The sequence below is a fragment of the Hippoglossus stenolepis genome, chromosome 2 (assembly GCF_022539355.2).
Source record: "Hippoglossus stenolepis isolate QCI-W04-F060 chromosome 2, HSTE1.2, whole genome shotgun sequence".
Taxonomy (NCBI): domain Eukaryota; kingdom Metazoa; phylum Chordata; class Actinopteri; order Pleuronectiformes; family Pleuronectidae; genus Hippoglossus; species Hippoglossus stenolepis.
In genome coordinates this window covers 6,281,929-6,354,017 of record NC_061484.1, presented here as the reverse complement: position 1 = coordinate 6,354,017, position 72,089 = coordinate 6,281,929, and the positions used below count along the sequence as shown (strand labels likewise).

The 72,089-nt window shown below is 43.0% G+C and overlaps 1 protein-coding gene across 3 annotated transcripts; it reads left to right on the top strand.

The window, feature by feature from the left end:
* Nucleotides 1–42,956: 42,956 nt before the first annotated feature.
* Nucleotides 42,957–65,511, top strand: pcdh10a (protocadherin 10a). 3 transcript variants are annotated; one of them, XM_035180913.2, is made up of 5 exons: nt 42,957–46,208; nt 47,529–47,587; nt 48,211–48,317; nt 58,463–58,623; nt 60,892–65,511. In XM_035180913.2, exons 1-5 carry the CDS (start codon nt 43,662–43,664, stop codon nt 60,943–60,945), a joined length of 2,928 nt encoding a protein of 975 aa, XP_035036804.1. In that variant the 5' UTR covers nt 42,957–43,661; the 3' UTR covers nt 60,946–65,511. The 3 variants fall into 3 exon arrangements, with proteins under 3 accessions (XP_035036804.1, XP_035036789.1, XP_035036797.1); XM_035180906.2 differs by having other exon boundaries at nt 42,960–46,208; nt 58,463–58,846; XM_035180898.2 differs by lacking the exon at nt 60,892–65,511 and having other exon boundaries at nt 42,958–46,208; nt 58,463–59,224.
* Nucleotides 65,512–72,089: the final 6,578 nt, after the last annotated feature.

Below are 72,089 nucleotides of genomic sequence, written 5' to 3'. Positions count from 1 at the left end.
CATTTGATTTCAATTGCTATCTTACTTGGATCGTGCTGCTTAATAGTAATTAGTGCTGTGAAACCCTGTCAGCAGTTTTCCTCACCCCCTTCCCCTCTAATATATCACTCCCCTCTGCCTCATCTGTCTCCATCTCTCCTGGCGACTCAGCTGCTCTCTCTCTCTCTCTCTTTAATTTTCTCACTTCTTTCTCACCTCTCCTCCACTTCTTGATGAATCCCCACCCCCCCCACTGTACTCTCCTCTTTTCTTCTCTCACCGAAATTCTCATTTGCTCCCTTCCCTCTCATCTTTTCCCCGTTCCGTCATGACTCAGCCTCTCGTCCCTTCCCTTTACCTTCCTCACTCTCTTTTTTGACTTTTCTTCGCAGGCATGAAGTCGCCGAGATCAAAGGGAGGAGGAGATGGAAAGAGGCAAAGCTCAGCTCACCCCACGCATATATCTCTCCCTGCACTTTCTTTTCATTCACACTTCAGCTGCTAAATCTGAGAGTCTGCCTCGCTCTAAACATCTCTTCGACATTTTCATTCCAGGTCTTCCTTTCCTCATCTTCCTCTTTCCACCCGACCATCTCGTTGTTTGTACTTGTCTTCCTCACGCTGCACCACATCTCTCTTTCACCCTCTTTTCTCCTCATTTCAAACTCCTCTGATCTGAATATATGTTGTTACAGCTGACGTCAGTCCTGGGAATCATTCAAACGCAGATGAGGAACACGCGCCGGATGAACCGGCTTCTTCTCAAAGATTCACTAGATGGAAGGTGAAAGCGAGAAGAAAGGAAAGAATAGAGACAAGCCCCCACATATGTGGAGATGCTCAGCCCCTGGAGTTGCCGTGGGGGCCACACATCTCTGTTCTCTTCACAGCCCTATTAGTGCCGGTGTCTTTGTTTTTATTGCCTTTTTTTGGGGTTTCTAACCATGAAGCAGGGGAATTAGCTGTTAGCACATACACATGTTCACACAATACAGGCATATATGTGCAAAGATATTTACCCACACGCAAAGAGGCACACACAGCTCCACACCACGCACCTATATACACTCAAAACTCTTTATATGTTAATAAAGTCCCTCTAGACTTTCTTTGTTCTCCAAGCCGCTTCATCCATCCTTTTCTATTTCCCCTAGAGTGTTGTATAGTCTCCAAACATACACAGATGCGTACATACAAGGCATGATCAAGAGCATGAAATATACGTGCGTGTGTGTGTGTTTATGTGTACGTGCTTCTTGCGTTGTCCATTTAATGTGTTCATGGGGCCACGCATACACACATTGTTTGCACAACTTCACAAAAAAATATTAGCACTACAGCAACATGATGAAATTTCCAACACAACGCTGTAAATCTCTCCAGTGAGCTAGAGGGGGTTCGCACATGAGAACTTGCTCAAATAAGTACAATCCCCCCCCCCCCCGAAGTCCACCCTGGGACGCATCATCAGAGCGTTTAGAGCGAGCTTTGTTAATTTATTTAGTCCTTCTACCTCTGCAAGGCATGCCGCTGGGATTCTCCTGTTAGCCGCCCTGAGTGGGGGATCTGCAGGATATTACTCGCCTCGTGTCGGCTTTGATGCCACTTAAAGAGCCCCGGCAGTCTTGCAGGTGGACCGAAGTAACGCGCAGCTCAAAGTCAAGGTTGAGCGAACTTAAAATTGAGTCACAAAGACGTGCGATGAAAATGGATTCTGAGCGATTTGGAGATTTGAGGAGATACGGCTTTTTAATGGAAGCAGGATTGGGACACGCAGCGAAAGAGTCATACACACACGCTCACACATTCTGTGGCCCCGCTAGTGTTTCAAACGATCCAGCGTGACACTGTGCAGCTCTGCTTTACCTGCTGCTGTTGTCAGCCCACAGTTGTTAGCAGAGTCAAAGAGAACAAAAACTCCAAGAGGTAAAATAAATGGGGGGGAAAAAAAAGAAAGAGAGAAATAATACTGGCCAACAGTTTTATTTACCAATCTTCCCCTGCCCTCTCCTTTTCCTCCTCTCATTTTTTTCTCCCTTTCCAATCAAAGTTTCAGTGCACAACAATAAGACTGCTTACTCTCTCAAAAGCTGTTTAAGTGAATTTCACTGGCTCACCGGGGAATCGCCCCACTGAGGCTTTTGAAGGCATTGAGGCAGGGAGAGAAAGTAATTACTTTTTTCCCTAAACAGAAGTGGGGCGCGGCACGGTGTGCATGTGTGTATGGGTTTGTGAGGGAGTGTGTGTGTGTGTGTGTGAGAGACAGAATTAGTTTGCGTGTGTTTACGTTGGTCATGTGTTTGTATACGTGTAGATGTGCCACCTTGTGTGTGTGCGTGTGAGTCTGGGAGGCAGCAAACCAGACAGGAACGGAGCAACAAGGTTGTCAAGTGAAGAACAAAGCCCGGCAAGCTTGCAGTATGGTCATGAGGTAGTGATAAGTGTGTGTGTGTGTGTGTGTGTGTGTGTGTGTGTGTGTGTGTGTGTGTGTGTACTTGTCAGATATCTTTGTGAGGACCATTTGGAGCCCACAACCTTCAGAGAGAGGACATTTTGACTGGTCCTCACTTTCGGACCCACTTTTGATTGGCTGTTTTAGGGTTAAGACTTGGTTTAAGGGGTTTAGAATAAGGTTTAGCTAAGAGTTAGGCTTGGGCATTTACTGTAGTTTTGATGGTTAAGCTGAGGGCAAGGGACTAGGGAATGCATTATGTCAATGAGGGTTCTCACTAAGACAGAAGTACAAACGTGTGTGTGTATGTTTTACATGCTTCCCTTGCATTTCACACCTGTGTGAGAGAGATCTGTCAGAAAGTTTATTTTGCCTTTTATACATGATGTACAGTAGCCTATGTATGTGTATGTGTGTTTTGATATGCCAAAGATATGTCAATACTGGCTCAGGGGAAAAGTATCATTCATGAGTGAAGAACAAGTCCCATGGAAAGAAGCTGGATGAGGTCCCACAAAGTTTCTGCAGCACTCCCAGGACAAAGCATGTTGCCCAATCAATTGTGCACCAGGGGCCGTATTCACAAACATTCTGAGAGTAATATCGTAGGTATAGCAGGTCGTTCCTTCCTGCAGCAGTAAGACTGTACAACCACATGTGGTTGACACTGTTACACCTGATTGATCAATATTTTACATGTATTTTGACTTTTTGTTCCACATCCTATCTACTAACATGGGGTAGATGGAATTTATGACCTACAGTATACTGTTGCCACTGCAGTGTTAGGGTTGCACTAAACTTTGGCTTCACTTTTGTGTCATTATGTCCATCTCTATATACAGTCTATGGCTATGATACATTATATTAATTTGTCATATCCACACAAATGTGTGAGTTGTTGATTATAAAAAAAACACCTTGGTCATAATGGACATTGAATGGAAATTTAAAAAAAGAGAATAATCATAGAATCAAGTCTTTATGAAGACATGATGTTGAATCTCTGTCAGATAAATAGTAAGATGTACATTATAAGTAGCCTACAAATGGTTTAAAAACACAGGACTTTACATACATTCATTTTGCATGTTGGTAATATAAATAATCTATTTTATATTAATGATGGAAAAATGACAACGCTTTTATAGTGTTCCTTTATGGCCAGTGTGTATAAATATGTAGTTTTATTTTTTTTATTTACCATACACCAGTGATAAGGAAACAGAAACATTAACTTAGTTTACTGTAATTTCCTCCTTTGTTTAAGAAACACTTAAGCCTCTTAAATATTCTCCTCCCTACTGACAGTTTACCACCTGAGGAGCTTTATCTTTACCAGTCTAAACTGTCAGGGGGAATTCTTTAAAAAAATCTTTAAAAAACTTTAAAAGTCATCTCAGAAGCTTTATGAATACAGACCCTGACCTCTGTGTCTGCCCCTCTGGTAGGTGGGCACAGACCATGGCAGTTAAAGTAGATGTAAAAGGCCAAAAAAACAAGATAGTGGATATGTCAAACAACAACCATTGATTTCACCAGGTCTGGACCTTGATATCTTTTCCGAGTTGTATTTGATTCAAGGGAAATAATTGCCAAATAATGACTCTGCCTTGGTGCTGAAAATAATATGCAACGCTAAGGTAGTTAACCTTCTCATCTGCTCAATGGCATCATTGGCTGTAGAGTGAATGATATTGTTGGTAGTATTTGCATATACAGTTGACCCTGTATTTACTTTCCTCATGTATATCAACAAAAATGAAAAGATGGCATCAATCAAAGCGCGGCTTTGCAAAGGTAAGAGAAGGTGAGAGAGTAAGAGCTGGACAGGATTAGATTTGTGTCCCTGTTGTGTTCAACATATGCAGGTCTAATAACTACAGAGATATATGTTCTGTGGTAATGACATCGGAACCAAAAGACACTTCTTCTTCTTCGTGTGGTTTATTGGTGGGTGGTAACCAACATCAAGGTGCATTACTGCCATCTACAGACTCCAGTTAACAAAAATACAAACCTAGCATCATTATAGTGTCAGAATATAGGATTATTCCATAAATACATCATTGTGCTAATGTTTATTTACAGTTATAGACACATTTGTCTCATTCATATCCAAAATGATGCAAACCTAAACAGATACAAAACATACTATAAATGTTCTTTCAATTACAACCTGTCTAGGGTGAATCACCCCCTTGGTGGACACATATAAACACGAGGGAAACCAACAGACACACCCCACAAACCCTTTTTTCCCCCCACCTGAGTATTTCTAAAACCGAGACCATGGATGAAATTTAAAGACAGGGCAAGCAGCTCAGCCAATGCAGGGGTGCACAGACCAGAATTGATGCTCCTTCACATCAAAAGAAGTCAACTGGAGTGGTTCAGTCCTCCCTATAAAGGTTCTCCAAGAAAATCCATTGAAAGTGGGAGGTGTCCCCGGTTGAAAACCCAGTGGATCCTCCAGGGGGAGCTGGAGGGGATTGCTGGAGAGAAAGATGTTTGGATTTCCTTTCTTAACCTACTTCCATCGTGACCTAGACCCACATAAAAGGTTGGAAAATGGGTGGATGGAGGGCAGGATGGATGAATGAGAGGGTTTGGGCAGCATCAGAAAGTCGTCCTTGCAGGTTTAATGCCCAAGTGTGCCTTCACTCTGAGCATATCCACATTGAACGAGACTAAAAATCAGGCCAGTGAATATCTTTTAATATCCCTGAAAGAAGTGAAGGACGTATTAAGGGAGAAGGATATATGGGCTATTTTGATTAGCCTCGAAACACCACAACCTGAACATGAAGATGTGGTATGATTAAAGGATGGGTGCATATAGTAGATATACTATTAATACTGCAGTCCTCCCCGTAGGTACATATTGGATGTTAACTCGTGGGGCTGCATTTGTGTAGAAGCACTTAAGAACCTCTGCGTAGAGAGAAGGTCTCGCGTCATGTCATGCCGTAGCAGCCCTCGCTGAGCCCCTTCAGTAAAGCCGGGTTCTGCTCTTAGATCGCCGTATTTCTTATGTAAATCCATCTGACACCACCACAGTCTCTGACACAGCCCTCATTTCCCCTGCATCTCAAAGCCACAGCTCTTGCACTCAGTCATTTTGTCCAATGTTACTTTATTATTCCCTCTTCACTGTAAGTGGCCATTTACTCAATTTTTGTTTTATTTTCACCTTTAATCTGGTGATGTTGAGCTAGAAAAGCACCTCTTTCACCAGATGAGGTAAGAGAGCAAGTTCCTCATCAACCCGTCAGAGGAGAGAGCAAGAAGTAGAGGACTAGTAAAAACAACACAGGGTGAAGACCGGTGGATGTTCAGCGACTCTGGTTTCAGTTCAGGGTCCTCACCAAGGCAACAAAGTTGGCTTATAGGATGGTTTCACATTTAGCCAGTTATAGTTACACTCTCTGAGATTAAAAGCTGGTGTTAAGTGTGCCAAAGCCTTTTGGACAAACTCCTCCAAAACAAACCTGTGGCGGGCTGCCACTGTAAAATGTATACAGCAACCTTGTGAGTCAGACACTTTAATGTTTTCCCGGGGACAGCTCTCCGACCTGGTGCTATGTGCCCAGCAGCCACTGTCCTTGTATACGCACAGAAAATATACTTTGATTTTGTGTTTCGGGATCACAGTAGTGGTACAAACAAAGGCTCTTTATTCATTCTTACCTTTGGACTGTGGACAGTTTCTAATCTGGAACCAACATGAGGGTTTTTGTCCCTCCTTGTTAAAAAGACCAACCTTGACTGAACATCTGACATCTGGGATGCATTTAGTTTTGTCTGGTGTTTCTGGATATTATGGGCAGTTCTAAGGTTCCCCTGCTTAGATTAAGCGAGTAACCATATACAGGGGAGTAGAGCATTTTTTTTTGCAGTGGCACAACAACAAGAATTTCAGAACATGATTTGGCTGAGGTTTTCTATCATCAAAATTCATGTGGTGGGATCACAAATGAATTATTTCTACAAACTTGATGATTGACTGAATCCACAAATCAAATCAGACTTCGCCTAGTGATGCTAATGTCATCCAGAGGGGACCACTGTGGTAGCACAACAAATTACTAAGGGACTGTATCACTTGTGACAGATATTTGTTAAATACCTGAGAGGACTTTCCAATATTTTACTGACTCCACTAACCTTTAAATAAGATCAAAAGAACATTAATGATTTCCATGGGGGGTAAAAAGGTTGTCAAAGCAGCAACAGCATAGGGAAAGAAAAAGTGAGTATAAGCACACAAATAGAATATAAATTTAGCAACAGCAGAGATAATTTGCATGTTTAAGCACATTTTAGTTGCCCAAGTCAATGAGACAAATAGAGGGGGGGGAAGCAGCCAAGCTGTAGCTGGGACTAGCAAGCAGTCAGTGATTTAGTGTGATTAATTCCACCATCTAGGTTTTCTTTGATTGTCTACGGACTTCAACTGACCACCGTATATGCAGACGCCAAATTGTCAAACCTTTGCGTTTTTCTCAGCCGTCTGGTATCAGCCAGTTCTGCAGGTTCTCCCACCTCCACTAATGAGGGGAAGCTGCTCTTACCACCTTCAAGGTGAAAATGCACTTTACTTTCTTATTTGTCTGTCTTCCATTTTACCTTACTTCATAACCTGACCTTCCTAATCATACCTTTTTAATGTTCTACTCCTCCTCATTCAATCATTTCACTAATCCTCTTTTATATTCGTATTATGTCCTTTCCCTTGCATCCCTCATTTTCCTCAGCTCTGTCTTCTTTTACCTCTTGCAAACCCAAACAAATACACTATTACATACCGTAATTTCCTTTTATAATATTCTGTGGACACAAAAGGAGTATATCAACACAAAATGGACACTGAGCACAGCATAAATTGGCACTATTTCCATCAGTGCTTATTAAGTACCTGAATGAAATGGTAAATGAATTAATTTCCAATTTTTGGAAATCCAATTTGGGAGTTCTATTAAAACCTAATGGTGGACAAAAAGAGGATTGCAGGAAATGGGGAAGTTGAGTGTTGCCGTTTCTTGAAAAGGTGACTGAAAATGAAATTAGATCCATTGTAGCAAAAAGCAGAACAAGATACCAGCTGATAGTTATTGGATCCACATGATTACGGAGGAAATCATTATCCAACTGAATAATGAAACTGGAAATAGCTGTTTATTAGCAAGACCAGTGAATTTGCTTTTACAGATCTCCAAAGCCATTTTCAGACGTGACCTCCCGAGGATCTGCGGAGAATTGGGTCCGGACTTTCTCCACAGTCTGCCTTACACACATGAACAGCGCAGTAGGAGGTTCTCCGCTCAGACACGTTCACAACAGCAACAAATCCTCCAGAGGATTTAGGTGAGGGGAGGTGCAGCAGGCGGAGGCAGGACGTAACATTTCGATTCTGCTGCGGAGATCACATGTTTTTGTTTGCAGCGCATGGAAAGCCCTTACCACTACAAACTCTCTTGACATCTTTGTCTGTGTCTGCTTGGTGTATGGCATCTTTTAAAAAACATTATCATTGTGGAGAAACTCTGGGGGGTCTCCAGAGATCCATGCATGTCTAATAGCAGCTCAACATAGTTCATACAACATTTAGATCATTGTACTGTAAATAATTAATAACTAATTGTATATAAGGTCAGCATAGGTTTCTGATAAAGTGATGTTAATTACAGGCCAACAGTGTCAGATAAGTAGTTGTGAGATAAGCAGAAATAAATCTTAGTGTATGTACATTGAACATGGAGTCCCACATAACAGATATATATAATGTGTGGTGCCGTGGGGCAACTTGTACATAAGCAACATTAAACTGTAGTTAATGGAGTTATGGAATAGAACAGTGGGAATTATACACATGGGGAACATACCAGCAGACTTTTTATTACTACTACTTATTTACTATTTAAATGTAACCATCACAGACTTAAACTGTTTTGAGTATGTGGCCTCAAACTGAAATACTTATACTTACTGAAATACTTATTTTGGGTTGTTTGTATTGGTTGGTTTTTGTTTTTTTTACAGTACAAGATTACCTATAGATAATATCTATAGAGATGAATGGAACTGAGAGAAAATCTATTTCTGTTGTTTATCTAAGGGGCAGCCAAATTACAATTTGTTTTTGCTCCTTTTTGTCTTTAACACAATCATTAAAATGGATTTTGTTTCATGAATCACATCTTGTTCTGGAACTGTAAAGTGAAAGACATAAAACTTGGTTAAACCTTTCTAAAAGGAAACTGTTAATGTATTTTTTTACACTAAGTGTAAGAACATAAATATACACCAGGTAAACTGTATTGTATGTACAAGCTTTTGGCCAGGGACTTTCTTCTGTGCATGAAGGAGAAGCAAGAGAGTGAATAGGGCTCTGACAGAAACATGGCCTCATTGAATCTAAATTTAATTGATCGCCTGAAAAAAAGTCCCTGACCAAAGGCTTTCGTTAATGAATGAATCCTGTACCGACTGCAGCATTTTTTTCTTCTTATTCTTCTCTTACTGTATTTAACACCCGTTCATGAGTTGAAGTTTGAGCACAGGTCAAAGTAGATGAGGGAAAAACTTAGTACCCAGTGGCGTTTGCACCAAAGCATGCGCAGGCTGCTACAACTTTTTGCCAAAATATGAGTTCAAATATCTATTTAATTTTTCCATTTAAGTTTTCCATTCAAGTAATTAAAATGGCTTCTCTCAATTTGTCAGCACTGGCAACACATTTCTTTAATACTGTAATGTAGATTTAAATGTAGAGCTCTTCTTTATGAGTGATTCACAGTCAAGGGCAAATTTAAGTGCCATTTTTTGAAAGGGTAGGTTCATAGCTTTATAATTCGTCAGTTATACTCCCTTGTGGACATGCACACGAACAACTGCGAACACTGAGGATCAATTCTTCTTCTATTTAGTTCACTTAGAGGAGCGCATGCACAGTCGGTGCCCTTTTGACACAACACATTTGAGGGTACAAGGACGTCTCTTGCACTGCTTCTGATGACTAAATTGACATCACATATTGTACCTAGCACACCCTTGCATCCTTGCAGATGCGCAAAGTACTACACTAACTTCAGGTATTCCTGAAGTAGGAGTTGGTAATAGTAGTTTGTGTTAACTTCTGAGCTAACAATGAACAAGGCTGGGCATGAAAGTTCATTCTTGACCTTGGAAATAAAAACTCTACACAGCCCTTGATCAAGGTCGACTGGCCATTTTCTTCCAGTGCTTTCAACCTTTAAAGCTGATATAATCAACTTATTAGTGTTAACATACTTCTCATATTCACGCCGCAATTGTAATTACAGAGCAACATTAGCATTCATTCCTAGTTGTGTTTGGATCAACCTGGTGAATGTACTGTACGTCCAACATTCACTTTCTTTTGGCCCTGGTTTTGGTGACAACCAAATCCTGAGTGAAATACATGGATGTGCTGTTAAATCTACAGGATGTCCCAGAACTCCTGGTGTAACTGGTCCCGGGTCAGTGGCCCATAACTTTCAACACCTTTGGTACCCTATGAGATCAAAACACAAGATGCATTCCATTTCTTTGAGATTTCAGATTCTGTGGAGAATACTTCCCTAATCATAATCATACTTTAACCACTACATTAGCCTATATTGTTGGAGTAACCAGTTAAAAGAATTTGAAACTAAAAATACTATAGTGTCAATTTGATGCAAAACATCATATGACCATAAAATCTGCTGATACTTCTAGGAAAACTATGTCATGTTAAACTTTTAAACAATGTGCGACACAGCAAGGCCCACATATACGTCAACATTATCTTTCGATCCATTGACGGGCTGCACCCATTTTCACTGAATATAGTTCAAAGACGTAACATTCATGTATAGCTCAGATAAAAATGGCTTTAAAAGAAAGACAATTTTTATGACTGCAAACTCTGAGTGTTACATGCTACACTGGGTTTGACTAGTTAAACTCAACTCAAACTGAGTGACACCGAGCCGTTCCCCCTCCACTTAGCCATGCTCCAGCTAAGACCTGCCACTCCCTCTCTCTCCTGCTCTCTCTCTCTCTCTCTACTTGACAATCGCTCGCTTGGCTTCTCTTCTACTCCTCTTTATCCTTTCCCTGGCTACAAAGTGCCACTCTCACATGTTCTGTGCATGACAATATTCACACCCTTATCCCCCTCTGACAGCGATGACCTCTTTCCTCCTCATTTATCCCATCCCTCATTTCCTCCCTGGTTAAGATCTGTCCCATCCCCACAGCATACGGAGAGGCTAATGTTAATACGGCTTGTGAATCCGGAGGGCGAGGAGACAGGCATGGAGACAAAGACGGTGATAGACATGGGCACATGCATATTTATGAATACACACATATGCATAATCTCAGAAAGGAAATTGTATAAATACACACACACACGCACACAAACACTAAGCCACAGCAGGGCAGAAGGTGCACGCACATCTAAGGGAAGGAATAGAGAATGTCATTTGTGTTCTCTGTCAGTCACTATTTCAGCAGAATGGGAAGGAGGAAATGTGCGTTAAGTGTGAGATTTTCTTAGTAAATGCGATTGTGTGTTTCGTCAGAAATGGCGTGCACATCCGTGCGGGTCAATTTATGTTTTTCCATTTCTCTGCATCCTAATGAGCCATCTCATCGGAGGGCAAAGGTGGCATTAACAGCTCTCTGTCCCGAGTTCTTAAACAACTGTGACTCACAGCAGCATAGGTTCTCTTCCCGTGTGACTGGAAGGAGCCGGACAGATTATCTACATGTAGAAAGGAGGTGGTATTTACACAGGGGATGAGCCTCAGGTTTCAACAAAGATGACTCATAAATATATTTAAATACAGTGTGATTGATTGGGATGCTAGCGAGTGAGGTATGTGTTGATTTCCATGATAGCTGGGGGCTGTAAGAGAGAGAAAGAAAGATTGTTTTTACATGTCAATCTCGAACGCAATTAGCTTCTTATACAGTTTATAATGGAACAGTTTACTCTGGACTCATTCGGCATTTGGTAGCTGACGCACAGTGGTACAAAGATGAGGCTAAAATATTCTGGCTACCGGAGTCTCCACTCTCAATCGTGATGTCTCACCCCGTTCAAATTACCAAAATCAAACTTACCAGAAAATTAAACCTCGAACATACATTTATGCATTAAAAACACTCACACCATCAACGTATATATATAAATATATCAACAAGATGAGCATTCTTGCAAACAGTGTCTTTTTACACATTAGAAATGTACTTGGAACTTGGGGTTGTGTTCATGTCCCTGTGACAAATAGAAGTCCAACATTCACTCCCCTAACTCTTCTTCTCTCTTGACCAACAGGGTCGACCAGTTAGCCGCTAACTTTGTCTGTGTCCTTGGTGCCAGGCCGGCGGAGTAGAATCAACATTTAGAGCTTATTTTGTGAACACAGCTACCTGCTGTGGCTGAGAATAACACTGAATCTAAACAGCACTTTTGCCGGTCGTACACACTAAGCTGCAAGGAGATAAATTGCTCTGCCGATGCATAGAGCTGTTCGAGGGCAACAGCAGTGTCAGAAGATAATTTTCTGGGAGTATGTCTCAATGCATTACCCCTCACTCATTACACACAGTTCTTAAACATTTATTCATATACAAATATTGATTAGTGCAGCTTAAGAGAGGGATTTTCCACAATTTCTTTCAAACGACAGTAGAAAATGTCCCCTTTGGCTATTGAATGCTGATTTCTTTTTATTGTACTAAATATCTGTGGTGGTTGAACTGTGAATACAGCGCCACAAATGTAAGCAATGTCACAGGTTTCATTTTTTTGCTGTATTTGATCTGTATCTCTTTGGATTTTAGTCGCTGCATGCTCCACCAGGTTTTGCTCGCCTCACCACTGGGCACACTTTCAGACCCAGGCATCCCCATGTTTCAACATTTTGCACAAATCATTACATTCTTACTGGGTTTGATAGTGAGTGATCTCCAGTGATGAATTCAACTCAGTGTAGTGTGACTGTATCACAGAAGCTCCAGCTACATAGAATGGGCTTGCGGGGGATTTTTTTCACACAGTACCAGTGGGATACGCCGAGCACAAGATGTTTTGATGATATTTGTACATTTCCCACTGTTGTGTCCTTGCATCTGTTTGATTCTCTCTGCCTGGGGGAATGCCAGTGACAGGCATTAAAAATGAATTTCACACTATGTCATTAGGTATTTATACAATCAGGAAACACTGGGTCTGAGCATGATAAAAAGTAAAGTGACAAGTATAAAGAAGCAGAAACATAATGTTAAGCAGGGGAGCTCCTTTTTTTCCCCACCGCTAATGACACATCAGGGCCAGGAACTGGATGTGATATCGCAGTTGTGCTGTGTGGGTGGTAATTTTCATGTGAAAAGACAAGATCGAGGAACAGGTGTGTTACTTCAAACACCTTGTACTTGCAACAGTAGAAACTGAAACTACTGCATGTACAAGCCTCCAGTACCCGTTTAAAACCTGTGAAAAATTAGAACAGCGAAGCAACACTTATTTATTCTTTGTATGCTTGACTTTAGTTGGGTGAGTATTAATGCTCTCTTAGCACCAGCCTGTTTCAAAACAGCACGGCTTCACACATTCGCACCTGCAATCAGTCACCCTGGTTAATCACTGGCTTATACTCCTGCATGTCCCCCCCACTGCTGTTGACCCCCCCCCACCTCCAGAAACTTTGACATTAATTACCATTTAAAGCTCCTTCCCGTCCCTCCTCGGCACTAGCATCATTAAAGCATACCGAAAACTAGTGTGGCACCACTGCTGTGACATATGGCTAGCCCACCTGAGAGAGAAAGACTGACACAGACCACCACCCACATATGTGTTGAGAAGATGTGCGTGAGCATGTGTGTGTTTGTGTGTGGATGTTTGCGTACATGTGTTTGAGGTAGAACCAAGCCAACCTCTAATTACATAGTTACTCATTAGTGCCCAGGTGCCAACTTGCTATTGGCAGAGGCTAACTCCACGCAGGCAGCCAGGGTGACATGCTAATGGTGTAATTGTGCTGACCTGTGTACCCTGATGGTTGATAATTACCCTCTCCATGTATTTATAATGTGAGGGATTAAAAGGAGAAGGGATGCTGAAAAAAAAAGGGGCAGGAAGGGACCTGAGACCCCGTGGAGACCCTCTGGGAGGTGCACAAGCAGCAGTTTAATGGCGACAGCCAAATCAAAGTAGAAAGAGAGAGCCTGGTGTGTGTGGCTGGGGTGGTGCAAGATATGTCAGGGGTGGCAATGCCTTAACAATCAGAAAGCTTGGCCTGCTGGGAGAAAATGCTAATGATGGTTTCACTTTACACGCTATATATAGAAAGAAGAAAAAAACTGTGATTATGATTTTCCTCATCATTTAAAAATAACACATTTCATTATCATAGTTATATGGTTGAGCAGTGGTGATGGGGGAAGCTGTTGGCCTAGCTAATAGTTAATGGTAGTTATTTCCATCCACTGAAATTACACCCTTAATGTTGTGTTGCAGCACATCGTTATATTTCCCAGTAATGTCTACGTCCTAACCAGTTCCATCAGGATGTAGTGGAAACCACATTCCCTGACATTGTTCTGGTTTGCTAAGCAACGATGATTAAGTATTATAATTATTCTTGTATGAACAAAGACAGAGCCCTCTAACTGGGCTTTATGGGTTTTAACTCTCAAGCTCACAGATTTACACACTGAAAATTTGAATAATGCACGCTGAGCCAGTCAACCCATGATAAGCCCACAAATGTGAGCCCCATATAACTAACCACTGTATCCACTGAGGTTCAGATACTGGTGGAATGGGAGGCTTTATGGGATTAGGGGGTAAAATTTGATACCAAAATCCCAAACTGTGTCAGTGTTGGGGAAATGCTAAACCCAACACTAAATATGGTCCGAGTGATCAGATCTCAAATGTGTTGTCAGTGCACCTTGAGTACATTCACACCTGTGCCTACAGCTATCTGCTTGTGATCGGATCACCTGGGACAAATGTGAACGCCAGGTCTGAACGGGGCCTTTGTGCCACATGGCTGAGCACAGCTAATAAGTGTGACTACGGACTTTATAGACAATACCCATGCTGTCACAGTGATGAATGCTGGTCACATAGCTGACCTTGATGAGCAAACAACTGAAATTACAGATTGCTGCAGACACACGGAGGCACTGGTAATATCGCCACCTTGATCCAGGCCACTACACGCTCAGGTCCCATGAGAATGTTATGCATCAACCTGGCTATATTGCAGATGTATAGCCAGGTTGATGCATAGTAAGCATAGTGCCGCCATGTATCCGCCATAGCATGATGTCGCATGCCATCAGAGGCTGTCACAAAGCAAGGGAAGAATCAAATTAAAATCTAAATGCATATTGCAACCTTTCAGAGAAGGGTAACTGAAATCCATCCTGTCTCATGATGGATCACTGTGTGTGGACAGAGAAAATTACAAAGGGCAGTGGACTTAACACTCAGAGGAAGTATATGTTTACTCTCACTGCATCAAGCAATATGGATCAGGTACTACCTGCCGTTGTCAAGTAAAACATGCCTGCGTCAGAGAAGGGGGTGGGAGTGCTTCCCGTTTTGTTGACACTGTTGTAATCTCCAGTTGGCTGATGGGTTAACTATTGGCCATGTATAACCTAAAGCCATCATCAGTCAGAATAAATGAGGCTGTCCAGACAGAGGAGTGCTCTCATTCCCTGATGTCTAAAGAGGTCCAGTGCCAAGTCCACTCTGAGAAAGTGTTGGGTGAGCAGGAATATCTCAATGTTATCCTGTTACATTTGTAGGCTTATCTCTTGAACGCATAACCAAACACAGAGTATGATTGTGTCTCGGTACAATGAAATGTGGAAAGAAGATGTATCCAGTCTATAGATGCAAACTAAGGCCCAGCTGAACTGAAATCTTTCATGGCCACATCAGTTACTAAAATGTGCCATTCAAACAGTGTGACCCCTGAGGGGCCAGGATTGATGAGGCTGTTTGGACAGGACGACCAGTGAATGGTTGTCACATATCTGTGGATTCCTGTCAAGTCAATATATATTTTTCTTAAACTCACAGAGATCGACCTTAGGAAAGCAAACCCTTTCAAGGTGCTGTCTTCAGTTATGGCCCCAATTATTTCACTGTCCTAAGTTGACCTGGTTATTTCATTCCTTCTTTCATGGTTGACAGGCTGTCAAAGCTGCCAAGTAAGACGTCGCTATAATCCAACCTTCTCTGCTGTTGGGCAGCACTGGGCCCAAAGCAAAGATGGGAGTTTCAACACTATGCAACAGCTAAGGATGGGATAATGCCACAGAGTGCACTCAGTAACAGCATCTCTCTAAACAAGTCAACACCCCACACCCAAACCATCTGTCTAAAGCAGTATAGTGGAGGCGAGGCAGTTCTGCTGCAGCACTTATGTCAGGCAGGGGAACACCCGCAGTGTGTTCCCCTTGAAGCCGCTTGGTAGATGGCAATCCCGCCCTGAACCAGAGCCACGAGGCGGGTTGCCAGCTTTGCATGGGTCAAATACAAGACAAGGTGAGAGAGTAATAAAGCAGATATAAGAATAGAAAATAACAGGACAGATATGCTGGTCTGAAAAAAATTAGATGGGAGTGGTGATAATTTAGCTGCACAGAAAAGGGCTGAGGTCTTGCTCAACAGTATGAGCCTGCCTCGGTACATGGTGTATGTGTATATGAGAGAGTTTTATGTGTGTTATTCCTTTGGGCCATGGCTACAGCCACTCCAACAGCACATAGAATCAGGTAGCACCAGGTACTAGCAGGCTTTAACGGCTTTAACACCTCTCCTTCATTTCCAGTTCAGAGTGTAATAGAGAGTAGTGATACAGCTGGCCAGGGGGTAACACCGCTGCCTCGACACTCGTAAAGGAAACAGATGAGGACCATTCACAACTCAGGCACACTCATTTCGGGCCTGAGAAATGGTTGGTGCAATTCTGTTGCCGTTTTTTCCGGGGCCGAAGTCGGAACAGCAGGGATGCACATACAGGCATATGTGGACTGTGTGAGGACGATGGAGTCATGCACACAATGCAAATGTTCTGCAGCTGTTCTATTTGCTTTCCATTTGCATCAATATTTCACAAGTATATCAAAGAGGCAAAAATTATACAAAAAGCTGCTCCAAAGTAAATTCAATCAAATGCCTCCCAACTTTTATGTGCTTTACTTCTAGGGAATTATTTCCCCGTCTACAGCGCAGTTTCTGTCACATGTACAATGTCTCACTCAGTGATAACACTCCTCTCTTGGTTCTTTGGTATACTATGCACATTGCTTTTGACTCATTCAATAAAGCCTATTGTTCCAGCAAATCCCTTCTTTATATTCCTGAATAACCTTGACTGCCTCTGCACTGAATCCACCACTTGGGGATCCAGGGACTCTCTTTGTTATTAGGCGCTGTTACGCAGTAAATCTGGAAACTAGATTGCGGGGCAGTGAGCTGTGGCAGGGTTCAGGAAGGTAGCGGGATTGACAGTATTGGCAGTTAAATCAAACAGACGAGGGAGAAATACAAACATTTGACTGGGATTCAATTGGCTCTTGATCAGGCTGTATTATAGGTGTTATAGGACGGGCCGCGGCCCTTTGTATTACCATAGTGACACACAAATTTCAGGTTATTAGTAGATAATGCAGTGGGTGGTAGAGGAGACAGGGGAGAATGAAGGAGATTATTAAAGCAGAAAATAAAGAGTGAACTGGTATGTAAATGAATATATGCAGATACAGAATACCAGAGGGAATGAGTGCTGTTTTAAGGAGGCAGGAAGACAGAGAATCAAGGTGAATGCTGATTGGATTAGGGGTGGCGTGGGTGACAGTTCTGATGCAGCCTCTAATCAGTTGGTTTTGTTTTGCTCTGACTCCTATTTTGACTGGGAAGAAAGTGATGAAGGGAAATTGCTAACACTTACTTCAAAGATGAGCACGAATAAACCGCAGCACCTAAAGGTGAACCAAATTAGGGGGACAGGGACAAACAATGAGAGCGAGTTTGATTGCTTACTCGCCTCAGATCATGGAGGAGTGGTGATTGATTTAACAGCATGGCAAACATTCATGTGTAAGGTCGGTTTCATTTAATGTGAGCAGCAGAAAAGACGATCTGATAACTCTGCACTTGGAGCAACTCCTTTGCCTCTGAATGGGAATAGTGAGCCCAGGGCCTGCCTCGTCAGGCTATTAATCGCCAACACAAGCCCTTCACCAAAACGGGTGACTGAGTCATTCCACTTTCATATTCTAGGATTTGTTCTTTATTTCAATAAAAACTGAAAAACAATGTGTATCGGAAAAGGGGAAACAAATGTTGGTGATGCTTTTGAGCTAGATGTTTGGCATGTGTACTATCCATTTGTTTAATATTCTACTCCCAACTACTTGTGTAGTCTCTAAATAATAATATTCTAGTTAATAATAGGCATAAAAAAAGTTAGTGAAAAATATGAAATTGTTGAAAGAAAATTATAATGTTCTTGCAAAGGAAACATGAGGATGAGGACAAAGCTCTTTATCGCACACTATCATTTTATAAATCAACAGAATTACCGCACTGTGGTTGTGTGCCTTCACCAGTGCAGTTTCCGTGCACATATTTCTACATATATTTTTGTTTCTAGATTCATAGAAGGTCACTGTGATCTTTGACCTTTGGCAACCAAAATCAAGTGATTTAATTCTTGAGTCCAAGTGAATATTTGTACCAAATTTGAATAAATCCCTTCACGGTGTTCATGAGACATCGCGCCAACGAGAATGGGACGGAACGCGAAAACATGAGGCCTCCGGCCACCGGCTGTCGCTGGCGCGGAGACATAATTATATTGATACAATTATAAATGGTCATAATCTGTTATTTAAAGGACCATCCAAGTATTATTTTTGTCATCGTTTTATTCTTCACATATTAAAATCCAGTTACATTTAGTCTGACAGAATTAATAAATGGTTGAAAGTTTGAATTTGACATCAGGCAGTGTGGAGAATGCTTTGTAACAGCATTTACACCCTAAGAAAATGAAGCTGACATTTTAACTGTTATCTGCACAAATACAAAATAAAAAAGGCATTTATAAAACCATGCCCACAGCCCTGCTCTTAATGTTACATGAATAATAATGGCTACCATTATCCTATTTGTTTTGTTTTGTCATTTTATAAAAAAGTATTGATGGGCATGATGAAAAATCTGTGTTTTTATGATTCATATTCAAATGTGTTGTTGAAGCCAGTCTGACACAGTTTTAAAATGTCTGTTTGTTGACTTGATTCCGAACATTATCTCCTACATGTGACTGGGGCTCATATTGGCAATTCAAATTAGTAACACCTCCTTCACCACAGCTCAGATTGGACGATTAAACCAAGCAAACCTGCTGCTGTGATGTTTGCAGTTGTCTCTGGTTTGTCTAAATAAAACTCTGTCTCTCAGGGAGAGAATCCTCACAGCACTCACAGTCACTGCTGGTATTCCAGTGCAACACAATTAGGTCTAAGTCATGTGATTTCACATCCTAAGCAACACATGATGAGGATATAAGCCCCCACTAACAATCAGTGTATAATTGAGCTCGATGATTGAAAAGATTTGCCCTGAAGAGAGCTAAAAACAAAATGAGAGCGGGTCTGTGTATGATTTAAATTGCAATCACGTTAATGACCGGCTCAGTCCCAATCACGGTGGCTCTATTTCCACATCTGTTCATAATGTGCATTTTCATTAAACATAACTAGCCTTGTTTCTTATAAAGGCACAATGCACGAGTTCAATGTAAACAATAGGGTGAAGGTACTAAGGAAATTCAAATTGGCTGATGCATCTTTAGATTGCAAGACTAAAAAAGACGAGAAATAAATGAAAGTAATGTTTATTGTGCTTAGAGGTCAGTCATCTTTGTTAGCAGAAGAGTAAAACACACAATTGTGCAATTCCTCCCAGCACTTTTAAAAATGTTCAATTGTGATCAGTTGAAAAAGTCTGAAATGCTTGTTTTCCTTGTATCAGTCAAACCACCGTGTGTGAATCAAGGCTGTTTTGTATTTAACAAGTGCTCTGCACTCAAATAGCGTCTTACGTGTTACATCGTTGTATTTGTGGAAGATTATGCAGCTTGGTGGACACTGACACCCCCTATTGACCCATAACGATGAACCATCTTCATTCTACAACTCACTGACTGTATATCATCAACAGATCCCATCACTTTGATGCTCGGTCACACAGCTCTTCACTCTCTCACACACGGCAGTTTCTCAATGTGTCTCAGCAATTAATCCCACAACGTGTGTGGTAGCCAGCGGCTGTTTCCAGGAACACAGATCAGAGGGCCAAGTTAATGTGTTTTTGGTAGGAGTATGAGGCTGTGATATCAAGCTGCCAACAAACCCAGCAAGCAAACAATAATGTGTCTGTGAACCGGCAGACAAACTCTGAGACTGGGTGGCCTCTGTGTCCCATAATGGCCAATTGCATGCACCCATGGTGTTCAAACAGGCGAACAAACGGCTGAAGCATTGAAACTACTGTGTCCATAAGGGGCAAATTTGATTTAAATGTTTTTTTAGCACATTTCCATGGATAAACTATGTACATTTTATATTGTTTGTGCAGCACGAGGGGAAAAAAATCGCCCAAAACCTCAAAGTCACAGTTTCATTACAGTTTACTTGAGGGACAGTTTGTTGACTCAAATGATTGGATGGTGACAAATACAAAGCTGCAATCGTGGATCCTCAGTTATTGTTTTGAGTCTCGCAGCCTTCCACACCTTCTCCTTGACCAAACTGGTGTAACTAGAAAGGATAGCTACATATAATTCAGTCAGGAGCACTTTGTCATGATTTAACCATTTATTGCACAAATGGGAATACAGTTGTGCTTGGCGTGGATTGCTCCATTCTTTGGATGTTCCCTGGATTAGCCACGCAGCATGCTAAGATAAAACAGGGAACATGTGCCAAAACCCCCAGTGGGCTTGGCAGGCAAGATACATTTGTTCAAGATGAAGACCATTTACAACAACCATGTTCGGTTGGGGTGGTGGAGGCAAGTTGCCGGCAGCAGAGCACGAGTGGCAGTGAGGAGGAGGTCGTATGTAAAGGGGCCGCTTTGTTGAGAGAATGTGCCGTGATGGGTGAGTTACTGACGAGCACCCATAAACCTGGTCAGTAGCTGACAGCTTATGACAGCTGAGCACATGACCCCGTGTCCTGCATGAACTAACACGATGCTTCATTAGAATGATTGTCATTCATCAAAAAAGACCTATCCAAATTTGCAGTTGCTGTCCTCCATGAAACATGCATTGTCTCAGAATATATAACGTGTGCATACCTAAAGCCTTAATTACAGACAAGTATACAGACAAATAGCAATAGTAAAATAAATGATAGGCTATATACATGTCAAGAAAAATATAACTGACTTCCATCAGTGTTGAATCACAGAAAACCCACTCCAGTATATTGTTGCTATGTAATCAATGAGCCTCTATCATCCCAATCAAAAGACAGCATGGCCCCTATGCTCCAAATTGGATAATAGGTAGGAGCACACTTTGCATAATTCCATACAGTATGATCATAACAGAGTTTGACCATAATTTATGAGTGCGAGGTGGTTGCTCACAAATGCTGCTGATCAATTTCAGTAATTCCTCTGTTAACTCGATGGAGGGTGAGATTTCAACCTTTCTAATCAGGCAGCACGGCCCACTTCTCCGATCTCCGAGGCAAACTGACCTATATAACAAGCACCACAAGTATGGTATGGTTTAGCATTACGAAAGATAAGATACAGCAGAAGTTGCACTGGAAATGTGGAGGCAGCCTCAAACTAATGTGGATTTGGCATTGTCGAACTTGTTAGCAGAATCACGCAAAAACTGCTGGACGCATTACCACGAAAGTTGGTGGAGGGATGTTGTAAGAACCCATTCAATTTGGGTGAAAATCTGGATCAGGAGCAAATCCAGGATTGGTTTTTTTTCAGGAATCTTGATGAAAAAAAGCATATTTAACAGAATGATATGTGTGAGTATAAGAAATGTGGTGCAGATCCAAATACAAATCTGCATCTAGTGTATTCAAATGTTGGGTCTTGGTAAAAGTTCCCACTCTACTAGTCTTTGATGATGTTGCTGATTTTGTCGACGTAGCATGCAGATATCAGCTTGTTACAATGCTTGCATAGTTGTTTATTTAAAAAAACGTTAACCCGTACTCATATTGGGCCTTGTCTTACTATAATTTTCACGATGAAAAACATGAATGAAACTCAGAACATGAGTTGGGTTTGGTCTAATAGCACAAATCTATCATAAGACAAGCATATTGGATGATTGTGTTAAATCATGAATTATGTTCAGGTTCTAGGTGTACCTGCTCACATGGCATGTGTATGTCAGTACATGTCTGAAAGCAGCTATACACACAATTGAATCACTATGATTTGAACACATTTACTATTTTGCCAGTGTTGTTTTGATTAAAACAAGTTATTTTATTTGCCTGTGATACAAAGGCTGCTTTCAGACATACACTGACAATCCTCCTGAAATGATCTGGAGGGGGCTATATGTGGGAGTGCGAATGTCCAACTCAGTTGCTCATTACAATCCCCGGAGATTTTCCTCCCAGCCCCTTAGCAAAACCTATACCTAATGTCTGAGTTAGCCAACGTGAGAATACAGCAGGATATTATCTGGAGAACTCACAGTGAGCGAGTGGACGTTTCTAACACGGCCGATGCAAAACTGAAAAAAAACCTAACAGAATACAAACATGTCAGGATGACTAAGAGAAGCCCTACACGTAGAAGACAGTGACAACGATATCGGCTGCTGCTGATGTTGATGTGATGTAAACAAAAATGTTGATTTCTGCAGTGGAATTTATTTCTCATGTCCTGCCTCCTGCATGTTCGACCCAGACGCCAACCCACAGCTGAATGCCACGGAAATGTTCCTGTTGCTTTGAATGCATCTGAGCGGAGAATCTCCTTCTGCGTTCTTCATTCGTGAAAGGCGAAGTTCAGATAATGTCTGAAAATGGCTTATGTTACAGAGGAACACACTTTTCATGTGCCTTCCATTTTTAAATCAAAGCTCTATTTTAAGAGACTGCTAGCCCCTCTTTGCAACAGCTTTTTCACAAGTTAATTTATAAGCTAATTTACACCTTTTGCTTGTTTGATTCCAGTGTTTGTCACCCATACTGTGTAGTAACAATGGTGAGAATATCATGCAAATTCCAGACTGCTCCATAAATATTACTTCTTGTATTCTTATAGCTAACAACGCATTGGAGAAAACCAGTCCGGCGTCTCTTCGCTGAGGTGGTTTCTGTAGTTTCTATGTGCGAGCCAACCAAGACTGTCATCTCTAATAGACTCTGTTGAAAAGATAACTGTGTTTTGCTAGTGACGGGCGGTATAAAGTGTGATAATCAACACTGAAAGCGACGGGGAAGGGGCTGATTTAGACCCTTCACAGCCCTGATGAGAGATGCTGTTTATCTGTGGAGTGGACCTCAACATCTGCTCCTGATGAAAGGAGAGATGAGATGAGATGGGGGGGAAAGAAAGGGAAGAGAAGGGGTGCGACGTGGCAACGACACTAATTCATCTTGATGTGCCAGTTAATGCAATGGATCAACATGGCATCGGGCGCTGTTTGCAAGGTTTTTAGATAAAGAATTTCAAATGAAGCCGTACATTTCACACCGGATCATTTTAAAGAATTGTTTATAGGTTTGTTGATAACTGATGTACCTGTGAAGCAGTGTATTCAAATAAAATGCAGATCAAATGGAGGCAACGTGTGCATAGGTAGTGACAGTACTGGATATATCACATCAATACACGTGTTAGACTGGTGTCTTTTATTTCCCTGAGATAGAAAGGGTTTGTTCCTCTTTTTCCTTTTCATTATTAATAGCCGATGTTCATCTCCTTTGATTGTGTTCTCCCGGTCCTCGTGGACTTCAGTGCTGCCTTTCAGCCAGTCTGTCAGGCCACGCTGATTTACAGTTGCAGTGTTGCAGACATTGCGTTGGAATGATATGCTTCTTTTCTCAGCAATAGACTCCGCTCAGCCAAATAACTAACAAACCAATCAAATACAATCAGTCAGAGTGGTCTGATCCGCTGTGCCATGGCGCTAACATGATGCATTTTATCTGTATCACATTTAATTTCTTTGGAAAGCATGAAGTGTTTGATACTTTGATATTTAGCTGGGAGCTGAACGGTGCCCAGTAAAGAGGATACAAAGCCTTGCAGATTAATTGAGGTTAAAGGAACAAAGAGCTGGAACTAAAAGAAATAATAAGGCACTTGTTGCCTCTGACTGTTCCCTGCTTCTTCTCGGTTCGCCAGCTGTAGCCATTGCTTGAACATTGGCTAATTTGAACTCATCATTTTCAATCATTATGATTTGAACACAGTTACTGTCTTGACCAGTGTTGTTTAGATTAAAACACATTATTTGATTTGCCTTTGATACAAAGAAATACAAATCATTACGGCTAAAGAAAAGATCAGTGAAGCATATTCCACTGAGAACCAGTCGGCAGTCCAACTCAAAGCTGGGGCGAGAGCAAGACACGATCAGCACTTAAATCAGTGAAACTTGTGTATTTCAACTACTACTCATTCTTTTTTTTATGGAGTGAGAGCTGGAGCCAATCCCAGCTGACAATGGGTGAGAGGCGTGGCACCCCTTTGACAGGTTGCCAGCAAATCACAGGGTCGACATGCAGAGAAAAACAACCAGTCACCTTCACACCTACATTCAACTTACAGGTAAAATCCGCAGCAGGCAGAGGCAGGAAGTAAAGTATTTGTTTCCCTGCGAAGATCACGTGATCTTGGTTATAATGAGTTACGACACCGTCGTCAGCTTTTATCACTACAAACTGTCTTGACATCTTTGTCGGTGTCTTCTGCTTATACAACACCGCTTTTTCACCAGGAAATAATTGTTTTCTTTTTGCATCTGTCGCATGTTAGAGGTGTCATCAACCCTAAACAGGGAAGGCCACAATGTAGCTTTTTTCAAAGCATGACCATGATCGTTGGCTGACCCTCAGCCAATGGGTACTATTGCAACCATGATGCAGACGGTTATTCAACCTTAACAAAGTAGTTATTTAATCCCAACCTACAACTTCCCCCAAACCCAATGAAGTGATTTTTGCCTAAACCTTTTGCCTAAACCAAACATGGTGTTGTCACATCATCAAAAGTGACTCAGTGGTTTTGGATGGCGCAGACAAATCAAACTTCTGAGAGGTGCGTCAGAAACCACCTCTGTGCCTTTCTAAGGGACGTGAACACATGTCATAGAAACCCTTATCATGGGAAATAAACAAGTTGTTTTTTAGAAAATTGAACAAACAACAAATTGTGTTTCTTTTGTGAAGACAGCCTCCAGTTTTGAGCACCTCTCTTTTCGATCTGGCTCTCTTGTAGTGCGAATTGGCATTTTGTCTAGAGCAGGGTCTCATTGTCTTCAATACTTCTGAGAATAGGAGAAAGTAAAAAAGCCTGTTAAACAATCTCACAGTTGGCACAGCGTGGGGAAAAAAAGATCATAAGTTATCAAAACCATTGAAGTGTGTCTTTAACCAGTGAGAATAAGCTGAAAGCTGAAATTACCTTTGTATAATACCCGATAACTGCAGGTTCTTTCATGTGCCGCTGACCCGTGGACACACTCATCTAACTTTTTGGGGCAGTAGATGATAGCACCGCATTCCAACAGACCTCTCATTTAGTCACTTTCAGTCTTGTGACTGAGAATGTACCCAACCGCTACAGTCTGCTAAGACTGTTGTTGTTGTAATCATGGTCTTTTAGGGTTGACTGCTTATCTGATGGAGACTCTGTCAGTGTTATAATAAGCAGCTTGTCTTTAAGGTTTCAAAATCTCTCTACCTGTAATTCAAGCTGTGTCGGAACTGCGCCGAGGCTTTGCACTCACCAGATCTGAAACCTCCACCGTTTCCCTTCCGCTTCACACAGACCTTTTGATTTTGAGCTCCATCTATTCCGAGCACAAATCACGTCCAAGTCCTATGCCTCCGAGTATAACCACCAGCTTGATATATCCCAAGCCCATCATTCATTCCCCCAGTGTCATTTACTCTCCACCTACAACTTCACCTTTTACGCCACTTTCAGAAGTCATTGCCACCCAGAGAATTACACCCACCTGAGGATGAACCCACGGAAGAATCAAAAGAAGCCCATTGCTTTTGCATCGACCGCCTCGGGGCGTGTTGGGTAACCACAGGGAAAAAAAAGTGATATTGGAATCAGAGTGAAGTGTGTTTCGTTGTGGAAGGTTTAAGCCTCATTTCGTGGAAGCCTAGGGGCTATGTAAAGGGAAGAGGAGAAGGATTGAGGTATTTCTCCAACGCAGGCCTTGAGGGGTTAAAAAATTCACTCCACCGAGGTTGAGATTCAGGTTTGATTCGCCTCAGTGCGCCGGTGTGAGTGTATGACTGGTGATGAGTGTGCGCGCCAGCTTTATGTGTGTGTCTTTGTAGGCAAGAGATGAAGTGTATCTGCGTTTGTGTGTGTGCATATGTGTGTGTTTCTGTCTGCAATAAATAGACAGACACTTGAGCATCGCCCCCCTGGCTCTTCTCGCTTTAGTGCATTTCAGACTAGCTAAGCCCCCCGGAGCCAAACATCTAACTGGATCTGTCAATACTGACACAGACGAAACACACTTTCTCCATACTCGCCGTTACAGAATATAAGCCCTCATGTTCAAAAACTTCATGTTGGAATAAACCGCTTAAATCGACATGCATTCTTATTTCCCAAGAGACAAATTCTAATCCTTGACCAAACCAAAACTGTCCTTCTACAGAAGTACAATAGTCACTTCTGCTGCAATAATAACAATATTAACACACATTTCAATATGGCACCTCACAAAACCGTGACAAAGTGCTGTACGAGACAAAAATTAAGACGTGACAAGAACTTCCTTTGTATGATGAGAATATGAATGATATTATATGAGGTGAACAAAGATAGGTCACACCTAGTCAAGTTAAAAACACTGAGTCATCAGGCGATAACATATCCTCCCCACAGCCACCAAACCTGAGAGAGCAGCCCATGTGGAGCTATCACAGCTTCCTGAGGACATACGTCCTAACCCCAAATATCAAAAGGCACAAGTTCACTACTTGATTAACATAATTGTAAAATTTCATGAGAACATTTCAAATGGGTTTAATTTCTGTTCTGGAAATTATACAGTTAGTGTACAGTCAAACAGATAGGATGGACATACTGAAAACAAATTTATATCCTCTGCATTATTTTCCCGGGGAGAGTAAAATCAGGACGCTTCTTCTTGTAGTTGGAACAGGCGCTGTGAAACAGCTCATTGAAGAAATGAAGGTACCAACACATTTCCAGTCCAGCATCCATGTTGTGTGAATTGCCAAAGTACTTGCGCCCATCTGAGCGGCCATGGGTTTGTTGATCTTAAAGGGATAGTTCACAGGAAAATGAAAATTCACTCATCATCCACTCACCACTATGCCGATGGAGGGGTGGGGGAAGTGTTTGAGTCCACAAAACACTTCTGGAGTTGAAGGGGTAAACAGTGTTGCAGCCAAATCCAAGACAATTTAAGTAAATGGTGACCTACACTTCAGATGTAATAAAACAACAGAAAAAACTTAACATGCCTCCATACTGCTCCTGTGGTCTCACCCAAGTGTCTGCAAGCCCCGACATTCATATATGACTCGAAACAAGGTCATTTACTCCCTGTTTTTAGCCTAAAAGCCCACTGGAAGTGGCTAAGCTAGCAGACGTAACACCACGATGGTGTGTCCGACGGTCCGTGAACGCACCTTGTAGGAAGATATCAGAGGACAGTCGCCATTGACTTCAATTGTATCGGACTCGGCTGCAACAAAGTTTACCCCTCGAACTCCAGAAGTTCACCCACCCCTCCATCGGCATTGTGGTGAGTAGATGATGAGTGCATTTACATTTTTCGGGGAACTATCCCTTTAAAATGAGGTGTACTCAGTTGCATTGTGGGTGCATCGTTATCTTGAGGCAGCAGAGGGCTTTTTGTTTTGACCAACAAAAATTCTGAAATTAAAGTTAAGCATTCACTGATATTATAAGGGCACCTCATCAATATAGTAATATGCGCCTACATATGCAGACATGTATAAATAACTACTTGTCACAAACACAGGTGGTTTGCTCTTCCCCAATGTGAAAAATCACAGAAAAGCATGATTTCCAACTACTCTACTCGCTGGCAAATCCTTCCTTTTTGCAGCAATCTGCTAAAGTGGAAGCACACCTGGCTTTTAAAGGGAATGAGAGATGGCACTCTGATTGGTGTGCTGCATTTTATGCCCAAAACACACCAATGATTAATCAAGAGCCTAAGTACAACCATTCTGAACCGTGCACCTGCCGCAGCCACATTTTCTTTTTTTCCAGCATTAAAGCAAAAGTGGATAAGGAGTAAATGCACTTGATCAAGCCCCAGAAGTTGCCTGAAAGTCACCATGTTTTTCAAAGTAATCCGGTGATCCATGGGTGCACTTCAGACAGGAGCTGCTAATGGCTAATTTGGTCCTTTTTAGTGGTGGCACTGTGTCAAATTGTAATAAATATATGCTGAATTAGGATATATAGTTAACTGTATAGTCAATTAACTGCCTGTATGGCTACATTATATTTCCCATTTACATTCCCTGAACAATTATTGGAACTGTACTTGTAAAACTAGACCTCGGGGCAGACACAGAACTCGAAGGAGGTTTTAAAATCCCATCTGGCCTGGGAATGCCTCGGGATCCCCCAGGAGGAACGTCTTGCTGAGGAGAAGAATGTCTGGAAAACCCTGCTTACAGGCTGCTGCCACCATGCCCCCACCCCCCATGCCCCCATACCATGCCCCCACCACCACCTCAGAAGAAAATAGATGGATGGATGGATGAATAGAGAGAGAAACAAAACCATTATTATAATCTTTTTTTCAGGTTATAATCACATATACATGTCATATTCAACAATGCTGAGGTTCAGAATGTTCTCTTAGAATGGGTGAGAGGGCAGATAATTATTTTTCCTCTCTTTTGTGGGGGTGTAGTCTCTTCTTTTGTCAGTGTCAGGTATTGAAACTCCCTGATCTAAAACAACCTTCATAAAAGGCTGATTTGACTCTATCATGATGAAAAGTCAGGTTGAAAAGCCTTCAGAAAAAATCCCAGGTGGCTTCTCTCACAGCTGCACCGAGGCAAAACACACATTTTCTGTATCGGTTTAAATCATACCAATTTGGGCTGGCGACACACAGTGCGTGTGACTTTGAAACACTGACACTTAGAAAATGGTTGAAATTACAAGCTGTGAATATTTAGCTGTGACCTAACTATGTTTAACTATTTTTTTTAAATAAAATACATCAATTCTGAAATCAAACTTATCCTCTATGTTTACAGACACAACATTCAAAAGAAAGGATGAAAATGCAGAATAACAAATGGTGTGCCATCACCAGTAACTGGTGTCAGTACACCTGGAAAGAGATGAAGTTTCATGTGGACCCTCAGGAGCAAGTGCTCACAAAATAGACTTTACGACTAAAAAAGGTAGCTATCCCATTACGGGCCGGGACCGAAAACACCGGGATGACATTTACTGTCTCTGCCTGTCGGTCAGAGCATTATCCAATCAGACAGTGACATATGGTGAGAAATAAGGCCTTTGTCTTGTGAGATCTGAAGATAAGAATCGTATTTCCATTAAATCAATGAGCTGTGTGCTTTACTGCAATGAATAATGCATCGCCCCTTCAAACTGGCTTCTCTCTCTCTCTCTCTCCCCCCCCCCTTCTCGCTCAGTGCTTGCGATGCTCGCACAGTCGTACAGTGTCTCAAGTGTTTTCATACCTTTGCACTTCATAATAAAGTGAAGGTCTTGCTCCCTCTCCGCGAGTGCTACTTCATTTACTCTTAACGATCCTCCCGGGTTGACTGATGAGGGCGGCAGGGGCGGGCACCGGAGATGTCAACCAGACCTTTTGTTATCCAATGATCTGCTCTTTGAAATGATACACGGACTTGGAACAAGCGCTAAACAACTATTTATTCTTTTTCCACACTCTTGTCTCAAATTGTCTCTTGGATATTGCGTGAAAAAAAAAAAAATCGACCGAGGCAAGTGTGTGTGTGTGTGTGTGAAGCCACACACTCTCACTGTAGGTTAGCGCCAAAGTGAAATCCCAGGGAACTACCCCCAAACCAACTGCCTCTCTGCGTGTGCCACACTTCATTAGTCCACCTCTTGTACCTCTCCTTCTCTTGTCTGTCTCCTCTTCAACACTCCCACACATCCCACATCCATTAGCTCCATTAAGTCCCATTCACCATCTCCCCCACTGTGAACTTAAACCAAGCCTACATCCTTTACGCCCGTTCGCTCTGACAAGGCTGCAGGAGACACAAAGGGCCCGGTCTCACTTCCTTAATAACTCTCTGTATAGAAGTGTACGGGCCCGTGTAAAGCCCTATTGATCCCCCGTAGAGAGGCAAGGCCAGTATTCCACCGTTGTGTGCAGCGTTGACCTTGCCTCACTCTATGTAATTAATTAAAACTTCACAGCGGGACTGACAGCTGATGGATCGCCCTCTTGTTGATTGTTGCTGGTGTGGTAAATTGCGCACACACACACACACACACACACACACACCCACAAACACACGAGCGGACACGGTCTGGCAAGCCGAGCTGTGTCCATTCACACCACGTTGAGAAGGAGCAGGGAGCACTCACAGGGGGACGGAGGGTGAGTGTTGTGGTTGTGTTAATGGTGACGCCAGCAGTGCAAAAATCATTATGTATGTGTGTGTGTGTGTGTGTTTGTGCATGGTATTTGTGTGTTTGATTAGAAAAAAATACCCACTTGTAGCTCTAATGCAATCCCCGTGATTGAAGTGTTGCTAACTACAGACACCAGGTGTGTGTGTGTGCGTGTCTGTGTTTCCTCATACTCGCCACACACACCATGGCCTGTCTACCTGTGTCTTTGTACTCTATCCCTTACCCTCCCTTCATCCTACTCAGCCAAGCAAAACTACAGTGTGTCAGTCCCGTTTCATCATTTTCTCTCACTCTTTCAAAGTAAGACCCTTTTTTTTTTCTCCCGCTCGCTCGCTCGTCTGCCTGAGCCACACCGAGGCCATTTGCACCACCACTGATCTGACATCGGCCGAGCGAGAATCCGAGCCTTTGGATTAATGTTGCATATGACACATTTAACACTCATCTTCAGCAATCCAGTGTGACTGCAGCTACTCGTGTGCAAATAATGATTGTCGATATCAATTCATGGGTGAGTCCCTCCGGTTTTTTTTCCTCCTCCCTTGTTCTCTTTATCAGATGTACAGGGAGAGAAGTGTGGAGCTTCCTTCAATCATACTTTTCTTTTTCTTGCAGCGTTGTTTTGAGAAAGAGAGAGAGAGGGTATCCAGATCCAAAAGGAAAGTGGCTGGCAGTAAACAGACTGGCTTGGGATCCAACAGCTGTCTCTTGGCTTTCTTCTTAATCAAAATGTATTCACTGCTACCAATCTATACTAATTGACTGTCTTTAATATGGATGTGAACAGAGAGATTATGAGTAGATCCCCTGCCAGTCTTTCTAAATGTATTGATTCGATTAAAGGCATTAACTGAGAGACTATGAGGGGGACTGCTGTAATGAGCCACATGTGATTGTCTAAAACTATTAAAAAAAGACTAATTGAAAATATATATTGGAATGTAATTTGCCTATCCCTTGGGCTATTAAAGCAGTATTAGAAATATGAACTGGCTGAAGTGCAAAGGTACTAGTTTGTAACCTAGCTTGCACATAAGGTAAAAAAGAGGTAAGGTAGGATGTAACATTGCAGCATGCTCACCAAACGAAATGTTGAAATTGGTTTGTATTACAAAACTCCCCATTATGGTCAACTACACGTTATCACGTTGAAATGTCTTGACAATAAATGATGAATGAAAAAATTATCTAACAGACTCTAACAGACCCCCTGGTTTTTCCTCTATTGTCGCCATAAGGTTCACATGTGTGGTGTGGAATGAAAAACACCTCCACAACTTTGGGATGGATCGCTGTGAAATTTGAGACACACATTCATGACCATTCTCAGGATGAGCTGCAACTGTGGTGATCCGGCCCTTAACAGGTCAACATATGAAACATTCCAAAATGACCAGAGACATATTAGAATGCTAGCAAGCTAACACAAGATGGTGAAAATGGCAAACAATACCTGCTAAACATTTATAACAATTATACAGCCATTAGTCAATATTGGTGAAGGTGCACCAGTGGTAAGACGGGCTGATAGCATTGAAGTGACAGGTTAAATGGAAGATGAAATGAAAAGCATATCAATAAGCCTGATATGCACACACGAGACAGCGCCTGAATCATGCTGAGCAACAGGAGGCTTTAATTCAACAGCAGAGTGACACGTACTATCAATCAATCAATCAAATTCATAATTCATTCATACTAGTAAATAACATCATATAAAACATGTGTGTCACAAATGAGGTTTTCTGTTACTGTTTAGAATTTTGATGTTTCCTCGCTGGATTTTCGAGATATTCAGTTTTCAGAATCAGAATCAGAATCAGAAGTATTTATTGCCAAGTAGGTTTACACCTACCTGAAATTTGCCTTGGTATATAGGTGCATACAATGAACATAACACATAAAAACACAATATGTACTTTACATAAGAAAAAATAAATAAAATAAACAACAATATAAAATAAAAAGATATAAAAGATATAAAAAGTAAGGTAAAAGTAAAATGCAAAATGTAAAGTGCAAAATGCAAAACAGGAGTGCAATGTGAGTGTGAGAAGTTTGGTTTCACTGGGGAAATGACTTCTCAGTCTTTTAAGCTGATATTAAGTTCAGCATCACTCTCGAACTTGCTGGTCCTGATTCTGAAATTGTAAGCTAGGACTTTTAGACAGTTATGCATTTCTCACATACGAGACCTACCCACTCGCAACATAGAGCAAGAACAGGCGTTCAGGAAGAGGAGTGAAAATGACAACAGCACCATTTTCCCTATTCCAAGTCAGTGAACCATCAAAATAATTTGGTGGGTGATACTTTAAGGTAAACCAGTTATTTACCACTGCTTTCATTATTAGCATGGCTACATTATAGATACAGTAGATATACATATGAGCAATTTAAAGTCCTTGGTTAGGATTACGTAAAGATTATGGATATGATAAAATGTACTAAAATGTAAAGTAATAACCACACTGAGACTAGATATATTTTTCAACCTTTGGCACCGATGAGGAATGTGTGCTTCACACATCCACAACCTCAGCCCCCATCCTGCTGTGCAGTATGAACATCACATCCCCTCCTGCGGCGGAAACGACTGTCAGCAATCTTCATTTTTGTACTTGAGAATGTAATACATGACCTAATTACTGGAAAAAAACAGAGTCTACATACAAATGGTGGGTCATCAGATTTCTTTACTACTGAGCATTTTGAAACAAAGGCTGGCATATTTCAGATGCAGTGTGTGTTCATCTAAAATAAGAAACCCATTTAGTGATACATGACACTCCGGCTCGGAGAGATTCTTATTGGTGGGAGCGTTTGGGCTGACAGTGCAGCGATGACACTTTCTGTCATTAGAGACCACAGATTTTCCTCACTGTGAGCACATATCTGTTTAACAGACAACCTACTGCTCAGCTGGGGAATACACCATGCTATTTTGATTTCATTTATTTTAGGTTCAGCTGACATTAGTGAGATTTATTTTCTGCACGCAAAGAGGACTCACTGCTAAACAAAAGATTCTCCCCCTACATCCCACTGCAGTGCTGCAACAGAGCTCCCTTGTCACATCTGCACATGCAAGCATTTAAAATCGCTCACTAGAAAACCATTTATATAGTGTACACATGACAAAAAATGTGTTGTTTTTTTTTTTGCAGGAAATTAGCTTTGCTTCGGTGGTTTATTCTAAGTAAACAAGGCTTGTCATTTACAATATGCCTATTATATCAGTTTCTGATGTTATTTGATATCTACAGGAAATGTATTTATTACACATAATACGAGGTTTATCATTGAAACTATGCAAAATATATTCCTTGTAGATATCAAACAATGATCAGGCTAACACAGCTTCAATATACATGTAACATGCTGTGACTATTACAGACAAGCAGAGCTGAAGAGTGATAATTTTAACTTGAAAACAAGTTAAAATCAAAGCCAATAAATCAAAGGCAGCTCCAGGAACAAAAAAAATCATACGTCTTGGAGTCCTGGTACAGACAAAGAGCACAGAGAAACTATTAGATCCAAGTCATCTCAGCTTGCCTCTGTCTCCAAAAAGACTTCTAAGTCTCAACTTTCCAAACGATCTCGACTTTTTTCAGTTGAGGAAATGAGAGGATTATGCAGTAAAGACTGAAGAGATTCTGCCTGGAACGTCAGTGAAACCACAACAATACCTCGGTGTCTCCCTCTCCGTCTTGGGGGAGCTGAGTTGAGCTAATTAGCCATAATATCAGCAAGCAAACTCTCCTCGCTTCGTTGACACACACAACGGCCCCTAATTGACTGCCAGGAGTTTTGAGGCTTTAATACAGCGAAGCAGCAAGCTGTACCTTGGTGATTATGAGGTTTGGGGATATACTGAATTACATACAGCACATTCTTGCAGAACCAATCCAATGTCACGAACTCCGAATGCAACACTGCTTGAATAAACAAAGATGTGCTCAAACATTCAAAAAAGCCCAAAGGGAAGTGAAAACATTCGGCATTGAAGTTTGAAGCTAAAGGCTTTTGTTTTTTTTTTGTTGGTTGATCCTCTGAATACAAAAAGCAGCACACAAACATGCAAGTGTATACACACACACACACACACACACACACACACACACACACACACACACACACACACACAGAGAGAGAGACAAACCCTATGCTAGTTTAAATGCTCTATCACTGCTATAGTTTGCACATCCATTAGACCATGAACCCTTCAATTATCACAGCGGCGCAGAGTATCAGGTTATATTTATTGTTGTATCTCCTTGGCTTCCAGCTGAGATGGAGTGTTTAGCTGATATCATATGGACAGCCTGAAGACATAGGCCCCATAGCCACACACACACACACTCAGGAACACATACACTCACTGGAGATCGATCATAACTTATTATGCCAACCACATAACAAAACAATTTCAGAATTGAATGAGACTGGGGTGGGGGATGAGTAGAGTTGCAGAGGGGAAAAAAAGCAAGGATATTGAACATAAACATCTATTTTCTGATGGGGGTTTGGGGTGGGGCGCATGGCCTCTTCAGTCATTTAGACAATTCATCCATTTTTAAAAGGGATTTGATAGAAACCAATCCCTGTTTCTGAATCTCTCAAGCATTTCCCCCCGGCTCTAGCTATGACAGGGATCTCCCCGCTTTGCTGTCAATCAATCCCAAAGCAGAGCGTGTCCGTCACTTTGAGTCGGCAGGCGTACAGTATACCTGCGCGAATAGCAGCGTCGTATTTGTTTAAGTGTCCGTCCCGTCTTCACTGGATTAAATCTTTCATTTTTCTCAGAGAGCGAGGAAGAGAGAGCAAGACGGAGAGAACAAGAAAGTGGGAGGAATATGATGGGGGCCTCTGGGGAGAGGCCAGTGCATTAGACAGAGAATAGATCAGTTCCAGCTAAGATGAATATGAGCACATAGATTGGTCTACTGTCTGGGGAGACTCAGAAATGCAGTTTTGTGTACACCGAAGCTGCGAGGCTCGGAGGCAGCGAGTCAGGAGGGCAGGGAAGGAGGCAATCACTGCATAACCAAACAGACCCTGAGCAGTGCACATCAGAGCCAAGGGCCAAGCAGAGACAGATACAGATTGCTTATTGAGCTGTTTTTAGAGTGACGGTATTAACAGCATATGGCTGAGGAGAAGTGTTTTTGTCTCACTAGCTCACGCTCTGTGGCTTTGACAGTATGCAACGGAGAGATGGTGATTGTATATTAATTTTCCCTCTGTTATATAACAGCAATGATATTATTATTGCTCATTTCTTGTTGATTGCATTAGTCATGATCTTTGTTTTCCTCCTCCACCTTCTCTTAAATCCTTATCATCACCATTAGTTCAAGTCTAGTATGTGACTCGTGAGGTGTTCATTTATCAGTGTCACCACTTTCTCACTGTCATCATAACCATCATCATCAATATAATTGTCACTGCTCCTCTGTGTTTTATTGTTTGTTTGATTGACATCAGCTGCCCTGGTTATTGAAGATAAGACCCTTTTACGTAATTATCAGCTTTACTTGTGAAAAAAGTTTTCTCAACAAAGTTACAGACAACAGATGGAACAAAATGAAATAGAAAACTGTAATATTCACAGGGGATATTTTTAAGGACTTAAAAGCAGTTACAGATATTGCAAATCTCATCTCATTAGAAAAGTAAAGTACATTTTATGAGTGGCCAGACTGCAAAAGCGCGATAGCCCTAAAGTCCCCAATGGGCTCAGGGAACAAGCAGAGGGGCCCAGCTTCATTGGGTGTCAGTAAATCAATTTTATACACAGGGGCTTGGTTAAGTAAAGCTGTAAATGTCATCAATAAAGTTTCAAAATCAATATGAAAAAAATATTAAAACCGGCATCCAATGCAGTGACGCCAGACTTGGTGTTATTGTCTTACACTAGTAATAAGGTGGTGAAGGGAAAGCCGTGTCATACATTCAGCGCATTACAAACATCTAATAGTGAAAAAAAAAAAAGCCAAGGACAACTGTGTGCAAGGCCTCAAATGCTAGGGAGGATGTAATCTTTCAAATTAATTCAAGTTGGCAAAAGCCGGACAGAACAACCTTCTTAATTTGGTCATCAAAACAAATGCCAGAATCCAATTACACCCTTAGATTTCTGGCAACTGGCTTAAAATGTTGTGATAGGGTTACCAGATTTTCACCTATACGTCTTAAAGAAATTGATGTGCCAAACGGTCTAAATGCAGAGAGGTTGGTAAGTTAAGTTCGGAAAAGTATTGGAACATGTGTGCAGCAAAACAATAATAATGCGCATTATGCTCAGTGATGATCTGATCCGAGGGCGGCATATAAATGGAAATGTCAATTCACCTAGGATTGACCCTTGAAGGAACCCCATAACTGAAATGGGAAACTCAAGACTTGAATTAATATTCACAGCGACAGACTGATTCACCCTAAGTGTCTGAAGTGTCGCTCCTTCCTGCAGCAGTGAGACTGTACAACCAGCTCTGCTCCCAGTAAAAACTACATGCACCCCTATTATGGGCTGCACTATACCACTTTAAGTCTCAACTGTGCCATATTCACTGTGCTTTATTCATCTGTCTGTGGCTCAGTCACTGTACATATTCTCACACTGCATATATTTATCCTGTCTTTACACTGTATATACTAGTAAATTCAATTTTTTTATATTCCTTAGGCTTAAGTTGTAACTTAACTTGCATGCTATTTATTACTTGCTGATGCCTTGTTGACTATTGCTGCTGTAAAACTGCACATTTCCCCATCGCGGGACTAATAAAGGATTCTCTTATCTTAGAGTAAATTACAAATATATGCAGGGCTGGCACTTAGCCACATAAATGTTTGCCGAGGGTGATGTCAGAGGAGGCGTAAGGCAATGCATCAAATTCTATAAGATCCTCATATGTCTGTAGCATCACTGTCCTTTTAGAACCATGAATCTCTAAAAAATAAAACATTGCACTTAAATTCAGCAGGTAGAAGAGTGCTATACAAGTCTGATTGATTGATTGATATGTTGTTTTAAACCAAAGGTCCTCCCATTTATGCTGCTCGCACATTTGACACGTGTCATCAGTATTGACTTGCCCCGCTGTTGATGTTGATTTATGTTTATATACATAGGATATAAAGTTTGAGTTCTTCATTGATTTAAATGAAACCAGTATTTTTTATGGTCCCTTTTAATGTTTTCTAGTATCATGCCAAGATGCTTGAAAATCATCTCTGTGACTCCTCCTGATGTACTTACTGAAATGGTGATGGATTCTCTCTGTGAAAATAAACCAATTACCTAAAGTAGCACCAGCTTCATCTACTCCTCTTCTCCCTCTTCCTCCTCTTCCATTTCTTATCGGTACCACTCAGTGCTGTCACACCCAGATCCCAGATCGCCCTCCACCCTCCCTTTTTTCCTCACCTTCCCTCATCTCGTCTTAACACCTCAACCTCCCGAGGTCCCTGTTCCTCCATCGGTCCCGCTCTTCCCTCATGCTCTCTCGCTCATCCTTCCCTAATCTACTGTCCACTCTTTCCTTTAAGCCCCATCTCTTCCCCCTTCCTTCCTCACAACCCTTGCTTTTCTTACCCACCACTCGCTCTGCTATCCCTCCATCCATCAGACTGAGTAATGGCCATCGGGGCAGGGAGTCACCCTGCAGCTGTCTGGGACAGACACTGATCACACACACAGTCACTTCGGTCTGAGGGCACAGCCATCCATTTTGTACATGGCCTCGTCCAGCTCACAGCACACTGCACTTTCTAGGCTAACACAATTACAGGGGACCAAATGTTACAAATGAGGTCGATCACACTCATTTGAGGTTAAAGAGCGAGTATACCATGTCTTTAACACACAACTGTATTTGCGCCGTTCGCAGAGTTTCTCTTTACAGGCCTATGAAACGCCGGAATAGAATCTATCAAGTGGGAGTGGGACAGTTATTAACAGCAAATTGTGTTTGCTGTGTATCGATCAGTTTTCTTCTCAACCTTGATCATTGCAACAGCAAGATGGACGGACTCTCATTTACATTGTTTGTTTATTGACCTGTTCTGCTCTCTTTTTATAGTTTCTACGGCGTTTACGGCCCTGGGGCTTTAGCGAGCCAATGAGTTTACATCACAGAAATTATAAAAGGCTCTTTTCTTTCTCCACTGATGACCAGGAGTACATTTAAACCAGGCCCAGAGTAATTTTCCCAAACAGTGATTGTGCACTTAAATCCAAACAACACAGACTCTTGTTGACATATTGAAAAGATCATTCCCATTTACCAGATTGTCATTGGGCAACAACTCAGTTCTAGTGCAGTTTTTAATCAGCGGCAGGGTACTGGGCTATAGAAGGGCTCTTTAATAGGCTTGAGGTATATCCTTTGGGTGCTCACCTCCTTAATGATATCTTAATTGCCTTTTTGTTCATATTATGAAATTTTAATGGCCTTCTGAGCTTTTACCTACAGACCAGGCTTAGTCCGTTAGCCCCACACATCAAGGCTGGTTATGATATCATTTGTCAAAAATTATGTCCCATTTGTCATTTTTGAAGCAGCTGAAATATAAATGTGCCTCGAGTGAAAGGATACTGACCACTGATGTTGTACTCATGAGGAAACAACCAGGAATGAAGTGCAGCTAAACGTAGTTAACCAAAGACTTTATGCGTGGAAATATATTTTTCTTATATTTCCGCAATTTTATGCCGTGTAAACTTTATCCTGGGATGTAGTATTGAACTAATGCAAAGGCTCTTTGGAGAATAGTTTGACATTTTGGGAGGCTCACCCATTTCATTTCTTGGCAAGAAGTGCCTGATAAGATTGGTGCCACTCTCTCATCTCTCCATTAAACACAAAGGTACAGCCAGGAGACAACGAGGATGGCGTGACAGTGGCATCGACCTTCTCTTCCAGCCCTCAGCAGGCAAATAAGGGTATTTCCCAAAATGTCAAAGTTGTGGTTCAGGTAGAAATGAATGAATATAATAGGACTACCCTTGGTTACTTGCTCATATTAAAGTCTGTCTCAGTGCACATCTGTATAACCCATACTTTGAGAGGGCTGAGCACCTATGATGCTCCCACACAGATGTTTTGGGTTGACTGGCTGCCCCCTCATGATGGTGCACAGACCGCTATCAATGACATGCACCTTTATCATTCTGACAGGCCTTTCTTTCACGGGAGATGTTTTGACATGTCACCAAAGAAAAGGAAGTTGTGTAAATAATAAAATAAAGGCCGGATGATCTGTTTTGTACCTTTGGTTTTCAGGGAGCGGGCTCGCTTCCACACTGTCATTGAGCCGTTGTTGAGGTTCTTAGTAACACCTGAGCTCGACAAGCCAACATGTCTGCTGTGGAAAAGCCTGTTTGCACAGCGAGTTTGGTGACATGACCTAATTCCCAGCATGACTCTATCCAAGTGGAGGCTGAGCTGCAGTCCCATAACCATGAACACACCTGTGGGCCGGCCAGAGCCTATGATCACACACGTACACTGTAAAAATGTGTTAATTTCCTAAAACAAGCCTACAACTACAGGCTAAGTGGCTCACAGCTGAGGTTAAAGTGCTCAGCTGTCGTATTTGTGATGCATTAGGAATAACAAGCACTTGTTTTGTTGTTGAGACTTGAATTAAAAGGATATTAAGAGATTTGGAGGACACTTGTGGACAATTATTTGAGCCAGCATTTAGACGATTGCATTTGTGGGATATTACAGTGAATGGGGTAATGTTGCCTTGTCAAATACTACATGTAGATCGGGCCTGTGGCACTACTGAAATTTAGACTTGTGTTTTTATTCTTTGTATTTCTACTTCACCACATATTGTGATTTTTTCACTTGAAAAATGGTTATATTGTACATTAAGATTTCCAAGACATAATGAACATACAATATGTTATACAACTTTTTCAAGTAATAAATGTTTAAAAAACATAATAGTACGCAATGGTTATTAAAAATCTTAAAATTGTCTTCACCATCTAAAGAACTCACAGTTGAAACTCTGTATATTATTGACTTTCTATTACAATATAAGTGTGATTTCCTTGGTTTAAAGCTGGCCTAGAACATTCTGTCTTCCCTCACTGTGAACTGTAGAAAAGCCAGTCAAGTTGTGTAGGTGTTGTTCATCACGTTCTTTGGCATATGTAAAATATCGTGGCGAGCTAACTTCATGTGCTTCAGTGTGTGCCTCTGCAAATTGTAGATTATCCCTGTGGCTCACCCTGGGGACCCAGCACAGATTTCCTCGGGGCCCGAGGCTCAGCAGGTGGAGTGGGTCAATCGTTAATTGCGGGGTAGGCGGTTCAATCCCCAGCTCCCCCCCCCCCGGTCCACATGTCAGGGTGTCCTTGGTCAAGACACTGAGCCCCAAATTGCTCCCAGTGGACAGAGCAGGACCTTGCATGGTGCTCGCTGTCATCAGTGTGTGTTGTGTGTGTGTGTGTGTGTGTGTGTGTGTGTGTGTGTGTGTGTGTGTGTGTGTGCAGTGTGAAAGAGAGTGCGAACAAAAAGCAAAACTGTTAAACCTCGTGAATTTACTGCAGCTGATGACTACATCCTATATGAGTGTTGGTGGTTGGTTGGTTTGTGGTCTGCTCTACAGATCAATATTCACCATGGGAACATGATATTTCTGTTGGGTCGTCAGTAGGAAATACGCAAACAGGCAGATACTAATTAACCTGTGTTGAAAGTATCTAATTACATTACATTGTGTGTGTATATACAAACATACACATATATATATGTGTGTGTGTGTGTGTGTGTGTGTGTGTGTGTGTGTGTGTGTGTGTGTGTGTGTTTACATTATGTTGTGATCACTGTAAAAATATGATATAATTTTATGGAATAAACATTATATTAAAAAGTTGTCTTTCATCCTGATAACTACAACAATACAATGAACCTATATATTAATAAATCAGTAATAATGCTCCAGTTATACCATATATAAAAACGTAGTTGCATGTGTCCATGTACTCTTATGTCCATAAAGTACTTTTACTTTGCACGAGTTAAGTGTTTGAGACCTTATTAGGCCTACGTGTCGAAATGGAAACATGCAGCTGGCCTGAGAAATGCGCTGCTGAGGGCAAACCAGTGTCCACGGGTTCTTCACCTCCAGGAGCATTAAAGGAGAGAGTGGGCAGACGCGAGGGGGCGACGTTGGTCTCTGTAACACCCTGACAGAGACGGAGGGGCCGGGAGAGAGAGGGAGAGGGGCGGTGCTGAGCGGAGCGCGCGGCTCGGAGATCCGACTCCGGTGTCAGCTCGATTCAGTCACACACGCTCCGGCTCAGACATGGGTGGAAATCCATCTAACGGCTCCTCTTTGTTTCTCCTGACTCGTATGGCGAGATGCGGAATCGAGCATCGCTCGCTCTAATCCAGCGCACAATGGGCACGTCGCTCTGCATTACGGCCGCCGCTCGCTGCGCTCCGTCTATTACACTCGGAATTAGAGACTTATGCTAATTAGTGTCAATTACGCTCTTTCTCATCTTTTTGTCATCACCCCTCCGAGTGGTGCGCGAGCAGTCAGACCCCCAACTATTTGTGTTTCCCCCATGGCCACCCCGCCATTTGCATTTTTAATTTATGCCTTATGAATTAAAGTAGACGCATGACGCAAGTGCGTTGGAGTTATAAGGGCCAGCATGAGAGGGGGTTAATGATAAGACTGGGAAGATAGGGGAACTAATAGGCTCCAGGCTATTAGCAACACGGCAGGACTAAAGTATACGACGCTTCATTACACTGAATTAAAGTAACTCAAGTGTGATCCTGCTCTGGCGGAACCTCGCGGATCACTCTGATGCTCACTTTCAGACAGCGCTGCAGATAATACTTCATTTAAAATGTGCCATTATTGTCTTTTGTCTTCTGTTGTGCGGAGATGTGTGTTCATCAGAGAGAGAGGGAGAGGGTGTGTGTGTGTGTGTGTGTGTGTGAAAGAGAGCGAGGGAGAGAGGGTGTGTGTGTGTGTGTGTGTGTGTGAGAGAGAGAGCAAGGGAGAGAGAGGATGGCCATGGCTCTGTGAGGTATTGCGTCACTACTGTCTTTACTTGCGCAGGCTCTTTACATGGTGGTCTTTGGCTGTGGGCATCCTCACTTCTGACTCATCCGCTGGTATAAGAGCAGAGCTTCTGATGCCGGACTGTTGAAGTACTTTCATCAAGGGCAGCCTTACAAATCCCATGGTCCTTTATTTAGCGGAATGTCATTTATCAAAAGAGGAACACCTAAAACACACAACTGAAACGTTTACTATCATACAAATACAAGCACTTTGCTCTTGTTTATGTAATATTTAGGAAACACCAACATTCCGATGGCAGCGGCCCTTTTACGCACGCACAGCGCCGCCGATGCCATGTGTCACCTGGTATTATTCGACTTCCTTAATGCACTGGATGTGTAAAACATTTTAATTTCCCTGCTACAACCGAGGCAGGGCCTGCCTGGAGGAGGAACAGGGGGAGAAGAGAGGAGCGCAGCGCCACTGGTTTTGTTATGAGGGGCCCGATGTGCGCGCTGGCTGGCGTCGCGGAGCCCCAATCAGGTGCCATCACACCCGGTGTTTGAGCCTACCATTGGCTGGTGGGGAAAGGAGCTGCGCGCAAAACCAACCCTGCTGCTCACACTCTCCTCACAGAAGCCGAGCTGAGAACATCATCCGCTTTGAGCGCTTAGGCGCAGTGATTACATCCTCACACACAGAGAGAGAGAGGGATAGAGGGAAAGTCCTGTTATTCGCCGAGTCTTTATTCAGAAGTTGCGTTTGTTGTAGATTTGGGCGCAGCGCGAACAGGAGTTTTTACTCTCCTCCTTTTTGTTTTTGAATTGCTCGTGTGGAGTTTCCTGTTTTTTTGTTTTGTTTTGTGACTTTCTGCGAAGAAGGGGCAGTGTGCTCTGTGCACGGGGAGAGCTGGCTATGCGTCCTGGCTCCAGCCTGCGATGTTTGCGCTGACGCCAAAAACTCACAGACCGGCGCAGAATTGATTAAAACAGAGAAGCTGGGATCAAATGGCTGTGCTCCTCACAGCTGAAACGACACAATGTTCCACTGACCCGAGGCTGAGGAGAGGAATTTTGGAATCGGACAGCCTTGTTGCTGTTAATTTCACTGCCTTTTTACGGACAGAGGAAATAGGAAATGCTCGTTTCTTGTAAGAAAAAGGAATAACACTCTTTTTTTTTTTCCGTCTTGAAGTGCACTTTGAGAGAGGGGGAGGAGATGATTCGGTTAATATTCCTGCTCTCCATCCTGGATGGAGCCGTCTCCCAGCTGCGTTACACCGTGCCAGAGGAGCAGGAGCCTGGCTCGGTGGTTGGGAATATTGCAGAAGATTTGGGGCTGGACATCACCAAACTTTCCGCTCGCCGCTTTCAGACGGTGCCCAGTTCACGGACACCTTATCTGGAGGTGAACTTAGAGAACGGTGCGCTCGTGGTGAAGGAGAAAATCGACCGTGAAGAAATCTGTAAGCAGACCATCCCGTGCCTATTGCACCTGGAGGTGTTTCTGGAGAACCCGCTGGAGCTGTTTCGCGTGGAGATCGATGTGATGGATATCAACGACAACCCGCCCAGCTTCCCGGAGACGGACATCTCCGTGGAGATATCGGAGAGCGCCATCCCCGGGACCCGTTTCCCGGTGGAGAATGCCTTCGACCCGGACGTGGGCACGAACGCGCTCAGCACATACGCCATAACGAATAATAACTATTTTTACCTTGACGTGCAGACGCAGAGCGACGGGAACAAGTTTGCAGAGCTGGTGCTGGAGAAGTCGCTGGACAGGGAGCAGCAGGCGGTGCACCGCTACGTGCTGACGGCCGTGGACGGGGGCATCCCGCAGCGGACCGGGACGGCTCTCCTGGTCGTTAAAGTTCTGGACTCTAATGACAACGCGCCCACGTTTGACCAGTCCGTGTTCACTGTGAACCTGCGGGAGAACTCTCCCGTGGGCACGCTCGTCATTCAACTCAACGCCACAGATGTTGACGAGGGACAAAACGGGGAAATAGTTTATTCTTTCAGCAATCATAACGCGCCGCGGACAAAAGACTTGTTTAATATTGATGCCAGAACAGGTAGGATAGAGGTGGCGGGGGAGGTGGACTATGAAGAGAGCAACACGCACCAGATTTATGTCCAGGCGAAAGATCTGGGCGCTAACGCGGTCCCCGCGCACTGCAAAGTGCTGGTTAAACTCATGGACATGAACGACAACACACCGGAGATCGGTTTCAGCACAGTGACCGAGTCCGTGAGCGAGCAGGACGCGCCGGGCACCGTGATCGCACTCTTCAGCGTGTCGGACCGAGACTCTGGTGAGAATGGACAAATGAGCTGCGAGATCCTGGGAGATGTTCCTTTCAAGCTGAAATCGTCTTTTAAAAACTACTACACCATCGTGACGGACGGACCACTGGACCGAGAGAGCACGGATTCGTACACCATCACCGTGGTGGCGAAAGACAAGGGCCAGCCTTCACTCGCCACCAGCAAGTCCATTAAAGTGCACGTCTCCGATGAGAACGACAACGCGCCCCGTTTTACGCAGGCGGTTTATGATGTGTATGTAACTGAGAATAATGTGCCCGGTGCTTTCATTCACGCAGTGAGCGCGTTGGACCCTGATATAGGACAAAACGCTCTTATTACTTACTCCATATTGGAGTGTGACATACAGGGCATGTCTGTGGACACGTATGTGTCCATAAACCAGGACACCGGCTACCTTTACGCGCTGCGCTCTTTTGATTATGAGCAGCTGAAGGAGTTTAGCTTCATGGTGCAGGCTAAGGACTCAGGTCCCGCTGAGCTCTTCTCTAATGCCACTGTAAATGTGATCATAGTTGACCAAAATGACAACGCTCCAACTGTAATAGCCCCCATCGGTAAAAACGGCACAGCCAAGGAGCACCTGCCGCGCTCTGCGGAGCCCGGCTACCTGGTGACGCGCATCGTGGCCATGGATGCGGATGATGGGGAGAACGCACGGCTGTCCTACAGCATCCTGCGGGGCAACGAGATGGAAATGTTCCGCATGGACTGGAGGACAGGGGAGCTAAGGACAGCCCGCAGGATCTCACCCAAGCGGGACCCACTGGGCTACTACGACCTCCTGATCGAGGTGAGGGACCACGGGCAGCCCCCTCTCTCCTCCTCCGCCAGTGTGAGTGTAATATTAGTGGACAGTGTGGTCGAAGGCCGCAGCGGGGACCGCGGCTCGGCCTCCAAGGCAAAGGAGACCTCCCTTGACCTCACCCTCATCCTCATCATCGCCCTGGGCTCCGTTTCCTTCATCTTCCTCCTGGCCATGATCGTGCTGGCCGTGCGCTGTCAAAAGGACAAGACACTCAACCTGTACACGTGCCTGATGGCCGGCGAATGCTGCCTGTGCTGCAGCTCCTGCTGCAGCAGGCAGGCCCGGAGCCGGAAACAGAAGAAGCTGAGTAAGTCCGACATCATGTTAGTTCAGAGCACCAACGTGACATCAGGGGTCGGGCCCGTGGGGCAGGTGCCCGTGGAGGAGTCTGGTGTGGGCGGCGTGGGAGGGGGCTTCGGCTCCCACCACCACCAGAACCAGAACTCCTACTGTTACCAGGTGTGTCTGACACCGGAGTCCGCCAAAACGGATCTGATGTTCCTCAAACCGTGCAGCCCCTCCCGCAGCACCGACACGGATCACACCAACCCCTGCGGTGCCATAGTCACCGGTTACAGTGACCAACAGCCGGACATCATATCCAACGGCAGCATCCTGTCTAATGAGGTAAGAAAGGCCGGAAACCGCCTCAAACAGCTTGTGCCACTTGTTTTCACATCAGAGGTGGTAAAAGTGAACAAACCCCTGATTTGAAGGTTTAACCTAATTTGAAAGATCCTCCAGAAATCCACAGCTGTGCCCTCTTCACGTCAAAGCGCCTTACCCACCCAGGTCACGCGCAACAAAAGTGTCAGAGAAGATGGAAAAGGAAGCTGCTATTGACTCCGCTCTTCTGCTCTGTGGCCTCACTGTCATGGGGAATAGTGGCTGGACGTGGCAATGGTTAAACCTCGTGTGGCCTTTTAGGTGTATTCACGATGGAGCGCTGTCAGATCAGCCTTTATATCATGCGCAGCCGAGTGTGACAGGGATCCTGACTCTGGGCGTAAAGTGCTTATAATTTCCCAGTTAAAGCACCAGGTTGGAAGAGGCTTTAAAAAATTCAGTGTTTGGTGCTATTTAATCTGACCCATATTTTAACCACAAACCAGACACAAGAGCGCGCAGAGGGATATTGATTTATCTCTTAATGTATTCAAAGTTTGAAATATTTCCGTTAGCTTTGTGACAAGGTGTGACACCTGCCGTCACAGTGAGTGTTAATTTGTATATATTTGGAATGAAGTGGACACCTGAAATACATTTGTAAACGGTGGATAAAATGTCGCCAGGAGCGCACTTCGTTACGCGCAACACAGTTTGATTCCATTAGAAGCCTTTACCTGCTGGTCCTTTGAATTGCATTCGATATATCCCACGCAGGTCATAGAGTTTTGGGTGGCAAACATCATCAGGAGTGGGGGGGAGTGGGGGGGAGACGTGTAATTTGAGGGCCCTGTTTTGTGTTCAGCCTGTGCGCTCTGCTCGGGGGAAGCTGTGGAGTTGGGGGCTCTTTTCTTTTCTCCCCTTTTTTCCTGTTGATTGCGGTGCGCGGCTGGAGAGGAGCCAGACACCAAGTCACAGCCCTGCCTTTGCTGCGCGTTAAGTATTCCGCGCACGACCCAGCACGGCAGCACCGTGAACAAAGGTTGTTCAGTTTCAGCGTCGGGCGGCTCAATCATTTACGCATTCAATCGCCTCCCTAACGCACTCTCCCAGGCTCTCGTCTCCTCTCACCCACTCACTCGCTCACCAAGTGGATGCGCGGCACCGTCGTTTCCCCCCCCCCACCTACGCCATGCGCTGCCACAGCTTCCCCTAATACAATTACACGCTGACAACCTGTGTATGCGTGTAATACGTTTCTCATTCTACATGTATGTAAAATGTCCATGTGGCAATTTGGCATAAAAAGTGACCATATGTGTGTTTCTGCGGGGTTTCTAGACAAAACACCAACGAGCGGAACTCAGCTATCTGGTGGACAGACCCAGACGTGTCAACAGGTATTGTAGAACACCCACGCACGCACACACACACACACACACACACACACACACCTTGTTTTTTTACTAGAGCTCAAAGCCTAGGGAGCCACATACCATCCGCCATCTGAGGCCCTCTAACATCCAATAGGCCTCATGGATCCATAACCTGCTCACATATCTGTAAAATTGAATATTACACCCATCAGTATGAATCCCGTATACTCCGCATCGTTAATTGTGGCTTTGAGAGGCTACATGGTTCCCAGTGTATCCATAACGTTCATCTTCAATTTGGCATCAGTCCCATAACTGACAGAGCAGCACCTATTAAAGCCCTTATGCTGGATTTCATTACATGCCATGTGTAACATCCAATTTAGACTCCTGACGGCTACCGTGACTGTATTAATGTGGTGTTGATTTCTGATTCTCCCTCTCTTCCTCTGTCTCTCTGCCCCTCATTAAACCCGTCTCCTCCTCTCCCTTCATCTTCCCTCGTCCTAATATTCTACATCGACCTCTCTCTCTCTCTCTCTCTCTCTCTCTGCCCTCTCCATTGTTTTGCGTGGCTCTCTCCTCTTCTTCTCCTCCTCTCCTCCTCCGGCACGGCTGTCTGCTGTACCATCCGCCTCTTCCTCCAGCTCGGCATTCCAAGAAGCAGACATAGTCAGCTCCAAAGACAGCGGCCACGGTGACAGCGAACAGGGTGACAGCGACCACGATGCCACCAACCGGGGTCATTCAGCCGGTGAGTCCCCGACCCCTCTATCACAATATTACGCTGTTATTTCAGTTCTCTAACTCCCTCCTGCCCGAGTTCCGATAGTGTGTGTATGCGATTTTGAATGGGATGATGCTGACTTGTCGGTGCGGACCACTGGCTTTTAATTTCCTTAATTTGAGAGTGTGCGAAGGCCTGGGCTCCGGGGCCACTGGCTGGATGGCTGGCATGAACAGCCCCAGAGGTGTTGATTGTATTTCACACCCGGATGAAAGATTGGAATATTTGGGGAATTCTCTTTCTCCTTCTCTCTCCGTGCCTCTTGCTTCCTCCCCTTTGCTCTTTCTAACCCTGCTGCTGTTTCGCAGAGCGACACTGAAAAGACAGCGACTCACAGCCAGCCAGTGTGTGACGCCCACGGTGCTTTAGTGGCACAAATCAATAGGTTCACTCAAGTGAAAAGAAAAGGTATTTAGGTTAATTTGATATAATCAGATGCATTTCAGCCACAGAGTCAGTGTTGTACTGTCCTTGTTGGACAGTACAATCAAACACATCAGCAGCTTTTTAATTTTTTTAGATCTTTGGAGTTCGTAAAAGCAAAGATAAATTGTTAAAGTTAAAGAACATTTCTCCATCCCCCTATCCACACTCTCACTTCAGGTTTATTTACTGACTCCCGTTTGTCTTCTGCACTTTACAGTGTGGTCGATTTTTTCTAGACAAGGTCTTATCATAAGCATCCCCCTGTTCTCTCTAAAATTCTATTAGGCTTGTACCTGTTTATTGATCAAAGTGGAGTCAGACAAAAAGCGGAGCGATACAAAATCGCATTTCTTATTGAATTGCCCTTTCCTTCTGAGGGATTGTTCCGCGCGGCTTGCGTTAGACCCCTGGCCAGACCGGAACCTGCCAAATATCATATCAGTGCCGGGAATACAAATAGAGAGCAGATAAGGTAGCTGTTGTAGGATAGTGAATGGTCCTCATCAGGCTCCATTATCAATGAACCAAGCCAAAATAGAGAGCCAACATGAAGCAGTGGTCGTGGCACTCCCTGGCCTCGTTGATGAAAGAGGCTGCGAAGGTCAAACTGTGTGAGACTGGAATGCAGAATTGGAAGAAATCCAAAGACTCCATTCTTTCTCAGTCAAGAATAAATGTTTTTTGTAATATAAAGATTAGCATGGGTATTTAATTTCACATTCAGAGTGAGATATCTTGCATCACAATCTGAATTTATCTATAAGTGGGAGAGTACAGTGAAGTCATGCAGAGTAGCCTGGCTGTGGATAAGTGGTACGCATTTAGCCCATTCAGCCGGCAGGTAACCCCCGGGCTTCAATAAGGAATCATACATGACACTCTATTCCAGGACTGGCCTGTGAATGCATTTGGGAATTTATTCTGAAGCGGGATATTGACTTGTCGGTTTACTAGCACAGTTACAGGATCGCATTTATGAGCCTGTAACATGTTTCCTTTAGCTTTATTTAGCTCCGAGCGGGATCATTTGGCAGTGGCCTGGGAGCGTGCACAGTTGGTGCGGCGCTCCGTATTTCATGCTAAGACAGCCACATTTGTTCCTCACGTTGAATTTAGAAGGGAACAGCTTACCACTCCATGGGAGGTTACTCCGCACGGCTGGTATTTTTGGAAGAGGGACGCTTTAGTTTCACCGACTTCTGTAAACAAAACCAGACGGGCCTGTTTGAGAGTGTGTGGCTGTAAAGGTATACCTTTGTCTGATTTAATATGTAGGTGTATACATGATACCTGTATATAATCTGCTTGTGTGTGTGTGTGTGTGTGTGTGTGTGTGTTGTGTGGGAGAAAACAAGTCTCGGTGATGATGACAGAATAGCAAAGGAGTTTTCCTTCGAGACACTGCTCTGATAAGCTTAAATGAGATTCAGTTTATGAGAGGAGAGTGGTCGCTAGTGCTTGGCACGCTGCCAGGTGTATATTGCATCTATATCAGAATACACATTGCTCATTTTATGTCTCTGTATGCATATGTGCACCTTTTTTATTGTGTAAATATATGGGGGATGAGAATATGGTTGCTCATCTCGCATGGGTTGTGTGCCGTGTCTGTGTAAGTTTAGTGCTGGGTTCGCGTTCTTTAAGCAGAGAGCCAATCTGCATAAGCCTGAGCGAAGACTATGTATAGACCATGTGTATTTTTATGCCCTTCTGCAGCGTTTGTGTGCATAAGCAAATCCGTGTGCGCACATGCATGCACACACTTCTACTTAGCATGCACGTACTGTAAATACGCTTCCATTCTCTATGTGTGTGTCTTTGTCTGACACACATATATTCGCTTCCAGGGTTTGTGGCAGGGTCTCATCCTTCATTCTGTCTCCCCCACACGTTGGCTCTCCGCAACACTCGGCTGATCAGTAATTCATTTCTAGAACCTTTTGCATAGCAATTATCAAAGGAGGGTTAGAGGCAAGGTTCCCTCACGGGACCGCGCGGCGCACTCTCCCTTTTGGTGCACCACGGAATATTTCAAATCAAGAGGAAACCATTTCCAGTTGGCATATCATCAACTACACCTGGCGTAGCTTCCCGCACGGCCGCTCCTCTGACACTTTAGAAAATAAGTCTCCCAACGTGGTTTTAAATCAAAGGGACACTGCCTGTGAGGCTGGGATATCACCGGATACCTTCAGAAAGTGGGCAAATGGCTTCTCTGAAAGCGGCGTGTCTGGAGTGAGGCGCAGCTGCGTCAGGAGCCAAAGCACTATTGATTGACTGCTACACCTTTTACCTCCCCGCACCCGCTCCTCTTTTTAGGTTGTTTGATTCGCATTAGACACTGTTTACCTCATTATTTCCCTCATCATCCTAATAGAACACGACGGGAAGAGTGAGCAAGCAAAACAATAAAGGTGACAGATAAGAGAGGATAAAATATTCATCAGTGAAAAAAGGGAAAAAAAATTGGCATCTCAGAAACATTCGATCAGCTGCGGAAGGCTGCGTGACGGGTGGGAGACTGGAAACGATCATTATCATGACGTTTGTTTTGGTGAGAACAACAGCCGTGACAAATGGGACAATTAAATCACTGTGGCAATGGTGTATTAGAAGGCTGATTATGAATTAGTTGTGGGCACCATGTTGCAGTTTCCCATGTCAGTGAGCTGTCAGAGGAATTTAGCTCGCAGCGTTTTGACACATCCTCCTCTCAGGCCCCAGATAATGACAAGACAGGAGTGGGGCCATAGAATGAACGATTGGTGCACAAATATAGATTTAGGTCAAAATAATACAACATATAATTATGTCTGGGCCTCAACAGACCTCAAACAACGCCCTCAAAAGACAATCAGTTTGCTTATATCGCGACATAACAACAAATAGCACCAAAAATAGGCCACTTATCCAAAATCTTTCAATTCTGATCAAAAGACTTAAATCAGAATGAAACTGCATCAAACTATCAATTTCAACAGTTGTCTCTCAGTCACTCACTCAACATTAATATGTCAGAAAATAGCAAAGCAAGTTTCCCAGGCGTGACTTGGTTAAAATGAACATAAAGCACCAGCTCACTCTCGAGCAGAGGAGAGCATACAAAAATCTCAATGTGACTTGAAAAAGCAAAAAAAAAATCTATTACAGCAAAGAGGATTAAGCAACGTCGCCTCATTAAAAAAATCTATCTGCATTTTGCCTGCAACAGGTGGAGATGTCACCACTTACACGCTGAGCGCTTTGTTCAATGTCAATAAAAGTCAGTAAAAGTGGTGGCAGAGAAAAGGGTAGATCGATCAGTTTGATGAACTAACTGCATCAGCCGGCGACATGTGTTTTCTTATGTCAAACTCAGCAAGAAAAAGGACAAAAAACACTATTTCACATGACCTCTTTACAGCATGAAGACAGACAGAATGAAGAGTACAGTCAGAGTGTTGTGATGGATGTGTTCTTGGTATGTGGTTTATGAATGAACTGGATGGCAGCTTGAGTGTTTCCGGAGGGACGGCGACTCATCCTCATTTTCAGTGCCAGTATTTATGAAAATGTCTCACATCAGCTGAAAACAGCGGATCAAAAAGTGAAAAGACGCATGTTGCTGGCCTCTGACAGGTGCCGTGGATATTTATTACTGAAGTGGAACATAAGGCAGGAAGACGAATGGAAATCGCAGCAAAAGTCCTGGGAGTCGTAAAGATGCTTTGGCCACGAGAAACGCACATATCATTCAGCTCAGAGATTTAATATCGGCGAACATCTGCTCCAGCCAGGTTGCAGCGCAACACTTCTGACAGAAAACACATAAAATATGACGTTAAGATACATGATGGTGATGGTCAAAGTGATCTATGACAAGCTGATATGATCAAGAACCTTACCGACAACACTTTAGTGCACATTTACGTCATGCGAGTAACACCAGTTTATTTCCTCCACCAAGGCGGTGAGGGTTTGGTCGGCCTTTGTTTGTTTGTTATAGCAGAACTTCTCAAAAACTACTCATGTGATTCCCATGAAAGTTTTTGAAGGGACGGGGCGTGACCTTGTTGTTTGGTGTGGATCTGCAACACTGGGCAGATCTAGGAAAAAAATTAAAAACGTTTCAATTTCTTTAACATAACATTTTTCAACATTTCAGTTCATTTGCCGGAGAATATTGAATGGATCTTGAAAAACTAAAATCCAGACATATTTCAGGGAATGATAACTATGAGTGTGTGAAAGATGATTTTGGGATAACAAAGGTGGCTGGTTGTAAATTGCTAATATAGTTTAGATAATCTGACATATTAGTTCATAGAATCTGTTTGATTCTCTTCTGCTTGCCGGGCTGGATTTCCAATAGCAATGTAATTTACCTATTATAACCTCTTATTCTGCTGTTATAAACTCTGATCAAAAATGGTTAAATCAGATGAAATAATACCTGAGTGCTAGTAAATTACCCTTAAATGGTGCAGTCAGGCCTCTGTGTATAGACTCTAATGTCTATGTGAGGTATTGTCAGAGCTCTACATCGTAGGGTGCTGCCTTCAGAGAGAAGACCCAGTGATGAAAAGCATACAAACCAGAGATCAATAATCAGTGGTCATCCAGAAGCTTTCCTCTAACAATATATAAGGGGCCGTATTAATCAAACGGACACTCTTAGGGCAAGCGGCCATCTTGGCTCTCTTTCCCCAGCCCATTTGCTCTGGAACAAACATCGAAAATGGTAGCTGCCTCTCAGAGACTCGGGACAATTTCTCTGTCTGTCATTACTGGACATGGTGGGAGCCATCTTGCTCTGTTTTGGCCCTGGGAGGTCTCTGGTTTACTCATCACAGCCTCACTGGCCAACTCATGTAAGGAAGCCATGCTACTCCCCTGCCGTCCTGAGCTGCTGTCCAAATATTGACGTTCTGTGTCTGTAGTCTCTCCGGAACAGTGGAGGACAAGATGAAAAACAGAGGTATGGATAGAAGACACCCTCTACCTGAGGGAGGTGGAGTGTTTTTTTTTTTTTTAAACAAGATAACTACAGAGGAAGAAACGGCCAGAGAGGATTAAATGTGGGAGAAAATAACGAGACAGAGAAAGAGGGGAAGAGACTCAGAGGGACTAATCTAGACAGAGAGGGAGACAGACAGATGAATGAGTGCTGGGAGGGAGCGACTGCAAAACCCGAGTGCAGCAGATATACACCCGCAAAGTGAATTCAAACACGGGGCTCGTGTTTTCTCAGGATTTGTTTTCCTTCATTTCCCCGCTCCCGGTTGCTGGATGTATGTCAGTCGGCGGGCGCAATTAGTCAAATCATGCCAACGTGGGATTTCGGCAACACGCAGAGACGTAATGAAAGAAAAAAAAAGAAAAGAAACAGAAGTGCTGATTGCTTATTAGCAAGTAGATTGTGTTCGCGTTATGTAGCATCGTTTACATCTCCTTGTGTGTGTGTGTGTGCGTGTGTTAGTATATTTGCGTGCATGTGCATGTGCATGTGCATGTGCAGGCGTGCGTGTGTGTGCGTGTGTTCTTCCTGCCTGATGAGGTCACGATGAGAGATAGGGCTGCTGGCGGGGCCTGTCATTGCCAGTCACCGTTCTGGTTGTTGTTTTGCTTCATGCCCGAGGAAGAAAAGGTGCTTTGCGAGGATCAACAGCCACCGGGTGTCATGAGCGCGCGGCCTGTCTGTCTGTTCACTTCCGTACGTCTACATATGTCTCCGCGTTGAGTATTTTTAAGTGTGTGTGCTTTCGTGAGTGCCTGGAAACGTATGTGTTGATGTCCCTGCATTTTTTTTAAGAGCGAGCCGGCAGGCAAAAATCACTGAGTAGTTTGGAAGCAAGTGACAAGAGTTTCTCCGCGCCCGATGCACGGTAAACAGTGACTGCTGCAGACTATATTTACACATCATCTCCAGAGCACAATACGCCCTGGTGCCTGCTTGAGAATATAGTCAGATATGAGAGATATGGAGCAAAAAGTGAAGCTTTCTGTTAATCCTCTGACATTAATGTCTGTGTGCTTTCTGCAAAGTTGCACACGACTTTGTTTTTTACAGCTGTGCTTCTGTCGTTCAGCTCATTTGTTTTCATGTTTAGATACAAATGCATCGAGGCGACCAACCACTTTATCACAGAGGTGATTGCAGGGCCCTGAGGTCAACGCCTCTGTGCGTCCGAGGTGGAAATGAATTTGCGAAAAACTCCATTAAAAGGCTAAAGGCTAACAAAAAGGTGGGGATTAACAGAAATAGCATTTATATGCCCCCCCAACCTTTAAAGACAGCATACATATACATTAGTCCCAGGGGTGAATCGGAGGCCAAATGCAAGTAAAGACCACTAAAATTCCTTAATTAGGATTTACACAGCTCTGCCTGTTCTCCACCTGATCGGACGCAGTGCAGAGCTGCCGCTGACACACAACCCACACGTGCCGGGTGGTGATGAAAACAAATGAAGCCTTTGGCAGCAGAAGCACTGACTGCTGCTGATTCTGTGGGGCACACGGGAAACACAGAGGTAAACAGACCAAAGAGGCATCTGACATGTTCCAAACTTGCTGAATCAAACACAATAATAAAACCCCCACAAAAAAAAAAAGGATCTTTTAGCCGTTATACAGAGTTTTAATTTGTTGGTGCCTGTTCGGCGGCATTTTCTTTTGTTTTGTTTTGTTTTGTAAATAAGAGGTGATGAAGCAGAATGAAGAGAACTCCACAAAACCCTCAGGGAAAAAAACAAGTTTGCGCTGTTGACGTTGGTTAATCAAAATTTAGGCATATTTTTTTATTTTTGCGTTTAACTTGTATTTAGGGAACAGTTAGAAAAAAAGTGTATAGAAAGTGAAGGGTTGGATATTTGTTGCAAACATTTTTTTATGAAAGGGGTTGAAATAGATTAAAAAGTAGATTTCAATTTGCTATTTTATCATTTCTGGTGATTAAAAATCAAGGAGCTCCCCCCCTCTCTCTATCCACCTCTGTTTAACCCCTCTCCCGTCTCCTGCTGCGAGGCCCTGGTCTCCCCCTGTCTTTTCTGGCCTTTGCTCATTCCATCTGTGATCGCCTGGGTTTCCCTTCCCCTCCCTGATGGTTCCCGCAGTCTCGCTGCCTCTCCTGCACGCAGTCTCGCCGTCTGTGAAATCTGTGCCCCCCGTTGTTTGGCCCTCGCCGTCTCTTGTGTGTGAGCTCTGTGCCTCCTCCTGGCTCTCCGGTCACTGCACGGTGCCGTCGTCTCTTTTCACACGCCGCGAGGCACCGTATTAGGAACTCGATTAGATCCACACGCTGCTCACAAACACCAGAGAACAAATCAGCCACGGTGGCAGTTCCGAAGACAACCTGTAATACAGGGTTTCACATGTGCACACATGCCATTTACAGCTAGAATAACTATGGATCATCATTCTCCTTCCTTCTCCTCCAATATCTTTTGTTACGGTAGTTAATAAATAAAAGTGGATTTTTTTATTTTTCCAAAATAAAAGGTAGAATAAAAAAAAAAATCCTATGCAAATTTCCGCTTTAACCCTGCTTAATTTATGTTTTTTTGCCCTTGATAGAGATGCTAATGCTGCATTAAATCTTCAGTACAAAGAGCTTTGTGTGTATTTTTTTTTTTTAAGGGATTATCATCAGTAACTGCAAACACACATTAGAAACGTGCTGAATATGACTTTTTCTGCATTGAATTGTGTCTGCAGGTAAACACTGTGTGTAGCCTGAGAGACAAACCCGAGGGCAAAAAGAAAAGCCACGAGCCCCTCTCGCTGCTGCTTCTTTAATCTTATTGCTTTAAGTGCACAGTAATGACTGAGGCCGACTCATATGAGCATATCAACATTGTTATCGAGCCCTCCCTTCTCCCGTCTGGACTATGGTGGTCAGACAAAGTACAAGGATGATGTTTGGAAAGAATTTAGGAAGAAAACCATCCTGAAAAAAATAAACAGGATTCCAAAAAGTAAGGTAGACATGCTCCCAATCCTCGGGGGAAATTACACCTTTGCACAGCTGTCATAAGACTGGTTTGATATTATCCCACCACAATAACGTTGTGCTTCCCGTACACTGTTTTTTTTTCATTTAGTTTTAAAGTCTCAGACTTTTGTGGCATCATATTGTGGGAACATGTCGAGTCCAAGCTTTCAGTCCGACAGAGCAAACAAGACAAAAAGGTAACCAGTGTGCACCATTGCATAGAGGACCAGAGACACATCTTTTTCTGTTGCTCTGCCTCTCTCTCTGTAGGCAAACATAATCCATAATCCATGACAGGCTGATATTTTGAGATTTAGTCTTAATGTGCAGGAGGGGTGAATGTAGGGAGGGGAAAGAAAAGCTTTTCCTCAAAGCTCCAGGTCAAAGTGAGGCTGCCACAGAGTGAACACAGTCCTTCAGCAAGTTATACTGTTGCAGATAATAGCAGGTTACCATATTAATTCACTGGCGTGGTTCTATTGAGCTGTTCTGATTAGTAGAAACAGTATTTTGAACGCACCTCTAAAAGTAACTGTGTATGAATACTATAGGCTTAGCTTTTTTGTGTAATATATATTACAGAGCTTTGTGCTTTTAGTCATAGAGGAACAGTGGCATTATCAGTGGAGTGGATCAGTAGAATAGATTTGTGTAAGTAGACCCTCTGATCTGAAGCCCTCTCAGCCTCGGGGGGATTGCAGATACCAGGATGTCCACTTCTTCTTTCACTGCCTCATTTTCTACCTCCCTTTCCCATTGCATCTCTTTCCTCCTCAACTTGTCAGCGGTTTTTCCCCGCTTTGAACGCGTCATTCCAACGCTTTCCCGCATTGACCCGGCTTCGCTGGAAAAAAGCAGGAAAACTGCGAATCCAATCTGCGCAAATGTCGAGAATGGCTGCAGGGTCTTATTATGATGATGACTCTGTTCATGTCTCTTGTTCCTTTCTCTAGCCTCTTTATAATCTCTCATACTCGTCTCCCCCCCGTCCTGCTCTCTTTATTCTCTCTAAGAGAGTGTAATTAACATAACTGGTACCTCTTTCATGCTGGACGTGTGTGTGTGTGTGTGAGTGCCTTATTCTATTTTATCATTTCAGATGTTAATTTCATCTTTTTTTTTGTTGTTTTTGGCAGTGGCTCTGTGTCAATTACACACTTTGCTGGTTTGTGTAGGGATGACTGACATTAGTGTGATTAAGCAGCCAGTGAATATGTTGTTTGTTTTTGTGGTACCATTTCGTAAGATGATTGTCATTTTCTTGTGCAGGGTTTTAGAATATGGATTCACATTTTGTCTCTTGGTGTTTTGGAATCAATTGTGAGTCTGAGGATGTTGATGCAGGGAGTGTGGGGGGGATGTTTTCGCCACACCACATCACTTTGATTGCACATTTCATTCGGAATGAATGAGGTGAGGAGGAAAACAAACAATTCGCTTCATCAATGTTGGCCTTGTCTCTGTGATGAATAGCTTTTGCTGCACTTTTTCTGCTCGCGACATTGGCAAATGATTGCTAACTTGTGTTCCCTCTTCTGGTCTCTTTCTCTCATCTCCCTCCCCCATCTCGTCTTTCCACTCCAAATATCCGCGCCGCTTCTCCTCCGCTGCTCCCTCTCCTTCCCCTCCATTATCATCCTTTATATGTCGGTAATCTCCACCTACCTCACCCCGCTCACCCTCTCCATGCCTCCATCTGTATCTCCTTCTGCAGGCACCGACCTGTTCTCCAACTGCACGGAGGAGTGCAAGGCCCTGGGCCACTCCGACCGCTGCTGGATGCCGTCGTTCATGCCGTCAGACGGGCGCCAGGGGCCGGACTACCGCAGCAACCTGCACGTGCCCGGCATGGACGCCACGCTGCCCGACACTGAGGTACCCTCCTCCGTCAACCTCTCCGACCAGCTCACCATGACCTCGCCTACCGCCTCGTCCAACGATAGGTCATTCTCCACCTTTGGCAAGGACGGTCAAAGATCACAGTCACACCACAGCCTTCACCATCACCTTCATCAGCAACAGCAGCAGTACAGCTCCAGCACGCTAGAGAGGAAAGAGTATGATAGGGGGACCCTACCGTACAAACCCACCTTTCTCTGTGAGTATCAGTATGAAAGCTCCCTGGGACCCTATGACTTTGGTCTGGTCCAGTACAGATACTGAAGGAGGGAACAATTATTCTGCCTCTTGATTCTGATCTGGACTTTTTATGTTGTTTATCAACTCTTATTTCTTATATTTTTAAGGAGGTTTTTTTTAGAATATACAGCTTAATGTTTTGTTGAATTGTTTTATTGCTTATTTTTGTAAATTATAATTTCTTCTTTTGAATGTAATGGAATCTACCACTGCTAACTCCCCTGCTCCAAAACACCCTTTGAAATTCTTAATCTAACCCCATCCTAACTCTTAACACTGTCTGTAATCATATGACTTATTATAAAATAAACACAATTTGGATTGGACTCATGTGAAACTGCTGTGGCCCCTTTTTCTTTATTTTATTATCCTTTTCTCTAAATTTGACCCCTCAAAATCCCTTTTTATCTGATGCTCATATAGGAAAAGGTCATAACACACAAGCACACCCCATGTTTTTATTCCGACCATCCTCACACGCATACAATTATAGAGAGTTAATAGCTTAAATAACAGGATTTGAGTGTGAAGGGAGAAAATAAAAGCTACATCATTTCATATTGAAAAACACATCTTTTTTTCCATCTGCTCAACAAAAGGAGTTTTGCTCAAGCACAATGACTTTCCTACTGAACAGCTCGAAAGGTGAAAAACACAACCCACGCTTCTTCTTCTCCACGAGGAATGAAGTCCATTTGTTCTCAAAAGCCAGTCTCGAGTATCTATACTTGCTCGCCAGCCGATCAATACCTGACATAAAGAGGGGTGGGTGAGGTGGGCTTTTCAAACGTGAGGTCACAAATCCTCAGCTGGAAAAGTCTCGTACACAAGTTTGTTTGTTGTTGTTCTTTTGCGAGAAAGGAGAAAAACTACCACTAGGTGAAGTCAGTTTAATTTGGCAATTGAAACGTATTTATATACGCTGGAGAAAAACTGAATTTCTTGCTGGGATTTCTAAAGAGATTCTTCTGAAAAGGATGGCGGGACACTATTTGCCGCTTTCAATTGCTTTCCAAGCTCTCGCACATTACATGAATATTCTATTAGCTCTAAGAGTAGAGAATGGATTCGATATACACATTCAGTAGAGAAGTCATTTCCAGGCAAGTCACCACCATCTTAACTACCATCCTCCATGATACTGCATGCTGACTGTGGGTTGTCTCTCAGGTAAACGATGAATACCATAACCTGCTTTTCTTTTCATTTTTTTTCCTCCTCTTTTCTTGTGTGCGACTTGGCAAACAGAGCCAAGCAATATTCCTCTTGCACATCAGGTCTGTGTGAAAAATAATTGGTATTTAGCCTTTAGGTGCTAGAGCCTGCTTTGCTCCAAATATAGCTGCCTGCGTGTCTGCTCATCTCATCTGCCTCGCAGGGTTAGGATAAATGCACTCCTTATTCGCTCAGACCAAAACTCGCCACAAATTTATTTCATTTTACTTTTCTTTTTTTCTTTTTTGATTTACGATTTCTCACATTTTTCTGGTCTGTTGCAATTAATCGACCCCACAAATGCCATGGCAACGTTTTGTTGTTCATCAGTCTGTAAAGAATATGGGAATGGTCCCAGAGGCTGAGGCTCTATTAACCAATCGGCATCATGTTCTCCTTTTAAAAATAGCACCAAATGCTACTAGTGGCTACGGCAATGCTCTGATCACCAGCGTTGCCTTGATAAAGGGTTTATGAATGTTTAATGATCCATTTATAGATAATTAATGAAGCAATTAGTGCTCTGTGTATTTTCTGTGCATGCATTATGTAGCCACCAAATTCTGAACATTTATCTTCGCTGATGGACATGTTTTTACCCAATTCCCAAATTAGTTGTAGCGTTACACTGCGACGACCAGCCTTTAGGGTATATAAATAACTTCACAGAGAGTCCTCTGTGGCATGTATCCTTCCAGAGATGGTATTTCGAGCCGATTGTGTCACTAAAAAGTCCCAAGGGGAAGGGTGTCATTTGTCTTAACAAGTGTGTTCTCTGTCTTTTTGCAGCCCGCAAAAGGATTTGCTAGCTCGTTCCACGTGGACCTGTCGGAGACAGCGTGAATTTCTGTACCAGACCACCAACGCCGACGCTATAGACTGCGAAACAAAACTAAACAAACAGCAACCTGGACAAGAGCAACCTTCGTTAAACTTCATTATCTTGGCTGGCGAGCTGTAACGAAGCCTTGGCAGTGGTTGCCGAGGGAGGGGAGCAGAAATTGAACTAGATACCCGAGGAACAATCCAAGGCCTTATTCCTCTCAGCGGGACTGAGACCGGGGCCAAAACACTTGACATGTGACGATTATGAAAATCATCAGCAGAAAGAAGAAAGGAACTGATCTGAACAGAGGAATACAAAAACGACAAGTGAAAATAGGAGAGACGGATTCACTCACAGAGGTGGTTTGTCTTTTGTTTGGACTGAGGAGTTAGCCTCTAGAGATCTGTGTGTGCCTGTTTACATGGAGAAAAAAAACTAATGTTTCTGTACAAACTACAACCAACGTCACACGGAACCCTTTAGCTATTTCTATGGTCACCACGAAGCCAACTGTACAGAGACTGTTTGGGGAGGAAAAAAGGAGACTGACAGCCAGAGTGAGAGAAAGACAATTAGGTAGAGAGCAGGTGTTGTACAGGTATGAAATGACAGGAGAAAAAAAAAATGAAGGAAAGGGGGACAAGTAGAGATGATGTGCAGTACTATAAATTCTGTATCTCTGGTTTTTTGACTTGACTGTCTTTATATAACTTCTCTTTTTTTGTTTCTGTTGTTCTTTCTGTGTGGTTAAAGTGTGCAGACTCTAACGTATTCCAACGTACAGCTACAGACAGGAACAGGCGCTCCGGAGCCGGGTTCAGTCCTCTTTCGTGTTTAGCCACTTCAGGAAGGCGAGTTAAACAAACACAGACGATGCGCAGAAAAAGAAAAGGAGTTTAAACATAATCCTCATGTTGAGTCTGTCAATAAAATATCACAAATGAATGTTCTCATTTCTACACTAGTGACTAACAGTTCCTTCCTGAGCTGACTGCCGAGAAAGTGAAATGACCCTTTACCAGGATGTGGCTCCCTTGATTCCATTGGCCTATACATAAACAATCAGACACATTCAGTGGTTTTTATCATGTGTGCAAAGTGTTTACTGTGCTATTTTAAAAAGCTTATAAATGAATATAAATCTATATATATAACTCTATATATATATATATACATATACAATATACTTTTTTCTGAAAACTGTGTAACCATTGGTTAGTTTCTACACCTCATATTGTCATTCAATCTAACAATACGAAGTACTACAAAATCAAGACGTGTATCGATTCAAACAGAGAAGGAGTGCTGAAGCCGACAAAGCAAACCCCTTCACATAAACCATGGATTAAGTTGCTGTTACTTGTTACTTTTCACAGTTTACAGACGCGAGGCCTCGTTGTGTGTAGCCACGACACCCGTTTGAGTTGTTTTGGCCTGTTGTGTATTTTTACTAGCAGAATATGTGTTCATGTACAGGAAGGGGGACTATCACAATCGAGCTAGATATCAAAGTTTTACAATCATACAGGAAAGGTATACACAGACAACACACGGCGAGGCACAATATGACACGCAGGCACGCACCCACACAACACACACACACACACACACACACACACACAGGTCAAGTGGTGATAAATAAACAGTGTAATTGAAGTTCTCTTATGTGTGTTTTGTCACGTTCACCCGGGAATGATAGCATATAAGGGATCAATAAAACACAAGTAGGAGCCTGCAGCCTTGCTTGCGGCTCTGGGAGGCTGTACTCTGGCACAGGTGTGCTATGAGCTAAATGCTAACATCAGCATGGTAACATGCTCACAAGGACAATAAAAACATATTGATGCTACGCAGGTGGAAGCTTTACCATGTTCATCATCTCAGCTTGATGCATTAACATTTGCCAATTAGCACTAAACACAGAATGCAGCTGAGACTGATGGAAAAGTTGATTAAAAAATTTGAGCTGATGATGGCACTAAATGGAAATTTGAAGGATCACCAAAGTTATTACAATCGACCCTGTGGACATGCGTAAATAAATACATATCAAATTCCAAGGCAACCCATCCAATAGTTGTTGGGAGATTACAAAGGGGGGGTTTCTATCAAGGCTCATATCAATTTGTATGATGTTCTTCCTCATCCTTTAGGTCACACTAAATTATTAAACATGTCACACTAACCCCTCCGATGTGCTGGCTGGAAATGCTTTGTTTTAGTGAGACATCTGATGTCAAATGGTATTGATGATAATGGTGAAGATGATAATGATGATGATGATGATGCAGATGGTTTTATACAAAAACAACTTGCTCAAACAACCTTTGGTAGTGTCATGTATGGTTTGCAAAGAGAGTAATTCCTCCCTTGCATCAAACCGAGCATTGATCCTACACACAAATGTTTGGACTCGTTCCCAGAAAAACTGGAAATGTCTTTTGTCATCCTTCAGTGTTTTTTTTCATATCAGTAATCTGCTCTACGGTGGTTCTTAAAGACAAAATTACACGTCTAGCAGCTCTGCAGTGGCCACAACTTTCCACCTTAGCTTTTAACTCACTCACCACAAAACCGAAAAAAACCTGGCCCTGTTCAGACCTGGTATTAACACCAGCAGTGAGGGACTCCATCACAAGTGGAGAGCTCTAATTTTGTCTGTTCACACCTTGCATTGAAATGCATCCTGAATGGGCCTCCAACGACAACTTGTGATGGGAGCTCACTTCCAAAATCTATATGAAAATAATCACGCATGTCATTTGTGTCCGCAAAGACCAAATTACATTGGTTTAATCCATTCTGTGTGTCAGAGTGTCGAGTGAGCAAGAGAGAGACAGAGACGTGACAGCGTGCTGAGTCAGGAGGGCTGAGATAATCAATGAGCTGTGTGCAGAAATATTATTTTATCTATTTGGAAAAAGTGGCCAAAAGCAAATTACATATATCAAACGAAAAGCATAAAAATACATTTGACAAAGAATACGATTCATTGTGAAACTCTAAGGGGTTCGGAGGACGTCAGATGAATAGGTGGTCCTTCAAATGTGGCCCGGCACACATGGTCTTTATACCAGGTCTGAACGGTGTCTTTGCGCATGACAGGCAGCTTTCACCAGACCTCATTCTGACAAGCTCTGCTGAAGAGAGTTAAGTTTATCCAAGTGCATTTGTCCTTGCAACTCATTCGGTTTAGCTGCATGTTTCCAGCTGTAATGAAGCTGCAAATTGGCCTTTTTCATTACTGTGAGCACATCCCTGCAAACCAGGCCCAGTGATTTATTTTACTTTGACAAAACAATCATTGTCCATTTCGCTTGTAAAACTTCACTTTGGACATGTGATACCTTCGGGATCACCATGATGCTTATGAAAGATGATATCCATCCAATATATTTTAAAATGTTCTGGCTAATTAAACCGATAACAAACCAACAACAGGTCGACATTACCATTCCTAGAACCATGGAGCTTGCTTGGTTAAAAATAACATTGTATACTTGGATAAAAGTGGCTCTTTTTTACAACCATTGGAAACCTGCTGCAGAAACATTCACCGCCAAAAAACAAGCAAGCTATGAACCCGCTTCTCACTTCAAATCCTCACAGGGCACTTCTGCTGCTTTCACTGTTGTTTTTAGAACATGAATTTTCATGAAAATTTATTCAGCTATCCCAAAAGAATCTCGTGGACTTTCAAGATGTAATCACCATGGTTGTGCTCTACTTTCCTCATTCCCCGACCTCAATAGCTCATCAGAAAAAAAAGAAGAAAAAAAAACTTTTTCTGGTGCCTGCCACTCTAGCCTTCTGTCCATTTCTGTCAGAAACTACCCCTCAACATCTCAACCTCGCCCCTTCAGTGTGGAGTGATCCTCACATGGCCTGGCACAGGTTCACAGAGACAAAAAGAAGATGAAGAGGAAAAAAGAGTGCTGGAGTCTGGTTGTGGTTTTTACTGCTCAAAATGAGGTCCAGGGTCATGGGGGAGAAACAGCAGTCCCTCACTTAGCAGCCTAAAAACAGAGACAATCTGTTCAGGTCTATCACAAGTTAGCCTTCTTTTACGAGCAGGGAAACATGTGACCAGTGCATGTGAGCACTGGTGGTTGGGGCTGGAATGGATGGCCTTTGGGGTTCTGATGAAAGCAAAAAAAACAATCCAGCGCATATTTGTGTATGAGACTGAAAAATGTGGGAGGAAAAAAAATAAACATAAAAGGAAATAGCTTTGTCCAATGTTGAAATAACAAGGTTTCATGATAATACATTTGTGCACTGTTGTTATGATTATATGATTTAATAATGATATTTTCCCAATAAAAGGACCTTATCCCATTACATAGAAATATGGTATTATCCTAGAATTACCCTGTTGTGAAAAGGTTTGGCCCTCACTTCCATTATGAAAAACTGTGAATGTAATATAAAATGTGACCAAAGGCTGGGTATCATTCGACACAACAATCCTTTTTTGTTTTTTTTTACATGTAACAACACATGCCAACCTGGTCTGTGTATCAGTGTTAAAGAACTTAGATGATGAATTGTGTGATAAACCAATAAAACAAGTTTAAAAGCTGGGAAATGATGGAAAAGACTATGACTTCATATGACATGTCTATTGTGTTTATAGCAGTTTACATGTGAAGGCCAGGCTTTTGCTTTTTCATCGTCTTGCTGTGTTTTGTATAATACATGCATACATTTGACAGTGGAGATGTGACGTGAGAACACAGCAGAAGACCTGCCACAGGATTCAACACGAGCAAGTGTGGGGGAGTGCGATGACGTTTCTAACAGGCAGCAGACACAAAAATTTAATAAAACAAAAAAGAAAAACAAATATCTCCGCATGAAAAAGAAGACACACACACGTAGGAGACACCTTCGAAGATGTCAAGAGAGTTTGTGGCGATAAGAGCCGAAACCGGTGACGATGTGCTGTAAACAAAAAAATGTGATCTCCAAAGTGGAATCAATTAATTATGTCCTGCCTCTCCCTGCTGCAGCTCCCCTCACCTGAATCCTCTGGAGGATTTGTTGCTGTGCTGCTGCGTTGTGCATGTGTGAAAGAGAACCTCTGGCGAAAGTCTAGACCCAAGTCTCTGGAGTTCCTCCGGAGGTCATGTCTGAAAATGGCTTAACGTGGCTTGGTTAATATTTTTTTACAAATTTCAGATACCAGCACAATATCTGATAATCTGTAACTGAACGATCCATCTTCAACAGCCTGTTTGTGGAATATGCACAATTCCTTCTGGATAAAGTTTTTACTCACTCCAACACAGACTTTCTACAGTGCTCAAAAATCTGTGATAAAATGTTCTTAACTGAAGTTTCACTTATGGGCTTTTAATGGCGTAAGATCCAGTCACACATCCTTGTATAAGGTTTAATGAAGAATTAACTTCTAAGACATCAAATATTTAGAAGTCTCATATCCGCTGCTAGTGCTGCTAAGAAATCGAGAAAGTATAGGCAAACATCTTGGCTTCACAGGACAAGCGGGTTAACCCACAGGAAGAGACACGCATCCTGTCATTGGCTGTGAGATGACCTGATCTGGTACAACCGAATCGTCTTGTCCATCTCTCCTCTTCTCTCCGCCCGTGACTGAGGTGACCTCGCAGTCGGTCTGAGCCTCCTAGCGTGTCCCTCATATTCTTCCCCTGGCAGACGCACTTCATTACTCTGGCTAAATAGACTTTCGAGAGACCCCATCAACCATCATTTACACAGCCCGGCCCCATCACCCTTCACCGATGCCCCCTCATCACACATAGGCACCCTGCCATTCACACATGCATTACATGGCTCGCCAATGTGGACACACAAGTGCGAGCAGGACACACCAACCGCTCTACTTCCTCCTTTGCCTTCTTATCCCCAGCTGGCCCATCAGTCAACACACACACACACAAACACACACTCAGGCATCCTTGGGCTCTATTCCCCAGCCACCTCATCAGGCCAGAGCAGACAGCTATTACAGTGTGCACTCTGGTGCCCGTTTCTCCTCCCCTCTCTTTCCTTATCTGCTGGCTGGCGGGGTCCACAACAACCTATTGACCTGAGACGAAGCCTCACTACCCCGTTGACCCCGACGCACTCTGCGTGCATTTATCGGAATGCCTGCAATCTCTTCACCCGCCAAACTCCATCTAACAACTCTTCATTTTATTCATCTCACCTCTGCAAGGGCAGGCCTGACATCGTGTTTGCCACCTGGGCCAAACAGTTGTCTGGATGATGTCATGATGTCAAGACGATACAGAAGAGTCAAAACGTGTCAGCGTGAATGGATTTCAGTTCACTTCACGGAAATATTTTTACTCAAAGAGCAATACAAGCACATTGGAATCAGAGCTTTAAACATAACGTATAACCTTAAAAATTAAGCACTGGTAGCTACACAGCAATTTGAATGCATAATGAGCCATCATAAGTCCAAAGATTATTTTTTAATTAAATCACTTATGGAAATGACTACTCTGAATGTTAATGTTTCCAAAGTGAGGACAAAACATTTTTAATTACATTTTTGATTATAGACAACATGGTTAATTAATCTTTTGCATGACTTGATAGATTCTAACTAAAGCTTTTCAAGAACAGACGCTCACTATTTTCAGTCACTTTGCCTTTAGTTCTCCTCAGGTTAGGGTCACGGTTGTAGTTTGCAGCATCTTTCACAGACTGATAACTCATGGTCAGACCGTACCCGGAACGCTATCCAGGGTAAAACTATCTCTATCTGTGCTTTTTCTTATCTGTTCCCAGGAATGAAAAACACTTGTTTTGGTTTTCTAAAATGACATTCACCAAATCACTGCCAGTACACACTGCAATTTTCACTTTTGATCCAAACCTGTGTGACACACTTAAAGAGTCAGGTCTTGCGTTTATTACCTGAAAGCAAACATTATTTTCGAGTGTAGATTTTAGGATGTTCTGTACTTTAGAGCGCAGTCTGCTTTGATGATGATTTCAAAGCCTGATTAGTTGAAAAGGGTCGCTTGTAATCATAAACCCACAGAGAATTCTCACTCCACTCATCGGTTTCCCTCAGTTTATCAGATGGGTTTTCTATCTTTTAACTCATTGTGTTACAGTCCTGATAAGTCCACTGTGGGCGACATGGTGGTTGCCTCACAGCAGGAAGGTTCTCGGTTTTGAATTTTGGTTCACCCGGAATATTTGTATGTGGAACTTACTGTGTGACTGTGGGTTTTCTCCACACACTCCAGCTTCTTCCCATAGACCAAATACATGCAGATTTTGACTAGGTTAATTGGATATTCTAAATGGTGTGAACATGAGTGTGAATGGTTGTTTGTCTTTTCATGTTGGCCCTGTGATAAGCTGGGATCTGTCCAGGGTGTACCCCGCCTCTCGCCCAATGTCAGCCGGCCCTGGCTCCAGTTGCCCTTGTGACCCTCAAGAGGATAAGCAGTATAGATGATGAATGGATGGATCGAGGGATTGATAATTTCACTGTAAACTACCTGCCATGGCATATATTTGCTGCTAGATAGCGAATATTAAGCATTGAGCTGCTCAAGAGTCAGTTACATTTTCAGGACTCAGTGGAGACCAAAACAAAACTAGAACAAGAGTCAGAAATAGACGTATCAGGTAGACACAAGCAAAACTCAAAATGAATGCAAACGTCAAGCAACCATCACCTACATAATTAACTTTCAATTGATACATTTTAAATTGGGTTGCCAAGGCTAGTAACTACCTAAAACAGCTGTTGAATAAATGATAAAATACAATATTTATATATGTACTATATGTACTGTAGTGTGAATGAGTTTCATCTTTATCATAATGTTACAGTACTTTTCTGCCAGTGGCTATAACCCCCACCTCTCCACTTCAGAGAGAATTGGAGAGCCAGGTGATCAAGTAAAATACTTCTTGTAGCTATTGTGAAATGTGGGATGATAAGGTCAGAAAATATGTTCTAGAAATCCTACATGACATTTTGTAATTGCTCTGTACTGTTATTACATATTTCACATACAAATCTAGACATAGCCTAACTCAGTGCACTTCTTGGTCTTCATTTAGAGTCATTGTGAACACTGTCAGCAGCACAGCGACACAAATTCAGCCAGCTTCACTGAGATATCCAGTTGTCAGTGCAGAGAAATATGAAAGCCGATGATTCAATTGGACATTCGGAAATGATTGGCATCGTTAAACTGATAAAATATACATATTTGCTTTTTTAAACATAGTAGTTCTACCATGCCGAAACAATTTTGAATGGAAAATGCTGTGGGGAACGGTATACTTAACTTGGAGCCTAATAATTAAATTTAAGATGAGGAGCAACCACAAGGCTCGAGACCAGAGAGTGAGGAGTTGCATGCAGAGCATCAGGAGACACATCAGTCACGTTCATGTGAGGGTGGTAATAGCTGAGCAGGGGAGTTTATGTATAAAAAGCCATAACCGTAAAAAGTGAGACAAAGAGAAAGATAGGTGCTGTGGACAATTGTACTGTATTCTTACATTATGTGGGTTATTATGGAACTGAGGAAAAATTATACTCAAAGAACATGCATAAACATCCATTAGCTATATCGCTGGGATTTGAACTGGGGATCTTCTTGCTGCAAGGTTATATCCTGCACCGCTGTTCCACCAAAGCAGATAAAAAAAGCAGATAAAAAAAGATTCTTTACACCATTCCGAAATATTTGTGTACAAGGAGTTTTTAAAATGTAAGTGTAAGAAAAGTGTCCCAGAGTCAAACATAAAGGCTCTGAGATTCGGCTGTCCAAAGCCCACTTTTCTTTCTAACTGCCACAACAAAGAGTAATTTTTGTTTTGATTTGCAGACAATTTGCCCGTGGACGGTAGAATCTATACTGTATGTAAAATGACAGCTCTGGATACAAAGACAGGATATGTCACTCCTCTGGGCTCTGTCATTCCAGGGCAGAAAAACAAAAGATTTTCAGTCTAGATCACAATTACTCTGCTTTTTCACTAACGGCACACATGCATGCACGGACGCATATACGCGCACACACATACACACACACGGTCATGCACTCACAGGGCCTGAAACGTTTTGCCCTCAGCCACCATCCCCTCTCATTCTATATTCTGAACAGGAAGTACTGAGTTGGTAACCTGGGGTGACGGAATCAGGCCTCTGACTCACGCCCTGACCTCAAGGCAGGAACAACCCAGTGAAGGACAGACCTTAGCCTCCAGCGCTAGGCTAATGCAACATGGCTGACAGAGACAAACAGGCTAACCACAGAGCCAGGATGACTACCATAAAAGAACAAACATCACTGAGAGCGATCGCTGCCTGCATCCAAAGCCAAAAAGAGGGCTGGGTTACAGCTGGTATGCTGTCGAAACACGAAAAACAGCCCTCATGGATGCAGGGGGAAATCAAATAGAAATTTTAAACGGTTGTTAAAACCGATTTCAGCATCAGCAACATGAAACAAGAAAGTTGATGACTTATACACAGCTGCTTAATAAGACAAAACCGATGTTGCTGGAATAGCTAAATAAAGGCACAAATCCCCAAAACAGAACAGCACTCAGTAGAATGCATATCTCAGTCCCCTACATTCAGTCAAGCTATTGCACAAACTCATAGACATCAGTCCCATCAATGTAATTTTTCATCAAGATCTGTGCAAATAATTACCTGGGAAATCTTGCAACGTTAAATAAAAAATGTTTCTTTCTTCGCCCATGTTCATGTCCTTCCACAATGAATGGTGGAAATCCATTAAGTAGTTTTTGCGTAATCCTGCTGACAAAACAACCAACCAACCAACCAACCAGCAGACAGGGACAAGAACATATTATCCTTGGCGAAAACCACAAAGAATGCCTACCTTGTTTTCAGCTGTCACATAAAGAGCTAAAAACAGTATCAGTAAAAGCTGAACAGAATACACCTGACCAGCTGGAAACAACAGAAAGAGTTTGGTCCGAGGAAATAGAAATGCTTGAGTTGCTGACTCAGTGCCTGGCATCCGTTTCAAGATGTGTCAGGCAGAGGGAGAGGTGCTGGTGGGGGCATAGAGGTCTGCTGGGGGATGGGGGGTGGAACAACAAAGCTAGTAACCTTTAGAGACCAACCTTATCTGACACCTTGTCTCTGCCCCCTCCCAACCCTGCAGATGCAGGTGCAGAGATGCCAAGTGAAACATGAGGGTATAGGGCTTTTTCCCACCTATCAGTCGTGCCCCCTCAAAAGGAAAACACCTGGTCCCCAAAGAAGGGGAAGATGGGAAGGAGGGGTGGTCTAGTGATAGCCTTCACCTTTGAGTATCTACCTTTTGCCCATCTCCACCTTCCTCAAATTCAAGCCCCGTCTCTCCTCTTCCTCACCCCCCCTCCCTCCCTCCTTCCTTCCGCTCTCGTTCCGCTGTCTAGCTCTCCGCTGTCAGACTTAGAAATGGCAGGCGAGACAGGGGTCTTCTGCCTGGGGAGATGGGCAAGAGAGGACGAAGGCCTCCAGGCATGCATGTGCTCATATGCACGCATATAAATGTGGTGTGTCCACCCGTCCAACCTGTGCACATGTTGAGCAGCATCTCCATATTTTGACACAACACACAACGGAATGAGGTTTCACCTTAAAGAGTCAAAAAAGGGACTCTGACTTAACTGATAACTGTACCTGAGAAAAGTGACATTTGTCAGTTTCGCAGCCAATCAGCAGTGTTGGTGTTTATCCTCTTCCCTGACTGAGGCATCTTATTTGCATGTGTATGAAAACATCCAAAAATACACATTTTCTTCAGAGATATTTTATGCTGATTGCAATCAAAACTGGATGATGAGGTTGAGACATTAGAGAGAAGTTTGCAACCAGAGTTTCTTAATTGTGCTACAGTGACAAACTTCTTCACCATAAAATAACAGAAAAAAAGATTGTAATGATGAGGCTGTTTTATTGGATGTATGCATATTGTCATGGGTCATATTTTCCAGTTCAAGCAACAATTTGACATATCTGACATAAACATATCTGCTGGAAGAACAATGTCTTGCCTGGGTGCAGAGACCTGGATTCGTATTGTCACAACCAGTGGAGACTCTGAACCTGGTCACTGAGAAGTTCCAGCATATAACTGTAGTTGGACTCTGGGCAGAGCCATGTTAAGTA

What these genes read in the sequence shown, in the direction of transcription:
- pcdh10a (XM_035180898.2), top strand. Translation starts at nt 43,662, where the DNA reads ATGATTCGGTTAATATTCCTGCTCTCCATCCTGGATGGAGCCGTCTCC. An exon ending in GCAGCATCCTGTCTAATGAG is followed by an intron (nt 46,209 to 47,528) that starts GTAAGAAAGGCC and finishes CGGGGTTTCTAG; the next exon opens with ACAAAACACCAACGAGCGGA. An exon ending in CAACCGGGGTCATTCAGCCG is followed by an intron (nt 48,318 to 58,462) that starts GTGAGTCCCCGA and finishes CTCCTTCTGCAG; the next exon opens with GCACCGACCTGTTCTCCAAC.